At 41.8% G+C, this 66,560-nt stretch overlaps 4 protein-coding genes across 4 annotated transcripts; 3 read left to right on the top strand and 1 right to left on the bottom strand.

The window, feature by feature from the left end:
• Nucleotides 1-11,227: 11,227 nt before the first annotated feature.
• LOC146655220 (uncharacterized) lies at nucleotides 11,228-13,941 on the top strand. Its single transcript, XM_085428844.1, has 3 exons — nucleotides 11,228-11,314; nucleotides 13,155-13,345; nucleotides 13,464-13,941. The coding sequence occupies exons 1-3, from the start codon at nucleotides 11,228-11,230 to the stop codon at nucleotides 13,939-13,941; spliced, it is 756 nt and encodes a 251-aa protein (XP_085284970.1).
• A 6,982-nt stretch (nucleotides 13,942-20,923) lies between these two features.
• LOC146655219 (uncharacterized) lies at nucleotides 20,924-21,784 on the bottom strand. The gene is made up of 2 exons (XM_085428843.1): nucleotides 21,613-21,784; nucleotides 20,924-21,521 (listed from the first exon to the last, which is right to left on the bottom strand). Exons 1-2 carry the CDS (start codon nucleotides 21,717-21,719, stop codon nucleotides 20,924-20,926), a joined length of 705 nt encoding a protein of 234 aa, XP_085284969.1. The 5' UTR covers nucleotides 21,720-21,784.
• Nucleotides 21,785-33,928: 12,144 nt separating this feature from the next.
• LOC146655218 (uncharacterized) lies at nucleotides 33,929-54,656 on the top strand. The gene is made up of 4 exons (XM_085428842.1): nucleotides 33,929-34,015; nucleotides 35,532-35,719; nucleotides 35,822-35,860; nucleotides 54,188-54,656. Exons 1-4 carry the CDS (start codon nucleotides 33,929-33,931, stop codon nucleotides 54,654-54,656), a joined length of 783 nt encoding a protein of 260 aa, XP_085284968.1.
• Nucleotides 54,657-56,948: 2,292 nt separating this feature from the next.
• LOC146655217 (uncharacterized) lies at nucleotides 56,949-62,312 on the top strand. The gene is made up of 4 exons (XM_085428015.1): nucleotides 56,949-57,111; nucleotides 57,937-58,092; nucleotides 60,533-60,720; nucleotides 60,854-62,312. The coding sequence occupies exons 2-4, from the start codon at nucleotides 58,006-58,008 to the stop codon at nucleotides 61,410-61,412; spliced, it is 834 nt and encodes a 277-aa protein (XP_085284141.1). The 5' UTR covers nucleotides 56,949-57,111; nucleotides 57,937-58,005; the 3' UTR covers nucleotides 61,413-62,312.
• Nucleotides 62,313-66,560: the final 4,248 nt, after the last annotated feature.

The raw sequence follows: 66,560 nt of genomic DNA, 5'->3' as shown, positions 1-66,560 counted from the left end.
TCGGCTCCGAACCGGCTCTTCGGGTTGTTTTGTTGCTTTAATTAATTTATTATTAACAATAATATAAAATTATGCACAAAAGGAATTACTAACGTAAAAACAAGTGGTTTTATTTATATATGTTTATATATAAATATATGCGGTGGCCCCTAGAGACAAAACACGTACAAACTCCAAAACACATTTCTAGCATGAACTGAACTTCCAAAGCAGAGCTACTAGATCACTTAAATTACACAATTGAAAGCATGTGTGTATTGTTTGTGTATTTATACACAGGCACTCATATATATATTCAAATAATTTTAAAAAAAGTTCATTTACCTGTTATTACCACACATCAAATCCGGTCGTTGGTACTTGCTGGCTTGTGTAGCCACAAGATAACAAAGGCTCAACACTGCGCCCAGCATCCTGGAGCACTTCTGTTGTCTTTTGTACATGTTTTGAGTTTTTACGTGCTTCGGAGTTTGTACGCGTTTTTACGTGTTTTGGAGTTTTTACGTGTTTTGGAGTTTGTACGTGTTTTTACGTGTTTTGGAGTTTGTACATGCTTCAGAGTTCGTACGTGATTTGAAGTTTGTATGTGCTTTGTCTCTAGGGGCCACCGTAAATATACTTTTATTTATTCACTCCACATAAAATGTAATAAATAAATCATATAATACAAAAATCAACTACTCACATTTCAAGTTTTAACTATTTAAATTTTCAGCTTTTTCCTTTCACAAATTTAAAGTGAAAAGAACACAAAACACTGCAAACCACAACACAATTAAATATAAATTATAATATGAAAACTAAAAGAACATGCATATTCTCTGTCATATGGACCTGCATGAATAAACTTTCTGAATCCTTTATCATCTGCAACCGAAAATAGTTGTGGATGATTACTATACCTTTCTAATGTTGTTGTCCCTGCCTCTCTTTCTCTCTCTCTGGATCTGTTCCTGTGCTACTGAGTGTAACTACCGCCCCTCCCCCCTCTGCCCAGCGTAAAGCACAAGGCTCGCGTGCAGAGTGAAGCGGGAAAAAAGTGCGAGAGAGAGGCTGAGAGAAAAAAAAAAAAAAACCCACGTGACGGCTCGCGATAAGGAGCCGGCTCGCGTCGTTCACGTCAAAGAGTCGGCTCTAAGAGCCATTTCGTTCGCGAACGACCCATCACTACTGACCGTGTTGTGTGGCTTTGGTTCACTTCACCTCACTCTTCCCCAGTCTTGTCATTAAATCAGGCCGTTCTGCAACCATGGCAGCCATTCATTCTATAGCTTTATTCATGGTGTATTTTACCCCTTCACTAAATGCCGTTCTCGTTTCCAACATTATATTTGCAGCGTTCGTCTATCTACCAATATCTGCGGAGTATGGTTTTGTACAGAGTATCCTATTTTCTAAAGCACAGCATGTAAAGGTTAGCTTGGTTAGCAGGATGCTAGCATGTAGCGCTTAGTGAGACACGCCTCAGACGAGTTGCGCAAAGACCCCTTCTGTGTACTTTATACGTGAGCAACGGATTTAAATAAAATTAATGTTTCAAAAGACAAACTTGAAGATAAAAAAAACCCAATATACTTACTGGAGAACCGCCAGGGTTTGCCGCTGCCATCTTTCCGCTCCTAAATTCAAAACTGCCTCTGCAGACAGGTCAGGCAGGGGAGGCGTGGAAATTGTCTTTGAGTTAGTCAAACGTTCTCTTCAGTTCGAGTAGATAATAAAATAAAATAAAAATGAATGGGATTTTAAGTAGGACTAGGCGTTATGTAATGATCTCTATTTAGGAGAAAATCTTAATCACTCACCTTTAACCAGCTCTCTTTTAGGAGACACACTGCTGGCTAACAGTGTCATGTGATCAAACAGTGTAATTTAATTGGCTGAGAGCCGCTCGACTCGATCTAGTGCTGATTGCTCTGGCTTGTGTCATTTAAGTTCATTACTTTTGCAGGTGAAATTTTGCAGGTGAATTTTTTGCAGGTGAATTTTTGCAGGGAAATTTGGAGGATAAAAATTCAGTGTTATAAATTCAATGTCTAAAAATAGTTGAATTTTGATGATACTATATTTCTTCCATAGCTAACCTATAATTTCCTTTGGGATTAACAAAGTATTCTGCTTCTGATTCTATCATTTCATTTGTGCCTTTTCCAGCGGATTTTTCAGCTACTGCAGTAAATCTTGTCGATATTCAGTTTGTGGGTAATCTATTATTTTATTTCGCAACTTCTAAAAGTTTGACTTAAGGGAGCAGAATATCAGAAAACCCTCTCTATAGTTTTTATTCCTTTTTGGCCTTCATTAATAGAAGATTATATTAGCTAAGTGTCCCTATAAAAGTGTCCCTAACAGAAAATTTAGACAGCTGTATTTAGGGCTGCACGATTTTGCATAAAATGATCACGATTCTTTGGCTTAGAATTGAGATCACGATTTTCTTTTCCAATATAAATATTTCTTGCACTTATTAACTGCACATCAACTTCATAACAGTTGAGACTGAACATAAACAATAAATAAACATAAAAACAATAAATGTCTCACATTTTGTCGTTGCCGCAAAATGTTGTACTGCTTGTAATTCTGTCTCCACCGTTGCTCGACATTGCGAGCAGGTAGTGGAACCTGGAAAAATAGTTGAGGGATGGCACTGTGTAGCGTTTGTCTAGGGTGTTGATCATTTTCCTAAATCCCTCGTTTTGCACAGTGTTGATGGGAGCCATTGATAAGTAATAGCCTCCGTAATTTCTTTGTGCCTGCGGGAGTTCGACAGGTATGGGGAGGCGCTGTATAAGGTTCCCGTCATTGATGTTTGGGTGGTTGACAAGGACGGATTTTCTCCTGTCACTTTCTTGGCTTTTACAGCTTCGTCATCTCTCACGTGCTCTCTGTTTTTTCCCTGCCAGCTGGCTTCTGTATCACGTGGTATAAGGCTCCGCCCTTGTCATTTGTTGAGCAGGAAGAGCGAGCGCTTGTTTTCATGCAGATTATGTCCTGGATGAAAATGCGGTACAATCATCGTTTTTTTTTTTTTTTTTTAAATCGTTGTCCTTTGGAAATGAGATCGCACATAAGTACAGGCACCACACCCGCAGTAGATGCGCTCGGTGTGAGGTCTCGCAGCAAGCTATCAAATACGGCGCATTTCTCGGCTTTTAAAAAAAACGCTATGCGTCGCCAGGTGTTTCATCGGATTCGAGGTGTTACCTCCTTTGACAGTATCACAGTATCAGCTTAAAGCACTTGTTGCAGGCTGCTGAGTTTGCATATTTTGCTGTGAAGTACAGCCAGACTTTTGACCACTTCGCCTTGGGCATTTTAATCTGTAGCTCTGCTCTAAAAGAACGCACGTACCTGGACCCGCCTACTATCCTCGGAAACGTAAAATGATTGGCTAGAAGTGTATCACAGCTCAGGGAAAAAAAGCACCGAAATAAAGCACCGAAATGTGCGCTGCTTTTCGGTCTGGTTACTACCGTTTATGTCAGAACACCGGTACCCATCCCTAATATACACATTTACAAGTTTAAGGACATACTGTTAAGACTTTATATTAATAATTGTATGCATTTACCTTACTGGGCTCAGTGCTGATCTACTGAACTAGTCACTGAAATCCGCAGGAGGATGTTTTCAGAGCTCGTCTTGAAAGGAAGTTGTGGAAACTCGCTCCGCACCCCAACCCCCGACTTACAAGCATTCACAGTCAAGTCAGTAATATCTGCATTCTGTTTATCATTGTATGTTGTAGACCGACATACACACACTCATGCAGTCACACTCAAAATGTAGAGTGGTTTAGTGATTTTCAGTAGTTTCAGGCTGTACAATACTATGTACAAATTTAAAGGTAAATAATTCAACTTCATCTCTTTCTTACAGGTATCCTTGAGCAGACGTCACTCTTCCAGCTCAGGAAGCTTATGACTTCTTAATAATCCAAAATGGCGCCTGTATATTTGACACGCCGTCTATCACTCTTTTATTTGTTTTATTTTATTGTTTTTAGTTGATTTTGTGCAACATGTCAGCCCAACATTGTCTTATGATCGCCAGACATTATTGGAAATATGTTTATTCACCCAACTTTTAGCTCGGTTTGAAAATGACAATCAAGGTTCTCTGCCTCCCTATTTGGAAGTAACACCACAGCACTGGCGTTCCTTACTACTGCCACTGGATTAACAGCGACGCAGGAGGCGGGGTAACCGTGGAGGTCACCTCGTCAAGCTGAGAATCCGGATTTCTTGTTTTCCCCATGAGCTTCACTCCATTCATTGATCCTGTCTGCAACTCCTGGTGCCACTGGGTGCTTTGGACCCGGTGGACTCCTGGTTGGTTCCTGTTGTGGGATCTCTTGAGAAGAGAATCCCCTCCTCTTCAACGTCTGTGTTGGCGTGGAGTGGAGCGAACAAACCTCCGACCGGTGGATCTAGTTGTCACTGCCTTGGAAGTTCCTGACCCAGTTCCTCTCAGGTTGGGTTTAATTAATGCCAGATCGGTGAAAATAAGACATTCATGTAGAAGGAATTTTTCTCTTCCCATGTGTTGGATTTTCTTTGTTTGAGTGAAACTTGGATTCTTCTTCTTGGATTCTTTTCTGAATTACTGGCTGTGCCTTTTTTAGTGTTCCGAGAGTTTCTGGCCACGGTGGAGGGCTAGTTGTTATTTTTAAGGCACATCTTGACTTTAAGCAGCTATCCCCATCGATACACCACAGCAGTTTTGAACGTCCAGAATCTGGGGACGAGGGGGGCGACTTGCCTCCCCTTTAAAGACAACTGAATTGTTGTCTTTAAATGTTTTTAAAACTAAACTCAAAGGCCTACAGGCTGCCTCAATAATGTGTAATTGTTTTGTGTAATTTTAACTTTGTTTGTTCGTATGTATTTGTCTTGAAATGTGCTGCCTCTTGGCCAGGACTCCCTTGAAAAAGAGGTCTTTGATCTCAACGGGACATTCCTGGTTAAATAAAGGTTAAATTAAAAAAAAATTAAAAAAAAAAAACTCTGTTTGTGCAAACTTGGCCACTCACCTTCTCTGTTGTGTGCGATTGTTTATCGGTTATGCAGTAATTTTTCTAACAGACACATCCTTTTTTTTTTTTTTTTTTTTTTTTTTTTCTAAATGACATCAGAAACAGCAGTATGCGACATTACGTGATGGCAGAGCTTCAGTTCATCCTTTGTCATTTTTTTTTTTTTTTTTTTAATAAATAGGACAGGGGGAATGAATGAGAGAGAGAGGGGGAGAGAAAGAAAGAAAACCAAAGGGGAGAAGAGACGGTGAGAAGGGGGGGGGAAGAGAGACCAAAAAAAAAAAACTCCTGGGTCACCTGTATGGAGAAAAAACAAACAAACAAACAAACAAACAAACAGAGGAGACAGCAAACAACAAAGAGCAACATAATAATAGAGAAAACAAAGCACCATCACAATAAACTAGCTAGTCATAGATATCAATATTTACTAAGTAATAAACAATATTGTGCAGCACGCAAGATAGACAGCGCACAGTGTGCTTTGAGGCAGCAGCCAAGAAAGCTTTAGTCCGCGTCTGTGAATACCCATGTGTGCATACCTGTGTGGATCAGCATGCTTGCATTCCAAAGGTTTCTCCATGTAATGATCTGCTAGGGAGTGTGGGGGGGCCTCAGCCCCGTCCTCCAGGGTGTGAAGCGGGTATGGAGGAGATCAAAACTCCAGACATCCAGAGGCCCCCAGAACACAAAAGACCATGGAAGACCAACAGAGGGGCAGCCGCGCCACTGTTCCAGTAAGAGCTGAGGAGAGTCCCAGATGAGGGCTCACTCAGCAGCCGCGGAGCAGAAGCCAGGGGGGGTTGCAGTGACGCGCCCGTGAGCTCCGCCGGCCCCCAGCTGCGCCTGAGTGACCGAGCCCTAGGCCGAGAGGCCGGGGGCACCCCACCTCCAAAGGGGGCCCGAGCGAGCCCCAGGCCCCAGGCCCCGACAAGCGGCCGCCAAGGAGTGAGCCGGTGTGTACCCGGACGCCCACCCCCAGACACAAAGAACCACCAACACACCGACACCTGAGGGAGTCCGCCACCGGCAGGGGAAGTGGTGGTGGGTGGAGATAGGCCTCCAAACCTTGGAGGGCCTGAGGTGTCCCCAGAGAGGTGGCGTCTGATACCCAACCTGACATATAGACACAGACATACAGGCACACACAGACACAAACATCCATTCCCACCCTCATGCTCTCATATGCACTCACTCCACACTCAACCAACGTGGAGACAGACATAAAGAGACGCTGTACACACAATCACACTCCCCAAGCGTACTCTACAATCCGGGTCTAGGTACCCTTGCCCCTGGAGGGGGGAATTGCACCCAGACCCAGGTGGTGTTACCCTTTTCCCTGCGGTGGGGAGAGGCAGACCACCCCGACTCTGTTGTGTGCGATTGTTTATCGGTTATGCAGTAATTTTTCTAACAGACACATCCTGAAGTTTGCTGATGACACACTGATCGTCAGTCTTTATGTGGGGGATGAGTCAGGCCATGGGCTGGTTGTAGATGATTTTGTGGATTGGTATGATGAGTCCTTCCTTTCACTAAATGTGTCAAAAACTAAAGATATGGTTATTGATTTTAAGAAGTCCTCTTGCTCATCACCTACTATCAATAAAGATGCTGATATTGGAATTGTGGAGAGTTACAAATATCTAGGTGTGGTACTTGACCATAAACTGTGTTTTGAATCTCATGCTGATGCCACTACTAAAAAAGTTAAACAAAGACTGTTCTTTTTAAGGAAAATTAGATCTTTTAATATCTCATCTGAGATGTTGTCTTTGTTTTATAGAAGTTTTATTGAATCTGTGATGGCTTTTTGTATAGCTGCCTGGGTCGGTAACCTAGAGGTGAAGAATAAGAATTGGCTGGTAGCACAATTTCAGGGCGCTGGCAAGATGGACTTTTGGCCATTTACAACAAAAATGGGCCTGGGAAGGCTCATTCTATTTTTAATTGTTTGAACCATCCACCTCACAGTGAGTTTGAGTTGTTGCCTTCTGGCCGCCGTTTTAGAGAACCTTTGAGGAAGACCAAAAGACTCCAGGTTTCTTTTATCCCCACTGCATCCCATCTCCTTAATGGCAAATAACCATCCTGTGACTTTCTATTACTATTATTGTCATTACTATACACAAGCTCTCAATTTACCGGTGGATCTACGTCTCTACCCTCACCTATGGCCACGAGCTGTGGGTAGTGACCGAAAGACCAAGATCGCGGATACAAGCGGCGGAAATGAGCAACCTCCAAAGGGTGGCTGGCCTCTCCCTTAGAGATAGGGTGAGAAGTTTAGCCACCCGGGAGGGGCTCAGAGTAGAGCCGCTGCTCCTCCACATGGAAATGAGCCAGTTGAGGTGGTTCTGACAAGGATGCCTCCTGGGCGAGGTGTCCCACCGGGAGGAGGCCCCAGGGCAGACCCAGGACACACTGGAGAGATTATATCTCTTGGCCTTGGCCTTCCCGGATAAGCTGGAGGAGGTGGCTGGGGAGAGGGAGGTTCTGGGTTTCTCTGCTTAGGCTGCTGCCCCTGCGACCCGGCCCCGGATAAAGCGGATGAAGATGGATGGACTATATACAATAGAATAAAAGAATATATACACAATAGGATAAAAATAGAATACAAATGCTATATACAACTGAGTAAAAATACAACTTTGTCATTAAAAGAGTATTGTACGTGTCATGAAACATGAATATAAAATATACAAGAATCAAATTATGCGTGTGGTAATTTTTTGCATAGTTAAACATTAGAATTACAAATGCATTTTGTTATAAAGTTTAAGATTTAAATTTTACCTTTCCTTTTGTAAAATCGTATGTCTACTGGATAGACCCAACCCCTATTATCAATTGTATACAACATATTGATGTAGTAACAATGACATGATTTATTGGCCTTTTTACAGACATTTTTTTTTTTACTCTGGTCCAAGTCAGTTGACACCCGTAAACTTGTAGCTTTTTTTCAGTGGTTTGATTTGTTTTCACAAAGATAAAATTCTAAGTGACACCAAGCTAACCAAAAAGCTAACAACAAACCATGTGAGATGGTTCAGTCTACTTATTGGTCAGATGCGTCTGCAGCAGGAGCAACAAAAGTAAATACAGGAAGAAGGTGCTGTGTCCTGGACTGTTGGGGAACATGGAGAATTTATGTTCATTCCAGGGTTAGTTGCTAGCCCATGCAGACATGTTTGCACATTTGTGGTACTTTCCCGTACTGAAAACCCAAAGCATACAAGGCTACAGGACAAGGCTGGATGAATTAATGTATTTTTTTGTTTGTTTGTTTTACACCAAAGCCATGACGTATTCCCAACTAAACTCTGACTATTACTAAGCATCAGCAGGATATATTTATCTATCCCTCTGTTCCTCTGTGCAGTGGTGTCTATGCTTTTGAATATTTAGCAATTGAGATGTTTTTTCTTTTATCCCTCAACCCTTTAGAGAGAAGTAAATTTCCACTCAGCTGTGTGTGTTAGAAATAGAAATACTTGTGGTGAGTAATAAACCACAAGTAAATTTAGTCTTTAGTGGTTGAAGTAGTCGAAAGCCCCAGTGAGTAAGCCTTTTCTGAGAAAAAGTAGGAGGATGTAGTGATCTAAACTAAAAGTTTAACTACACTTGTAGCACCTTTGCTAGTTCAAAACTCGTTATTTACATTTATTTTCATTTTGAAAGTGTGAATATGAATGATGCATGAGTCAATTATACTATGGTTTGCCTTTTTTGTGGAGTTAAATAAAGAATTATACCTGAAAGGTCAATACCTTTCTATAGACTTTAATGCCATCATATTTGTTATTGAAAACAGAGTCCTGTTTAGTGCCTCTGTGTTTCCTGTGTGATCCAGATAGTTCCTGCTTCAAGCAATGTTCTGAAAATCCAGAATCTGGGGACGAGGGGGGCGACTTGCCTCCCCTTTCGGTTAGTGATTACAGTTAGATTTAAATCTTCATGTTTTTGTTGCATATTTTAGTATATTCTTGTAATTTTCTTGCAAAATCTTCATTTCCATGTTAGGACCTTTACTATTCTATTGCTTCATGTCTTATATTGATACTAATGTGTCTTTTGTGCCCTGCCTTAAGTCTCACTTCCACCTGTCTAGTTGTCAAAGAAGATAATTTGTCTCAGCTGTGTCTTATTGCCCGCATGTCTCTCCTCTACCCTAATGACTTTTCTCTGCATCTTCATGGTGTGTTCCTGCATGAGTCAAAAGTCCAAATTTCTGAGTTCCCAATCTGAATTTGAATCTGGAAGGCCCCTTCTATTTGGATTTTATATTAACTAATAACAATCCAATATAAATAACAGTAAAACTGTAATTTTTCTTTTTAAATCTATGCTGCCCTTTTGTGTATTTGTGATTTGTTAAATAAGCCACACAGAGTACCAGCAGGCTCCATTCATGGATGTGTTGCAGCTGCATTTTTAAGCGCAAAAAGAAAAGTACTATGTTGTATTTCTAGTGATACCTGAATAGCTCTACCTTGTCTCTTACTTTTTTTCAACTTAACTACTGGGATGTAAAGAACTTTAAACTCAGGAATTACATTACTCCCAAGTTCGGTATTCAGACTTTGAGGTATCTGAAACTCAGTAATAGTCATACTCGTCATTTGTCTTCTGTCAGTTTTGTTTATGGTGCCTTGTGTGTCTGGAAGGCTTTCTACTTTTAAATTCTGCTGTTTGCTCCCTGTTTCTGAAGTTTCATAGAATTCTTCTACTTCACCTAAATAAAAGTTTCCTTTTTTAAAAAATTCCATTTTGCTTTGAGAGCACTTAGCTCAGAACAAACTGGCCGATTGCAGCACTGAAGACTGTGATTATTGACTGTATATAAAAGACAGGAGTTTATCTAACTAATATGAAAGTAAATTAACTTGTATTCCATGTAAGGGTCAACAGGGGACGACTTTCCTGGTTTCAAAGAGTAGTCTGATCATGAATAAATTCCTTTATGACCTAGTTTGACCCAGTTTAGCCTCAGTAAACACATTCCTAATGAATTTATTGTCTCAGTTGATAGTTGCACGTCTTATTAAATACAATATGATGTGTATTTTATAAAAAGTATTAGGAAACATTTTTTGAAAATTTGTTTTCAAAATTATAATTATATTATAAAAACATTATCATAGTTAGGCCACAGAGGCCAGCTCAAGGCTGGATCCAGGGCTCTTGGAAATAGTTTTAAACATGAATAAAGGGCACTAGACCCTGAAAATAAAAAACTGTCTATTCTTTAAAGATAAACGTCGCTCCAGTCTGAAAGCGAATGTATTTAAGTGGAGGGTGGAGTGTAAATTATGTTGCGCCAGCTTCCTTGTTCAAAACAGGAACAAGGAAGCTGTATACAATCTGCTGTATACAAGCAGTCCTCTATAAGCAGTCCTGAGGCAAGTAAATGTGATTTTTTTTCCTTTCATATGCATATTTTTTCTATTTGAAGAGGAAAACATTAATAAGGAAAGTGTTTCATAATCAGGACAAGTCTGTGTCATCAGATATCCTACTGAAATTAAGGAACTGTCACGATCCTGGGTCTTTTGACCCAGCGTTTTGAGTTTTCATTTATTTTCATGTTATGGTTGTTTAAGTTCGTTAGCTTATCTAAGTTCATTTACTTATTAGTTTCCCTTTTGTTTTCAACCCCTGTGAAGTCTCCCTTACCCTTCATGTGTTTCATGTCTGTGTGTCTGATGTTGTCAAGTTCATGTTGTCATGTCTGTCATACAGTCGGCCTCTGCCAGAGGAATATCAGTAACTGATATTTTCATCTCACTAGAAATGGTTTTGATGCAATGTTTGATCTACGAAGATATTAAGGTTTATTTTATCCTCTGTTACACGCAAGTACAGATGGCTAACATTCAACTCTAATGACTAACTTTTGGTTTAATAAACCATTCTCCAAACATTTGTATCTATTCATGGAGAAGTCACTTGGATGAGTGATGAAATGCTTCTCCCACTAAGAACGTTACGTCCAGATGAACAGAATCAACTTTTTGCGATTCCATTACCTGGATGATTGCGCATGCATCAAGACATTTGTATCTCTAATTTCACCTCTGCTCAAGAGCAGTACTAACTTTGTCCCTTTTTTAGTCTTATTTATTTTATAAGATAAATAATGGACAATTTATTTATAGCATCTCCATCACTGAAGAGTGAACACAGATGGAGCCTGTTGAAGTGATAATGTGGATTGACGTCTGTGTCTGCCTTCCTTTGACCTTACTGATCATCTATTGTATGTGCTGTGCGGTATGTATGTATGTAATTACGTCCATCTCTATCAGTATTTGAAGATTTAACAAATCAACTAACCTGTCCTGCTAGTTAAGTATTCACTGTGCTTTTTGGATTTAGCCAACCGCATTTAGCAAGATATAAAGAGCTATTGCACACATAAGGATTCCCAAACCCCTAGACACTATAGTGAGTGAATGTAATCAGAATCATGAGTTTAAACATAAATTAATGTTGCCTACCTTGGCTGTAACCCATCATTACTAGAAATCATTACAAATACTACAAAGTCTAGCAGACCTAGAATGACAATAAAATCAGACAAGGTTGTCTGGGGGAAAAGAAAGCTGATGCATCTGCATCACTGGCTTTTTCCTTGGGGTGGCACTGACTTCCTGTTGCAACACACAGTTGTGTTTTTGTGTATCTTGTCTGTTTAATTAAAAACTTTGATAATGTCTCATTTCATAGTCCAGTCTTTATGTGCTTTAGCCAAGCATGCTCTGTTGATTCACTCATGAATTATATTCACAGTATTCACTCACTGTGTCTTTAGCTTAGCTTAGCTTGTAGCCAACTCACTAGCAGCATGTGCTCTTCAGCTGCCCTTCCCTCACTTTCCTGCTCATTGTGTAAGATATTTGGTGCAGCCTCATTAGCTCTGATTCTATCCAGAGTTGCAGTCAATGACCCACAATAATTATTTTATTGTGGGTGATTTTAACATTTATGTAGATCAGGGCTGGGCAACTGCAAGCCTCAAGGGCCGGTATCCTCCACGTTTTAGATCTCACCTTGGGTCAACACACCTGAATCAAATGATTAGTTCATTACCAGGCCTCTGGAGAACGTCAGGACATGTTGAGGAGGTAATTTATCTATTTAAATCAGCTGTGTTGGATCAAAAACACATCTTGATGCAGGACACTGGCTATTGAGGCTTGGAGCTGCCCACCACTGATGTAGATGCTAAAAATGACAGCCTCAACATGGCATTTAATCTATTATTACAGCGGTCCCCAACCTTTTTTGCGCCACGGACCGGTTTATGCCCGACAATATTTACATGGACCGGCCTTTAAGGTGTCGCGGATAAATACAACATAATAAAACTAGTACCGGTACCGAAAAAAAGATTTATTCATAACACACGTGAAAAGACCCAGGAAAACCGAGTTAACGATAAAAACGATAACAAAATAACGCTGAAAACCGATAAAAACCCTGAAAACTATACATTTCACACCTGAGCCTCAACTCTCGTGGCCCGGTACCGGTCTGAGGCCCGGGGGTTGGGGACCGCTGTATTATTAGACTCAGTTGGCTTTGTTGAAAATAAAAGAACCTACCCAGCACATTCTCGATTTAGTTTTAAAGGTCTGTTGAGCCAGTGGTTATGATTTGGTTATCGATATTCTTTGATTTAAGGTTTCTATTATTTAGTTCCACCTTGTGTTCTGTCTGCTAGCCTGCCTGTCTATTTTACTTTATTTGTATTCCCAGTTTAGATAGTGTTGGTTTTTCAGGTGTTCAGCAAGAAAGCTGTTTTTTTAGTTTACAGTTTGCCTCCTGGAGTCTGCATTTTGGGTCCTCCATTCCTGCCTGCTGCACACAGCCCTGGACAGTAACCTTTAAATCCTTAAACCTTATATAGTGTTTAGTTATATGTCCTTATTAATGAGTAGGAAGGGGGAAATATAAAAAAGCCTTTGGAACAAAAAATTTTATTTATCAAGGTAAAAAGGACTCTTGGTCCACTTTCCTTTGCAGAGACACTAGACACTGAATACAGTAAGGCAAAATATATAGTTATATAAAAAATGGCTTAATATTGTAAATGTCATATTTTCTGCAGAGACGAAGGGATCCAGGCCCTGCCCCCTATTACATATACATCCTGGTTTCCAATCTAATCCAGCTCTGTGCTCCAGTTCTTTGGCTGGCTAAACTGGAAGACCATCATCAGCCCACCGGTGTCTCTGCAGTGTTTGTCTTCTTCGGTGTTACAACTAGTCTCAACTTCAAAACCTGCATTGTTCTGGAAAGGTATTTATCTTTCATATATCTTTCAATGCAAGTATACTACATTTTATTGTGACTTGAAGCATCCTTACAGTCAAACTATTGTCTACCACATCAATCAGAATACTGTTTTGTGTTGCAGGTATTTTTTCGTCACCTGTCCAATGTTGAACTTCATAAGACAAACTAAAGGTTCTATTTTGGTCTCTGTTCTGATCTGGACCGTGTGTGTTATCACTATCTCTGTTATAATATTACTACACCAACATGAACGCATTTTTGTTTTTACCTTCTACCCTGCCCCTCTGTTCATTCTTTGTTTAGCTGGGACCCTCAAAGCTCTGCCTGCTGCCACCTCAGTTCCTGCTGAGGAAAAACGAAGAATTATAGGAACTTTGTTTCTGTTGCACCTGAATTACTTTGTGTTGGTCTTGCCTGCAGTAATTCTATTATCTTTTGTCAGAAATGTAAGTTTGGCCATGATCCTGCTCAGTCCTTTTGTGGACTTGATGCTATTTTGTTTCATGCAGAAAGGACCTGTTGACAGTTTGCTGTCATGTCTGTGCTGCTGCAGTATGAACAACACTGCAGCAGATGTTAGCAGCAGATCACCAGTTTAACTGATTTTAGCAGAAACAGGTGGGCTTGTGTTGGCAAAAACAAAGTGAGAATGAAGAGGGGAACATGTGATGGGACAGATGCAGAGAAATTTAAAAATAAAGATGGACTATGTGCACATAAACACACAGAGGAATGCAAACACAGAGTGTGTAAACAGTTGATGGAAATGTCATGTATATGTTTTATATGATATTTTTGGCTTATTTCATTAAATCTTTAAATGTCCACAGCATCTATACATATCTGCACAATTTCTTTTACAATTTCTGAATTTGATTCAAGAATCTTTTACAATCTCTACATAATTTTAGTTTTACTTTTATGATAGTTTGTTTCTGTCAAACCCTTTTTTTTCTCATTTTGCACATTTGTGACTTGACCAAATCCAGTAGCTCCTTTAGAACCCCCCCTGAACAGCAAGTAAATATTTGTGTCAGCTACAAACAATAATTTGAATACATTTTTTACTACTTTATCTAAATTCATGGTCACATGGTAAGAGAAGATAAAGAGTTCTAAAATCCTGTAAAGAAATGTGGCTTAGTTTTCTGTACTGACAATGTGGCACATTATAACATGATCCTTGTCCAATACATTTTTACATGACCTTCATGTATGCTTTTTATTCATACAAACATATTTATTAAAAGGTACAAAAATGAGTTATGTTTGTCTATTTGCTGCTGTGATGTACATGGATATCAAGGTTTTTTTAAGTGCTGTATAAGTCACCTAATAATAACAATAACAGTAATGGAGCTTTTCCATGCATCCCAACACAGTGGTTGTATTTCATTTCACTCTAAATTGGGATATAAATATTGAAACATTTGAACATTTATTTTAATCAGGTTTTCATAAATGATGAGTTCAGAGGGTCATGGTATGATAGTAACTACCTTTCCAGTATCATTTAATCTTTGAAATTGTCATGTCTGCAGTGGCAGACGAGTGGAGATTGAAAGTAGGACCCAAGATGCAGGCAGCTTCTGATGTGGGCGAGCTTTATTAATATGGTAGGTGATACAAACAGGAACATAATGGGCATGAAACAAAACAAAATGAAAGGATAACTTAAACTGTGAAAAATTAACCAAACAAAACTGAAACCTTAAATGGAGGCGCAGGGATGATGATGCAGGGAAATAACACAGACAAACCAGCAATGCACACGAAAAAACACAGGGCTTAAATACACACAGGGCAATCAGGGAATGGAAGACAGGAGGGAGACAAGGCTGGGATTAATGGGACGAAAAGGGGAAGCAAAACTAGAAACATTGACAAGAGAAACAAACCTTAAAAAACACCAAACCTCTAAACACGCAAACTTAACACAGACTGGGGAGACAGAACATAGGAACTTGAAACGTGGAACAGAAGAGCACAGAGGACACAAAGCACTAGGGATAATCACAAACAACCCAACAGAATATTAATACACTCAAGCATAAACACCAAGTCCACAGACTCTGGACCATAACATAACCAGAATATTGCTACTATAGTAAGGCTACTACTAGAATCAAACTTAAAAAGTTTGAATTAAAGAACAGGGTCTGTAACAAAACAATTTCCCAGTTTGGAGTGAATAAATTACTCTTAATTCTGAACATTATGTGTACTAAAAAGGTGGACTGAAGCTTACATTCCAGAGTTCTGTGTCATTGTTCCCTTTGTTCCCTTCATGTCCACTCTGTCCAAGTCTCATCTTTGTGTTTTGCTCTTTCATTTCCCTCAGTTATGTAACTGTGGCTGTCTCCAGCTTGTTCCACCAACAGTTCCCACCTACTGCCATCCTCTCGTTACCTAGTGTGTTCTTAATTCCTTAGTGAGGAGCAAGTTTGGGAACCAAACTCAGGACTCCAAAAGCACAAAGGTTGAATAAAAAAAACAAACAGATTTATTGCTGGCCCCTCTCAAAATGCCAGGAATCCTGGTCGAGAGTAAATAATCCTGAACACGGGAAACACTCTTGAGGAAGAACACAGCCATCAGAAGATGACGAAACAAGGAACAGAGGGACACTGGGACATAGCAGACATGGATACGTGACAGACTGGGGGATAAGAGAAAGAATACAAAGACATGTACATGACGAGGAATAGGACTGCAGATGTAGACAGCCACTGCCCGTTCCTGAGCCTGTTCTGCTACTATTTTGTTTTTTCTGTTATATAGGAATTTTATAACAGGGTTTTCCATCCCATTGTCACCAAGTGCTTGCTAGAGTCTTTGCTTTACAATATTAAACACCTTGAGCCTACTGCTGTTGTGATTTGGTGCAATATAAATAAAACTGAACTGAAAATTTAATTGAAAGCTCCGCCATGTCGAAACTAGTGTGAGGGCACAGCAATGTTCAGATCTCTCCAGAGATATTCAATCAAGTTTAATTCAGGGCTCTGGCTCAGCCACTCAAAGAGATGACAATACCTACAGACCTGCTGTTAAGGCACAACAACACCTTTACTTCCTAAGGAGGCTAAAGACAGCCTAAATCCCCTCAAACTGCTCATCAACAGATGCACAATAGAAAGCATGCTCACAATCAACATGTCAGCTGCACCAAAGGTGACAAAAAGGCACTCCAACATGTAGTGGAAACAGCACAAAACACCAGTGATGCACAGTGAGCATCTCTGGGTCTTCTCTACAACACTTGCTGTGTATAGACGACCAGACAAACTGAGTCATCTGCTCAAGCTATTTCCATCAGACAGGTACTTCAGAACAGACTGAAACATAGTTTCTTCCCCAGAGCTGTATCAGCTGTATAATTTATTTCAAATGAAGAAAATCTAGATTTGAATGAAGGAAATTCATTGCTGCGTGCAAAATTATGTTTTTAACATGTTTTAATGCTGTGTATCTTGTTCTATTTAATCTGAACAAGCCCCTAAAAACAGTCAGTGATCATTGTCTGCCAACTTCAGTAACCCTATGAACGTCACTGCTATTTACTTTCCTATCTTCATTTATGTTGGAAGTGATAGGAGGTAGCAGATAGCAGAGCTGTACATTTTAATTTTTTTCAGAAATCCCTAAGTCAGACCATGGTATATTATATTTAGATGGAAGCTAGCGCCCTGCTAACTTCTAACTCCATTAAATATAATAAATTCTGTTTTCATGGATGCCTGGATGTCAAACTTAACTGTTACACCTAGTAGAGCAGCCACAGTGATCATTTTATTACAGATGAAAGAATTTATACAGTTTTTCAACTCTCAGTAATGCTGCAGTAATCATTTGACTTAGGGATCTGCAGTGGAGTTTGGGCCCACACATGGCTAATGACGTCAGACTTAAAGACCGGACTGTGTGTGTATATGGATAATAGCAAACACTGAAATAAATTTTTTACACGCAGCAATTAATTTTGTTCGCTCAAATTGAACTTTTCTTCGCTCAAAATAAATTTCTCCTCAAAATTCAACACTTGTACTTGCAATTGTTTTTTTCACATAAACCTTTATCGAGTGGAAAAAAAGTTAGCGTTCATCCTCCAGCTTCACTGTGTTTATATTATGCTAACTATAGCTGTGTAGCTAGCCACCACACAGAACATCATTAAATATACCAGCTAGCCCAACTTCAGACAGTAACCCTACAGTAACTTGCTGGATCCGCTGTCCACCAGCCATGTGATGACCCTCCTTCCCCCCAGCCAAGGGAAATACACTGCTCTCAATAGAACAGTGCTACAGCAGTAGAGTGTCTCGTGAAACTCCTCTCTCTTTTGGGCCTGGGTGATGGTACCGCTCTCGAGCTCATGGAGAGCACGCTGTCCTTGCTAGGAACAGATGATGGTGGATTCCGCTTCGCTCATGTCTTCCTCCGACAGTTGCTGGTGCAAGGTTGACCTCGTCAACTCCCTGCTGCTGGCTGCAAAGGATTACCACCCTCTCGCAGAAGAAATGGGTCGCAATCTCCTGGCTACCAGGAGCTTTGAGATCCGGGCCATAGTTCGCGACTCACTGACAGTATCTCCCGCGCCCCCACCGAGCCTCAGACTCATAGTGGCTGGGATCGGGGCACCACAGAAAAGGACAGTGTTCTTACCATCAGCTTTGCAGTTTTAAGCCCCAGGGAAACGAGCCCGCCAACGCTCTGTAGTGGCCGCGACCAATGGCAATGAGGAAAGGCTGCTCTTCATAGAGGATTCAAGCTCGGGGACATGTTTTCTTGTTTTACTCCGGCTCCCAGAAAAGCCTCGGGAACTCTTGTATCGTCTTTGCATACCTCCCCAATGGTATATTAGTTGATTGGAGATTTCCTGCGTATCACCAGAGAGAGCCCAAATACCAGTAGTGGTACGCATGCCACCGTTTGAGAAAGACTGGAATAGAGAATGTGTTCAGGCACCTTTAATCGCTAGCAGTATGACTCTGAAGTGCTGTACTGTATGTTTGTAAGTTTTCTCCCCAACAAACACAGCAATATCAGTGAAACATTTTGCTGTAACCCACATAATTTCCTTAAGGATCAATAAAGTATTCTGATTCTGAGAAAAAAAAGAAAAACAAAGAACCTCAAACTACTCAGTTCTGATGAATCGCAGTAGTTTCATCATTCTCCCACTGACATTTTTGCTGATATCTGTGAGTCAATATACTGAGACTAGGGCAGGGCAATATGACCAAAAATATTTATCACGATTATTTGAAAATTTGTGGTAACGATATAACATATGCCGTATGATATGGCCCAGCCCTAACTGAGACTATGCTTTTTATTCCTCATATGCAATGACTGTTACTGTCTAAAAGGAAAAACTCTAGCATTAAAGTATAGGAGGAATCCATTACTCAAAAGGCCAATTACAATAACATTTTATACATAGCTCTGAATATCTTATACATATTTCCATACCATTTTTTTCTATGCATATTTCTGTATATATGAGCTCCAGTTGCGAATGTATATAGGACCACCTTGTGTCTTCCTTTTATATTTTATATTCCCTTTGCTATAAGAGCTGTGTAACACTGAAATTTCTTATCAGTGGGATAATAAAGGTTTATTCTATTCTATTCTATTCTATTCTATTCTATTCTATTCTATGCTAATAGTTTTGAAGGGTAAACAAACAGGTGCATGTCAGGTTAAAACCAAAGGATTCATCACAGCATTTCAGAGGGATTTGCAGTTAAGGTATACTGATGTAGATTTAGCACAGGAGTATAAATGTTCTCTTATTAAGCAGCTAAACCACTAACAAAAACTACCCTCTGCTCACACGAGTTTTCTTGTTTCCCTTCATTGGCTTCAAGTTAAATTTAGAAATTAGAAGTTTTATTAATTACATAAAACACTGACTAGGATCCTAAACAGACACAAGACACTACTATATGGTTCTGTAACGGGTTGATAGTTTAAAGTCTTAGGATACAGTCATAAATGCATCAATGTAGGTTTTCCTGCAGTCACTGATCACACCAACAGATTAGTCGTCTTCTTATTGATTTTTATGCTGTCTGACATCTTTATGAAACCAGGGAAATGATGGCCTGTTGGTCTTTAGATTAAATTCTTGTAATTGCAAAAAGTTAAAAAACAAATTGTTTTCTTTTCAAGATATTTTTTTAGTTTCACCAATGCGGCTTCAAAGAAATTTAACCAGCTTGCAAAACACCAAAGACTTTTTTGAACTTAAAAAACACACACAACCTAAACACAACCACGTCAACATTTAACAACAATATTATTAATAATACATTACACACTGTCATAACTGAATCAGAGGAAATTCAAATTCTACTGTAACTGAAAATTCAATTTGTGCAACACTTAAAGTGTCCTTTCAAAAAAATGTAAAGGATAAAATAAAAACTAAATATGATATTTATATAAATTAATGACTGTAATGATACAAAATAAAAATGTTTCAAGAGCTCTTTAGATGATTAATATTTGAGTTTAAGATGTCTTCAGATGAAACTCCATCAATCTTTTCTTGGTGGTGACTGGAGTTGATCCCAGCTGTCATATGACATCCTGGACAGTCTTCACACCTACAGGCAGTTTAGCATCACAAATATATCGAACTGCATGTTTTGGTCTGCAGGAGGAAGTCAAAGAGGAGAACCGTTCATGGAGATCATGCTGTGGTCTTTCTGCTTTTTTCTTCTTCTTTTAGTCATCACTGTTTTTCTCCCTCTGTTCCTCTTCTTCTCCTCTCTTTCTCTCTCTCCCCTGCTGTTAACTTTCTCCCAATCATTACTTTCTTTCTTTTTTCTTTTCTGTCCCAGGCCCTTGTCTCTTTTGGTTATAATAACCTAAAATAAAAATTCCTAATACAGTTTTAATTTGACTATCAAGTGAACCACTATAGCAAAGTGTGTCTCATTTGCAGGCGTTGGAGAGGCGGAGGTGGAGTTAGGATCAGTGTCACTGGCAAGACCTGGGCCAGTGTGCCAGGACTCTATATAAAAATCCTTTAGGGCAGTTTTTTTTTTTTTTGGGGGGGGGGGGGCTTTGAACTTTGCTTTTAACAGAATTACATGCACACGCTCCACCCATCCACTCGCTTACACTACTGATGGTACTGACTACACACACCACAGGTTTTCTTTTTAGACAGTGCGTTTTCTTTTCTGCTTTATTTATTTAAAAAATATCTCTTGGAAGACATTCCTATCCATGTCTGGGTTTTTTGTCATGGCCGTGCGGCCCGGTTCATGACAGTTTAGTTCTTTTTCTCCTTCAGACAATTCTGACTGCTACACTGTCGGACAGGACAGGGAAAGAATGTAATAAAAGTCCCCATACTTCCTGTTGTGAGGTGACATAATCACTGCACCACCTTCATGCTATTTAGAAGAAATTACAAAATAATTTGTACATTTTCGTTTACAACATTCAACTACTCAAGCAAACAATATTTCCTGTTACTCCCAGTTGGTGCAAAGAACAGGATTTTAGGTGATTGACAGTCTGAGGGGACAGCTAAAAATATTTGGAAAGGATGGTGTTTACTTATCTCACTCTTGCTAACTCCTCATCATCTCTCCTGTCGTGTGACCCTGTTTCCTCTTTCCCCTCATCTCTGACTACATGATCTGACCTGTCTGTGCTAACATCAGTCACATCTCCTGTGTTGTTTCTCTCCATAATGCAGCAGCACAGATGTACCAGCAGCCTGTCAATGGGTCCTTTACGCATGAAAATACACAGAATGAAGTCCAACAATGAACTAAAAAGAAACAAGATCATAATGATAAAATCAATAGTTTTTACAGGGAAGCATCTCTCAAAGTTCAAAGTTAACAGAGTGACTGCAGGAAGGTTTATGAGAAAGTAATTAAGCAGCAACAGAACCAAGGTTCCTACAGTTCTTCGTTTTTCTTCAGTGGGCACTGAGGTGGCAGCAGGCAGAGCTTTAAGTGTCCCAGCGAGACAGAAGATGAACAGGGGGGCAGGGAGGGCGGCATAAATAATTAAACTTACAAATTCATATGAAAATACAGCAAGAGCAACACTAACACTACAAAAGACCCAGACCAGAACACAGACCAGCACAGAACTCCTAGTTTGTCTGAGGCAGTCCAACAGTGGGCAGGCGATGAAACAATACCTGCAACACAAAAGAGAAACAAATGATGCTTCAGAGTAAAAGATAATGTTCAGAGACATGAAAGTGAACTCACTGAAACACAGAGAGGTACCTTTCCAGAGCAATGCAGGATTTGAAGTAAAGATTGGCCGTCACAGCAAAATAGTAAAAGAAGCATGCAATGACATCATGCATTATTATCCTCCAAAAGAATGTCATGCTGTGATGGATCAGAACGGAGATGATGAGGTTTGTGTAATAGATGACAGGAACCTGATATCTGTGACCCTGCAGGAAATATTAATAATTGAAACCATATTAATACAATAAGAAATTTGACATATTGCACATATAGGTGTAGATTAATAAAAAAATTTAAAAAAACACCTAGCACGCCCCTGCGGGCGGTTTATCCTTCAAGCTCGGGTCCTCTACCAGAGGCCTGGGAGCTTGAGGGTCCTGCGCAGTATCTTAGCTGTTCCCAGGACTGCGCTCTTCTGGACAGAGATCTCCGATGTTGTTCCCGGGATCTGCTGGAGCCACTCGCCTAGCTTGGGAGTCACCGCACCTAGTGCTCCGATTACCACGGGGACCACCATTACCTTCACCCTCCACATCCTCTCGAGCTCTTCTCTGAGCCCTTGGTATTTCTCCAGCTTCTCGTGTTCCTTCTTCCTGATATTGCTGTCATTTGGAACCGCTACATCGATCACTACGGCCGTCTTCTTCTGTTTGTCTACCACCACTATGTCCGGTTGGTTAGCCACCACCATTTTGTCCGTCTGTATCTGGAAGTCCCACAGGATCTTAGCTCGGTCATTCTCCACCACCCTTGGGGGCATCTCCCATTTTGACCTCAGGACTTCCAGGTTATACTCGGCACAGACGTTCCTGTACACTATGCCGGCCACTTGGTTATGGCGTTCCATGTATGCCTTGCCTGCTAGCATCTTGCACCCTGCTGTTATGTGCTGGATTGTCTCTGGGGCATCTTTACACAGCCTGCACCTGGGGTCTTGCCTGGTGTGATAGACCCCAGCCTCTATGGATCTTGTGCTCAGAGCTTGTTCTTGTGCTGCCATGATTAGTGCCTCTGTGCTGTCTTTCAGTCCAGCTTTGTCCAGCCACTGGTAGGATTTCTGGATATCAGCCACCTCCTCTATCTGCCGGTGGTACATACCGTGCAGGGGCTGTCCTTCCATGATGGTTCCTCGTCTCCCTCCTTTTTCTTGGGTTTCTGCTGCCTGAGGTATTCACTGAGCACTCGGTCAGTTGGGGCCATCTTCCCAATGTATTCTTGGATGTTCGTTGTCTCATCCTGGACTGTGGTGCTGACACTCACCAGTCCCCGGCCCCCTTCCTTCCGCTTAGGGTACAGCCTCAGGGTGCTGGACTTGGGGTGAAACCCTCCATGCATGGTAAGGAGCTTTCTTGTCTTTATGTCAGTGGCTTCTATCTCCTCCTTTGGCCAGCCTATTACCCCAGCAGGGTACCTGATCACGGGCAGGGCGTACGTGTTGATGGCCCGGATCTTGTTCTTACCATTCAGCTGACTCCTCAGGACTTGCCTGACCCTCTGCAGGTACTTGGTGGTTGCAGCTTTTCTAGCGGCCTCTTCATGGTTCCCATTCGCCTGCGGGATCCCCAGGTACTTGTAACTGTCCTCTATGTCTGCAATGTTGCCTTCTGGTAGTTCAATCCCCTCAGTTCTGACTACCTTCCCTCTCTTTGATTCCGTCGTCGGTATCCGTAGCCAGTCTTGTTAATGATCTCACTGAGGGGGTTCAGGCCTATGCAGAACAGCAGTGGGGACAGAGCATCTCCTTGGTAGATCCCGCACTTGATGGTGACTTGTGCTATGGGCTTGGAGTTGGCCTCTAGTGTTGTACGCCACATCCCCATTGAGTTCCTGATGAAGGCTCTTAGGGTCCCATTGATCTTGTACAATTCTAGGCATTCCAGTATCCAGCTGTGGGGCATTGAGTCATAGGCCTTCTTGTAATCAATCCAGGCAGTGCACAGGTTGGTCAGTCTGGTCTTGCAGTCTCGGCTGATTGTTCTGTCTACCAGTAGCTGGTGTTTTGCGCCTCTGGTATTCTTGCCAATTCCTTTCTGTGTCCCGCTCATGTATTGACCCATGTGCCTGTTCATCTTAGCCGATATGATGCCTGACAGGAGCTTCCATGTAGTACTGAGGCAGGTTATTGGTCGGTAGTTGGAGGGGACCGGTCCCTTCTTGGGGTCCTTGGGGATCAGGACCGTCCGGCCTTCAGTTAGCCATTCCGGGTGTCTCTCGTTAACTAGCAGCTGGTTCATTTGTGCTGCCAGACGCTCGTGGAGTGCAGTCAGCTTCTTCAGCCAGTAGGCGTGAACCATGTCGGGCCCTGGTGCTGTCCAACTCTTCATACTGGAGACCCTTTCTTGGATATTTGCCACTGTGATGGTTACTGGACCCTGTTCAGGGAGGTCGCTGTGGTCTGCCCTCAGATCCTCTAGCCACTGAGCATTGCCGTTATGGGTTGCATCCTTCTCCCATATGCTCTTCCAGTATTGCTCCGTCTCCAGCCTTGGTGGTGCTGTTCTCTTATTGTTCCCTTGCCACTGAGAGTACACCTTTGCTATGTTCCAAAGGCGTGTAGTCTAACCACTACGCTATCCAGCTGCTATGTATATATATATATATATATATATATATATATATATATATATATATATATATATAAAAACACCCAGCACGCCCCTGCGGGCGGTTTATCCTTCAAGCTCGGGTCCTCTACCAGAGGCCTGGGAGCTTGAGGGTCCTGCGCAGTATCTTAGCTGTTCCCAGGACTGCGCTCTTCTGGACAGAGATCTCCAATGTTGTTCCCGGGATCTGCTGGAGCCACTCGCCTAGCTTGGGAGTCACCGCACCTAGTGCTCCGATTACCACGGGGACCACCGTTACCTTCACCCTCCACATCCTCTCGAGCTCTTCTCTGAGCCCTTGGTATTTCTCCAGCTTCTCGTGTTCCTTCTTCCTGATATTGCTGTCATTCGGAACCGCTACATCGATCACTACGGCCGTCTTCTTCTGTTTGTCTACCACCACTATGTCCGGTTGGTTAGCCACCACCATTTTGTCCGTCTGTATCTGGAAGTCCCACAGGATCTTAGCTCGGTCATTCTCCACCACCCTTGGGGGCATCTCCCATTTTGACCTCGGGACTTCCAGGTTATACTCGGCACAGATGTTCCTGTACACTATGCCGGCCACTTGGTTATGGCGTTCCATGTATGCCTTGCCTGCTAGCATCTTGCACCCTGCTGTTATGTGCTGGATTGTCTCTGGGGCATCTTTACACAGCCTGCACCTGGGGTCTTGCCTGGTGTGATAGACCCCAGCCTCTATGGATCTTGTGCTCAGAGCTTGTTCTTGTGCTGCTATGATTAGTGCCTCTGTGCTGTCTTTCAGTCCAGCTTTGTCCAGCCACTGGTAGGATTTCTGGATATCAGCCACCTCCTCTATCTGCCGGTGGTACATACCGTGCAGGGGCCTGTCCTTCCATGATGGTTCCTCGTCTCCCTCCTTTTTCTTGGGTTTCTGCTGCCTGAGGTATTCACTGAGCACTCGGTCAGTTGGGGCCATCTTCCCAATGTATTCTTGGATGTTCGTTGTCTCATCCTGGACTGTGGTGCTGACACTCACCAGTCCCCGGCCCCCTTCCTTCCGCTTAGGGTACAGCCTCAGGGTGCTGGACTTGGGGTGAAACCCTCCATGCATGGTAAGGAGCTTTCTTGTCTTTATGTCAGTGGCTTCTATCTCCTCCTTTGGCCAGCCTATTACCCCAGCAGGGTACCTGATCACGGGCAGGGCGTACGTGTTGATGGCCCGGATCTTGTTCTTACCATTCAGCTGACTCCTCAGGACTTGCCTGACCCTCTGCAGGTACTTGGTGGTTGCAGCTTTTCTAGCGGCCTCTTCATGGTTCCCATTCGCCTGCGGGATCCCCAAGTACTTGTAACTGTCCTCTATGTCTGCAATGTTGCCTTCTGGTAGTTCAATCCCCTCAGTTCTGACTACCTTCCCTCTCTTTGATTCCGTCGTCGGTATCCGTAGCCAGTCTTGTTAATGATCTCACTGAGGGGGTTCAGGCCTATGCAGAACAGCAGTGGGGACAGAGCATCTCCTTGGTAGATCCCGCACTTGATGGTGACTTGTGCTATGGGCTTGGAGTTGGCCTCTAGTGTTGTACGCCACATCCCCATTGAGTTCCTGATGAAGGCTCTTAGGGTCCCATTGATCTTGTACAATTCTAGGCATTCCAGTATCCAGCTGTGGGGCATTGAGTCATAGGCCTTCTTGTAATCAATCCAGGCAGTGCACAGGTTGGTCAGTCTGGTCTTGCAGTCTCGGCTGATTGTTCTGTCTACCAGTAGCTGGTGTTTTGCGCCTCTGGTATTCTTGCCAATTCCTTTCTGTGTCCCGCTCATGTATTGACCCATGTGCCTGTTCATCTTAGCCGATATGATGCCTGACAGGAGCTTCCATGTAGTACTGAGGCAGGTTATTGGTCGGTAGTTGGAGGGGACCGGTCCCTTCTTGGGGTCCTTGGGGATCAGGACCGTCCGGCCTTCAGTTAGCCATTCCGGGTGTCTCTCGTTAACTAGCAGCTGGTTCATTTGTGCTGCCAGACGCTCGTGGAGTGCAGTCAGCTTCTTCAGCCAGTAGGCGTGAACCATGTCGGGCCCTGGTGCTGTCCAACTCTTCATACTGGAGACCCTTTCTTGGATATTTGCCACTGTGATGGTTACTGGACCCTGTTCAGGGAGGTCGCTGTGGTCTGCCCTCAGATCCTCTAGCCACTGAGCATTGCCGTTATGGGTTGCATCCTTCTCCCATATGCTCTTCCAGTATTGCTCCGTCTCCAGCCTTGGTGGTGCTGTTCTCTTATTGTTCCCTTGCCACTGAGAGTACACCTTTGCTATGTTCCAAAGGCGTGTAGTCTAACCACTACGCTATCCAGCTGCTATGTATATATATATATATATATATATATATATATATATATATATATATATATATATATAAACACCCAGCACGCCCCTGCGGGCGGTTTATCCTTCAAGCTCGGGTCCTCTACCAGAGGCCTGGGAGCTTGAGGGTCCTGCGCAGTATCTTAGCTGTTCCCAGGACTGCGCTCTTCTGGACAGAGATCTCCAATGTTGTTCCCGGGATCTGCTGGAGCCACTCGCCTAGCTTGGGAGTCACCGCACCTAGTGCTCCGATTACCACGGGGACCACCGTTACCTTCACCCTCCACATCCTCTCGAGCTCTTCTCTGAGCCCTTGGTATTTCTCCAGCTTCTCGTGTTCCTTCTTCCTGATATTGCTGTCATTTGGAACCGCTACATCGATCACTACGGCCGTCTTCTTCTGTTTGTCTACCACCACTATGTCCGGTTGGTTAGCCACCACCATTTTGTCCGTCTGTATCTGGAAGTCCCACAGGATCTTAGCTCGGTCATTCTCCACCACCCTTGGGGGCATCTCCCATTTTGACCTCGGGACTTCCAGGTTATACTCGGCACAGATGTTCCTGTACACTATGCCGGCCACTTGGTTATGGCGTTCCATGTATGCCTTGCCTGCTAGCATCTTGCACCCTGCTGTTATGTGCTGGATTGTCTCTGGGGCATCTTTACACAGCCTGCACCTGGGGTCTTGCCTGGTGTGATAGACCCCAGCCTCTATGGATCTTGTACTCAGAGCTTGTTCTTGTGCTGCCATGATTAGTGCCTCTGTGCTGTCTTTTATATATATATATATATATATATATATATATATATATATATATATATATATATATATACATACATACATACACACACCATAATTTAAAGATGAATTTTCAACTATGGCTAATTTAAAATATCAAATTAATCTCACATGAATGTCCAACAGAAACAGGGAGAACAAAGGGAGATTTGAACCAGGCTGATATGGGTTACCCAGCACCTTCTTGCTGTGAAGTGACAGCGCTAAACTGTCATCACTGGGAGAGAGTTAATACTTTTATTTCAACTACAATAAGTAAGTAAAATTCGATCTCCAGTGTTTAGAAGGTCAGAGGCAGAATAGACTGGAAGATTACCAGAAGCAGTTACAAACAGTGAACAGCAGGTGTCAGTGTTTTACTTTTTCTGCAGGAGCAACACAGATGAGTGAAAAATTACAGAAAAAAACAAAAACCTTTTATGACCAAAAAACCCTGTATATAGAATACAGACATGTTGACTCTGTCATGCTGAAGAGACGCACATAGTTGTTACGAGAGTGATCACATTTATCTTGTGTTAAATCTAAAGTGAACCCCATGAAGGATCCAGAATGCAGTACCTGGCAAGGTGCTCAGAGCATGTGCCTACCAGCTCACCCTCATCCTCACCAGAATCTTCAACCTCTCACTAGATCAGGCAGCCATCCCATCCTGTCTAAAATCAGCCACAATCATCCCTGTGCCAAAGAAGTCTCCCATCACTAGCCTGAACGATTACCGCCCAGTCTACAGAGAGGAAGTCCTGAAGTTGGCAGCATGCTGTTCAGAGAACAACCTGGCAGTGAACACCAAGAAAACCAAAGAGGTCACAGTCGACTTCAGGAGGCAGAGTGTCGGCTGACCTCTCCCCTCCCTGATGGACATTTATTCCTCCTGCTGCCTCAATAGAGAGACAAACATCATCAAGCATCATCAAGCTGCTCTTGACGAAGGCGGTCGCACTTTTCTCCTCTCCTCTCCCTTAGCTTCCCTGCTTAGGCTCTTATGTCCTTGTCTAGTCTCGTGTTTTTTGTATTTCTTTTCCCTGAACAGTCTCTCACAGTCTGTTCTCTAAAACCTAAAAGAGAATTATGGATTTGATGAACTGGTCTCTGAATGCAATTGACACCCCTTCTCAACGAGAAGTCTGGGTTCGGGTGAGCCTGACTGCTGAAGATATCTACCTATTCGGAACCATGATAACAGGGTTCTGGCTGATTGGAGCTGGCTTGGCCCTGGCTTATCGAAGAATTAAGGAAGCGGAACCGGCTGTTCAAACCCCCACAAGGCTGCCTGCTGGGATTGAAATGATGGGACGAGGCGTGAGTTTCTCAAAATGGGCTCATTGAGTGCAGCACGGAGAAGATCTTGGAGAGGCTATGGCTGCTGTGAATACTCAGAACAAGACCTCTGAGTGAAAAACTGGATTACATCTGGAGGGGCTAGCTCGAATGACACCTTTGAGCGCAAATTCGATCACATCTTGGGGAAGTGCACTGCGGTCGTGAGTTCTCAGAACCTGCTCTTTGAGCAAAAAGAATTACAACATCACGGAACGTAAGCTTGGATAACATCATAGAAAGCTCACGGCTCTCCAACGGGAGATTGAGAGACCAGTGTTGGACTGTTAGAGCAGCTTACAAATTCATATGAGTTGTTCGCACTGAAGTAAAAAGCACCATCACTTCATGCGGATACCCTCTCGGTGCCAGCTGCGGTCAAGGCTGGAGCCGAACAAAAACACCCTGATAACGACTGTGTTTAGTCTGTTCCTTCCCATTCCATGCAAGGCCACCTGGGTTGGCTGGAAGACTGTTTACTTAGCCTAGCAGGGTGAAGGACACTGTCTCAGCTGAACTCTGGACACGCACACACAGACATATACACTGATATGCACACACTCATCCCCCCTCCCTTTCCAAACGCCTTCGACACTTATTCCCTTCCGATGCTGATTGTATACATTGTTATACCTCTCTGACCTGTCTTCCCCATGTGATGTTTTGTGTAATGTATGTATGGTCGGAGGCCATTGCATGCAATAGGTCGGCAGCCTTATGAAATTTCCCCTTCTGGGACTAATAAAGGTATATCAAATCAAAGGACGGCTCCCACCCTGGTTTTAACTTTTTCAACCTGGAAGTGCTACAGGTGCATCAGCACAAAGACCCACAAACTCAAGAACAGTTTCTTCCCAAAAGCCATAACCACCCTGAACTCACACATGCACCAATAAACACAGTTCCACGCCCCATTCCAAGTACTCCCTCTATAAACCACCACTGTAAATTAACCCAAACTGTATATACTAAACATTTCATTTCCTTTTTTTAACCGACTGTATATTTGCAGATTTTATATATATTTCCTGTAAATACTGTCTACATGTACATAGTGCTGCAGAAACTGTACACCCCCATCTCCCCCGCCAAACACACACACACACACACACACACACACACACACACACACACACACACACACACACACACACACACACACACACACCTACCTACATATTTGCACTGAGTAGGAGATGCTGTGTATTTCATTGTACATCTGTATAGTGACAATAAAGGCATTCTATTCTATCCTATTCTGTTCAATAAAGAGATGTGACATATTTACTTACCTCACGGCACACACACAAGAAGAACAGTACGGTCATGGAAAGGAAAATGCAGATCAAGATCCATATCAGCACGTTCCACATCGCTCTCATTTTTGTGTGCTGGAGTTCTGAAAGAATCTTCGACTGACTTTGAATAAAAAAACAGAAAAACAAACAAAAAAAACCCCCATGAAATAGCAGGTGGTGAAAATGGTTTTCTTTTAATGTTGTGAAACTCACTGACACTGTGCAAAAGATTTAAGAAGCACTTGGATAACACACCGGACACCAATGGAAACAAAATAGCATCTTTGATTGAAATGAAAATGATAAACCCACAGAGGGCAGAATTCAAAGACACCCTGAAAATGAAAAGAAAAGAAAAACAATTATGCAGCAGGCTCCTCCTGTCTCCAGGATCAAACAACTAACTTATTTAAGGAAGCTTCTTTGTAGCAAATATATAAAAACTCATTTCGGGTGTGTCAGCATGTCTCTGTCAAGTAATATGTGACTGTTGGGGTTTCTTTCTAATAGTGTAGATTTTCTCTGACTATATGAAGCACTTTAAGGCAGCCAGTGTGAATTGCCATTATATAAATAAAACTGAACTGACTGACAGAATCAGGTATAGTTAGCGCATTATCAATACACACATTTCCATTCACTGTATTTATCCAGAAGCACAAACTGCAAACACAAAAGAAATGAGTACAATCGCATAACACTGACTGTCCTACTCATGAGGCTGTTTCATCATACTTATGCTCCTCTTCAAGTACAAACAATAATAATATTGTAAACATTGCCTTCACTGACCTTAGAACTGCTTTCAGTTGAACCGGAGTGTAAAGTTGTGGTAGCCGCACCCACCCCCACTGACATGACGTCACACTCACAGCGCAGAGTAGATGGTTGATTTTTAACATAGAGTTTTTCTTTTTCAGGATGTGGCCCACCTTTAACTTTAATTTACAATAACTCGTCTTTCCATCTGTGTTTCTTAAACCCAACAAAGTGGTCACATGAAACTAAAAGGAAAAGTAAACAATTTATCTATGATACTTATGATTTAGCTTTTTTGTTCTTTAAATTGTTAACGACCAAATTTTAAACCCGTAAAGCATTCATTGTTAATCCATTTTTATTATAATTTATGTTCTTATTTATACCAGTGAATTCAGCACTTGCTTCAGATTGTTGATAACATCAGAGTTTAACAGTCTTTATCTATCTATATCTATCTATCTATCTATCTATCTATCTATCTATCTATCTATCTATATATATATCTATGATCTCACCGTAGTGCTGCATTAACATCATCTAGCAGACCATCTGAGGGTACTTCACGTAATCTCGGCTACGGGGGATCCAGGTTTCAAGCTTGGCCATGATCCTATTTTTCAGGTCAGTTCCTCTTGCACTCAACGATCCTTCTCCTATCGCACTTGGGGCTATGTACCCAATCTCAGGTAGGGGTGATGATATCTCCCCCTGACCTGGCGTCCTGACTCCTCCTTGCTGTAGCATTTATGTTGTACCTTGTCAATCAAATACTCTCCAAAAGTTGATTCTGTTCATCTGTTCGTAGCGTTTTCAGTGGGAGAAATGTTTCATCACTCATCCAAGTGACTTCTTCAGTCTCAGCTGACTGCAGGTTTCCCCAATCTTATAAACAGTACATTTGCACAATGACTCAAACCACCCCATTGAATGAACAATGGGCTGGGAGGGCAGTTCCTTCCCTTCATAAAACTGGGGAAACCTGCAGTTATGATACGTTTCTTGCACTGAAAATGCCAGGTCCAGATGAATAGAAACCATACGTTTATTTTTATATATTTTAAGCCATAAAAACCTCCACACACTTACAAACCTTTCCAATGCTCTTGTAAACTCTTTTTAAACTCTTAAACACAATTTTGAGACACATCCTTACGTATTCAGCGGAAGGTTATCGTCTGAGTCCAGAGCCTCAACAAGGTGGTGAAGGGCATTTCACATTCAAGCGCTTTAAGGCCAGCAGGATACAAATAACATCAGGCTGATCCTGCCACGATTTGTCCCCCGGTTCAAATCACAGACAAACAGGATCCCACAGCTGTTTATGTTTTTAAACTTATTTTGCACAGAGAGGCATTTTTTGAAAAATGTAGCAATGTTGAATATTATTACACAGAAAAAAACAACTACACGTAAAATAATCACACCGTGACGCCTCTGCCTTTGTAAATGGAGGGACAGTAATGCATGTTACTGCATGCAAACCTGCAGATAGTCAGATTAACAGTATTTTGTCTCTATCTGCCATTCTGCAATTCATCTCACGTGAACAATAATGTAGCGCACAGCGTGACGTGAAAAAAGACACATACCTTTGACGCTGTGACGAACTCTGTATTCCTCGTCCACACCTAAACGCAAAAAAGGAGTTTTGAAAAATCTCAGTTTTCGCTGATTCGAAACGCCGTTTACGTGGACGAAACAGCTGCGTTTTCAAAAACACCCGTGTAGGTGTGGACGTAGCCTAAAAGAGTTAGTAGTTTATTTTATCACTACCTGTAAGTTATTGCAGATTACTTGTTTACTAAATTTTTGAGGTGTGAAATAAACCGCAATGGAGCAAACTATGGGCGTGTGTGGTTGGAGGATGTGTTGGTGCGTGCGTGCGCGCGCGCGGGGGGGGGGGGGGGTGCGCGGGGGGTGCGCGAACATTTTTCATGTAAAACAAAGGGGGGCCCAGCAAAAAAAGTTTGGGAACCACTGGGCTAGAAAATGCTTATTTAACTGCAAAAATCATTAAAATCTACAGAAAAAAACCCCCATAAACCCCATACCTATAGGCCCCCAGAAACCTGTTATAAAATGAAATTCCTGCAATATCAATTTAGAGATAAAATCATGATGTATTAAGTCCACTAAAGGTGAACCACGATGTGGTGTGGGAATACAATAGTAGTTAAACTATGTTCCAACTATGAAAAAGAAGAATTTGATTGAAATACCACAGAACTAGTAAAAAATATACTTAAACTACTCCTTCTGCTGCAGGAAGCTCATTTCTCTGTAACACAGGTTGAAACTTTAAAAACACAGAACGTTACTGACTGAGGTTATCAGACACCCAAAGCAGCCACTAATAGCTAAGTGTATTTATTGCACAAATATCTGTCCAACATGTGTGAGTGCGCGCGAGATAAGAAGCAGAGAAAAGGAAGGATGTAGCTTAGAGAGTTTCTAATCTATTTTTGGGGTAAAGTGCTGTGTCTACAAGAACTTTATACACAGCAGTTTGTCAGGAAGACTAAAAATACAATAAGACAAACAGGTTTATCTTTCAGTTTGCACAGACACTGAAATGTCTTATTGTGTCTTGCTGTTGTTGATAGAGAAAATGCTTCTGCACTGTTTTTATTGATTGATCGATTGATTGATGTTACATGTTTAGTTGTTCGTATTAAACCAGTTAGATGCTTTCATAAAGTAAAACCTTGTCAGAGAGAGAGGAATGCTAGCTGGTTGATTTTCATGCAAATACGTGACTGTGAATTGCATAATGTGATGAAATGGGGTGTAAATAAAGCAATGAACTTCCCCTTTCAAGATCTTTGAAAAACATATTACAGAGTTTACTGACAAGTTAAGCTGGGAGCAGTCCTGAGGTAAGTAAAGACGATATTAGCTTTTCATTTAATTTTTCTACTTGAAGATTAGAAAAGCTATGAGGAAACTCCCTTATGAGGCTGTATTACAAAATGGACTGTGTGTGTGTGTTTGTGAGAGAGAGAGAAAGTGAAAGAAAGAGAGAGGGAGGTCGCTTCCAGGGCAGTTGCGGTGTATACGACTGATGTGATGTGCTTTCCACACCAATCATTCGTGAACTAACATAAATATACAAGTTAAAGTAATGGTGTAACTGCTGCTCTGTATCTCTGCTAAACTGAAATTCTCTCATTTTGATTGGTTTAAGAAACAAAAGCGTGGACACCAACAACACCACTACAGAAAATCAGACCGAGATGGAGCCTGCCCGTGTGGTGCTGTGGAGCAGCTCATGTGTCTGCCTTTCTTTGACCATACTGGTCATCTTTTGTGTGTGTTGTTTGGTATGTAGCAATCGTTTTATATTTGTCGTTGTGGAAACTATTTAAAGGTTTACTGCAAAAGACCAACACAGCCTCAAAATGCCCCAAAATCAAGACATGGAATTGAAATATTAATCATCAAAATTGTGATGATTACTTCAGTGTGCAGAAAGAGTAGAACTGTGTCTTTGTGAATCCAGAGAAAGCATATGACAGAATGACAAAGCACAAACTGGCTTTGAAAGCACTGGTGCAGGACAGGTATGAGGACAGTGTGGCTGGTGGTGGTGAGGTGGGGCGAGGATTTCATTGGGGATCGCCTCTTAACTCCTTTTTTAATTACAATGGTGATGGACAGGCTGACAGATGAGGTCAGGCAGAAGTTTCCATGGGCTGTGCTGTTGGCAGGTGAGCAGGTGGAAGAGATCCTGGAGAGACGAAAAAGGTCAACAGACGCAAGACGGAAAAAATGCGTGTGAATTAATAATAATAATAATAATAATAATAATAATAATAATGGATTGCATTTATATAGCAGTTTTCCAGGCACCCAAAGCACTTTTCAATGCCACTATTCATTCACTCTCACATTCACACACTGATGCAGGCAAACCACAGTTGTAGCCACAGCTGCCCTGGGGCAGGCTGACAGAAGCGAGGCTGCCATATCGCGCCCCTCTGGCCATCACCAGTAGGCGGTAGGGTAAAATGTCTTGCCCAAGGACACAATGACAGGGACAGAGAGAGCTGGGGGATTGAACAAGCAACCTTCCAGTTACAGATGAGCTTCCCAACCACCTGAACCATACACAATTAGAGGAGGGGGGGGGGGTTGAAGACGGGTGTGACAACAAAGGTGTAAGGGTCAGAGATAGATGAGTTTAAATAACTGGGGTCAACAAACAGCAGACGGTGCAAAAGAGAAATGAAAAACAGAGCGTAGGCAGGGTGGAGCAGGTGAAGATAAGATGTGTGACAGAAGGATAGCAGCGAGAGCTTCTCTTATATCCTGTGGTATAAAATGTGGCCTTTTCTTTTATACGTGCATCATGTTTTTATCTCTGTTTTCCATCTTCCAATCTCTCAGTGTAAGAAAGGAGATACGGGGCTAATAGTGGAAACAGCAAATTTATCATCAGCTCAAAATAAAATCCATGTTACATATTTCTAACTTTGTACTCTCAGAACAGTAAAGCTATATTCTCAGGTCTTCAGCCAGTTTCCCTGCACGTAACTGTACTAAAGTGTATGAAATGCAAAATTACTTTACACACTTTTTATTTAAGAGGCATTATTATTATTATTATTTACTTTTGTTTTCTTAGATTTTTTTAACTGTGTTTTTCATGTTGTCAGTGACACCCTAAACTTTATCTTATCCTGAATAAAGTACCAACAAAGACAGAAACAAGACTTCATCACCACATCCCTGAAACATTTTACTTAAGCGCCATTATGTCTTTTTAGAGACTCTGTTTAAGACAGACTGTTATGTTTATTACCACATCAATGTAACTTTCATTCACTTTTCCTGTAGGTGCAAAGGAATAAAACTCCTATTATCTATTACACAAACCTCCTCATTGCCACAGTTATCCAGATTTGCACTATGATGATGATGGTGTCAAAGCCTGATGACAGGAAAATCTCCAACACTTCTTCTCTTGTTTTCTACTGTGCTGTGATGGCTAATCTTTACTTCAAGGTGTGCATTGCCCTGGAAAGGTATCTATCTGTCTGGGCATTGGATTTCAATGTGCAGCATCTTTATGGTCATAAATATTGTGTATTGTGATAATCTGTACAGCTGCTTGTCTTGTATTGCAGGTATTTGTTCATCGCCTGCCCACTGTTGGACTGCATCAGGCAAACTAAGGGTTCTGTGCTGCTCTGTGTTCTGGTCTGGGCTCTTTGTATTGTCAGTATTCCTCCTGCCACAGTCTTACAACAATATTTCCGTTTAATTTGTTTCACCCTCCTGCCGGGTCTTCCGTTCATCTACTGTCTAAAGGAACACTAAAGGAAGACATGAAAAACATCAATTCTGAGACAACTTCAGATTGTTTTAGCATTAAGAGGTTTTTATCCAGAGGTAAAGGAAAGTGTAAACACTGACTGTCTTTAAGTCTGATGTCATTAGCCGTGTGGGCCCAAACTCTGCTGCAGGTGATGGCAATTCTGGCTCTTTTTAGAGAACCAGCTCCTAAATATGCTTTTATTTATTCACTCCACATAAAATTTAAAAAATAAATTATAAAATACAAAAACCAACTACCTACAATTCTATTTTTAACTATTTAAAAAAAATTAAGCTTTCTCCTTTTAAACAAATTTAAAGTGAAACAACACAAACCACAACACAATAAAATATAAATTAATACGCAAAACAAGGAGATTTTTTCCTGCTTGGAATTGCATACATAGGATTCAGTGCATGAATAAACTTTCTGATTCCTTTATCATCCACAACTAAAAATAATTGGAAATCAAGTGCAATCATTTTTGCCAGGTCTTTATAAATTGAGTTCTTGCTGGGGTCACAGGCTTCTGCAAAAACTGTCTAATACAGCTCTGGGTTGGTTTATGTGGTTGTGGTGGTCTACTGCATGATGTTGTAGATGCAGCAGCAGCAACAGTTGCAGTAGACACATTGGCATCTTCATTAATATCACACTCAACTGACTGTCTTTTATCTTCCCATTGCCCTGATGAGTGGACATCATTTTGTTTCTTTTCTTGGTGTCACTTATTTTCATTACTAGGCCTTTCTAATGTGACGATGTTGTCTCTTGTTGTTGCCCTCCCTCCTGCTCTGTTCTTGTGCATGAAGCGAAAAAAAGTGAGAGAGAGAGAGAGGGAGCTAAAGAAAAAAAGAAACACGATCCTGACAAGGAGCTGACACCTGTCATTCACGTCAATGATCTGGCTCCAAGAGCCGTTTCGTTTGCGACCGACACATCACTAGCAGGTCCATAAGTCAAACGATCACTGTAGGATCACTGAGAGTTACAAACTGTCTAAATTCTTCTATCTGTAATAAAATGATCAGTGTGGCTGCTCTACCAGGTGTAACAATTAAGTTTAACATCCAGGCATCCATGAAAATGGAATTTATGACATTTAAGCGAGTTAGAAGTTAGCAGGAAGTTAACTTCCATCTAAATATAATATGGCATGTCCTGACTGAGGGATTTTTGAAACAAATTAAAACGTACAGCTCTGCTCACATCCAACATACATAAAGACAGAAAACTAAACAGCAGTGACCTTTGTAGGGTTACTGAAGTTTGGCTAGCTGCTATATAATGATGTGCTAGGTGATCGCTAGCGACACAGCTATGTTAGCATAATATAAACAGTGAAGCTGGAGGATGAACGCTAACTTTTTTCCCCCCGACAAAAGTTAACGTGAGGGTTCCCGATGGTTAGGGACAAATACAATCGCATGGCAGGATGCTGTAAACGGACCAAACTTCAGTCAGGAGAACAACTGATATAATCCATCCACAATACGAGGTTAGACATTAATATACTGGTGCATGGGCTGGGCTGTAGTTATATCGCAAGCTTTTAAAAACTGAGCTTGAAAATGAATAGCAGTAATAAAAACTGAGAGAGGCCCACAGTGATCACTGACTGTTTTTAGGGGCTTTTTGAGATTAACATGTTAAAAACACAAAAGTCTTATTAAACACAGGGTAGTTTGGGCCAGGAAGCAGGATTTATCAGGTCATCACTTAAAGACCGGATAGAGATTAATACAAGAAAAGGGAAACAAATGATCAACATTAATACAAAGCTGGCAGTTTAATCTGTAAATGTATGTATAAGTAAAAAATAAAATACAATGTTTTAATTAAGATTTTTGTTTGTTAGTTTCTGGTTCTAACTAATATAAAAACAGAAAAGCTGCTAAAGCTGGAAAGACAGAGCAGAACACAACCACTGAGGCACAATCGCAACAGGGCTGGGCTTAAACCATTGAGAATGAGGGAGAGGCCACAAAGGAACTGAGACAAGCCAATAATAAGGGACAGGAAAAACACAGAGAGCTAAATAACACAGAGAAACATATTCATACAGTTTCAAAAATGTTAAAATGCTCACATGGATAAACAATCTTCCTGCGGTGTGTATGTGTGCTTGAGTGTGTGAGTGAGAGAGTATGTGAGAGTGTATGTTTCTTTGTCACTGAACTTAATGCGAAATAATGCAATAATGCTCACCAGGAGCGAGAGGCGGATGGATCCAGGAGGACCGAGCCATCCGCAAGCGTACTGGAGACCAAAGACAACTTATCTCAGCGACATCTGCACTTACAGCTAATGAGTCCCAGAGGTGAAAGGCAGCTGACCTCTCCAGGGTTCAGGACTTCAGGTGCCAAAGAACTGCGCCATACAGACAGAGTTAATAGATACACGTAGACATTGAGGGCTAGCAGGAGGGACCATGCGCTTACCTGCTGCTCTCTGGCAGGTAGCTCCATGCCCTCCTGGGTTTTAAATGCACCTTAGAACACACAATGAGCGGGTGGAGGGAGGTTTGGAGTCTTCTCTCACCCCCATTCTCTACGACCTGCTGGAGCGGGGGGGCTAGGAGGAGGAGTTGGCCGTCCGACTGCGGTCTGGAGTGTGGGGCCTCCCTGCTGCTGCGGAGTCGGGGCGGTCTGCCTCCCCCCACCGCAAGGAAAAGGGTAATACCACCTGGGTCTGGGTGCAGTTCCCCCCTCCAGGGGCAAGGGTACCTAGACCCGGTTTGTAAAGTACGCTTGGGGAGTGTGATCGTGTGTACAGCGTCTCTTTATGTCTGTCTCCACGTTGGTTGAGTGTGGAGTAAGTGCATATGAGAGCATGAGGGTGGGAATGGATGTTTGTATCTGTGTGTGCCTGTATTTCTGTGTCTATATGTCAGGTTGGGTGTCAGGCGCCACCTCTCTGGGGACATCTCAGGCCCTCCAAGGTTTGGAGGCCTATCTCCCCCTACCACCATTTCCCCTGCCAGTGGCGGACCCCCTCAGACATCGGTGCGTTGGTGGTTCTTTGTGTCCGGGGATGGGCGTCCGGGTACACACCGGCTCACTCCTTGGCGGCCGCTTATCGGGGCCTGGAGCCTGGGGCTCGCTTGGGCCACTTCGGAGGTGGGGTGCCCCCGGCCTCTCGGCCTGGGGCTCGGTTACTCAGGCGCAGCTGGCTGCCGGCGGAGCTCACGGGCGCGTCACTGCAACTCCCCCTGGCTTCTGCTCCGCGGCTGCTGAGTGAGCCCTTATCTGGGACTCTCCTCAGCTCTTACTGGGACAGTGGCGCAGCTGCCCCTCTGTTGGTCTTCCATGGTCTCTTGTGTTCTGGGGGCCTCCAGAGGCCTCCAGAGTTGAGATCAAAACTCCAGACATCCAGATGTCTGGAGTTTTGATCTCCTCCACACCTGCTTCATGCCCTGGAGGACGGGGCTGTGGCCCCCCCACACCCTCTAGCAGATCATTACATGAAGGAACCTTTAAAAAAAAAAAAACAAGCGCGTCCATGCTCACAGGTGTACACACGGGTGATCACACCCACAAACTACACCCTTTTTGGCTCCTACCTCAAAGCACACTGTGTTCTGTTGATCTTATGTGCTGCACAATAATGTTTAATATTTAGTATTTACTGTCATATTCCCATATATCATTGTGATGTTGTTTATTCTATTACTCTTGTTCTCTTCTGCTTGTTTTCTTTTTTCTTTCTCAGCAGGTGATCCAGGTGATTGATATATGCATTTTTTTTTCTCTGCTCATTCTGTTGGTTTTTGTCTTTTGCCCTTCTCCCCCGTCCCTCTTCTCAGCTGTTTCTCTTTCCCTCTTTCTTTCTCCCCTTCTTTCCCCCAGTCCAGTCTGTCCCGTATTCAGTAAGTGAAAATAAAATAAACAATAAAAGGTGAATCAAATGGACCATTATGGCAATGCTGGGATGGTCAATTTGGTAAAGTAAATCCGTTGGGCATCTTTCTTTGCCTTTAGACAACAATTCTGATGGCAAAAGAGCCAAACGGGACAGGCCAAAAAAATAAAAAATAATAATAATAATTCATAATGACGTTAGCCGGTCCTACTGCCCGGCATCAAAAGTGTTGTGATGGATTATACTTTCATCTGTCTTTGCCCAACATATTGCTGCATGTTTGTATTTATTGCTGTTTGCTAAAAATAAAAAACTGGATGTTAAAAGAAAAAAAAAGAGTTAATAGATTTCTCACTGATACGGTGAAGTTAGAGGCTGCATGAAGTGAGCGACAACCTGTTAAAAAAACAATAATGACTATGTGCTATGTGTGAACTGGGTGTAGGATCAAAGTCAAAGTCAAAGTCAACTTTATTGTCAATTCTGCCACATGTACAGGACATACAGAGAATAGAAACTTCGTTACTCTCAATCCCTAGATAAAATAGAAAATGAACATTTAAATATAAGAGTGATTAAAAATGCAAGTAAAATATTTTAAAGTAAAAAAAATTAAATAATATAATACAATTTTACATATAACAAGAAAGCTATACAATATACAATATAAGGGTAAATGACATTGAGTGCAAACCAGGCAGAGTAGTAGTAGTAGTGCAAATAGGATGCGATTGTCACTGCAACTTCCCCTTTGAAGACAAACTTGTCATATTGCAGATTTTCTGACTGCAGTCTCTCTCTTATTGTTAAATCATGAACACTGACTGTAACTGACACGTGTGAGGCCTGCAGTTCTGTAGATGCTGTTCTGGATCCTTTTGTGACCTCCTGGATGAGTCCTTGATCCACTCTTGCAGTAACGGTAAGTCAGTCATTCATTGCAAGGTTCACCACTAAGTTTTCTCCATTTGTGAAAAAAAAAATCTCTTATAATGGTTTACCAGAGTCCCAAAACCTTAGAAATGTCAACGGACCAACTCAGGGGTGTCCAACTCCGGGCCTCAAGGGCCAGCGTCCTCCAGGTTTTAGATCAAAGTTTATTACCAGCCCCAACCAGACTGAGGCCACAGCAGTATAACAAAGGGAAGATTCAGGGTCACCTGATCCAGACCTAAATACATGCTTTATCAAAATGCTCCAGTGCGGAGAAGTCAGTGTGCGAGAAATATGCTCTCTCTTTGTAACCCTGTCAGTACTCTTGATGTGGCATTTTGGTTCAGTTGAAGGCTTTTCCTGCTAAAAATAAATTACAGTAGTCCAGCTTAGAAGTAATAAATGCATGAACCAGTTTTTCAGCGTCACTCTGAGACACGATCTTTGTCATTTTTGAGATATTGGAAGACAGCAGTCCTAAAAATCATAGAAATATGATATTTGACCAGATGCTTACTCTGGGTGTCATTACTGTGGCTTCCCGTAACACTGTGAGGAATATTGAAGTGGTTTTTTTTGACCAGGGTATGTCCTGGTCGAAAGGATATGTAGGACTGAGTACAAAAACTGAATTCAGAAGAAAAAATGTGAAATCATCCAGGTCTCGAAGTTAAAATAAAAACTATTTTATTGTTAGTTCTACCGACTTTTCTCCTAAACCTTTCTAACCTATAATTTCATGTGAGCATAATGGTGAAATGATAATCTTTTTCTGCCACTAGCTTTTTTTGTCTTCTCAAGAAAATTTGGTCAAACATTTTCCAGCAACTCGACCACAAAAGAGTCAGTCAGAGATGGAGTCCACCCTGATAATGACGTGGATCAACACGTCATTATCAGGGTATGTTGCATGGTATGTAAAAAATTTACATTTATGTGCTTGTGTAGCCATCAGCCTGAGATCTGAATATTTATTAAATTATTTAAAAAATAGAGCTGCTGTTCAACTAACGGAAGAGGGGAAGTGTAAAAAAGTGATTGTTAAAATTAGATTGTTAGTTTCACATAAATTTAAAGGTCTGACTTAAAAAGTTATTCCAGTTATAGTCTTACTTCCTCTAACTGTAAAAGTATCTTGTTTATTACTTGCAGTTAGAGGGTGAGGGAAAGCAGCGAGAGGTAACGAGAGCGTAGAGAGATAAAGACAAGATATAAACTGTGCGAGGAAAAAAAGGTACTGACATGCCACAGTGACATAAATAACACGAGGAGTTACTGATGGGTCGGTCGCGAACGAAATGGCTCTTAGAGCCGGCTCTTTGCCGTGGTTTTTTTTTTCTTTCTTTCTCTCACCCTCTCTCTCGCACTTTTTCCCTGCTTCACTCAGCACGCGAGCCTTGTGCTTTACGCTGGGCAGAGGGGCGGTAGTTACACAGTAGCACAGGAACAGAGCGGGAGGGAGAGAGAGAGAAAGAGAGGCAGGGACAACAAGGTCACATTACAAAGGTATAGTAATCATCCACAACTATTTTCAGTTGCAGATGATAAAGGATTCAGAAAGTTTATTCATGCAGGTCCATATGACAGAGAATATGCATCTTTTTTTTTTGTTTTCATATTTTAATTGTGTTGTTTCACTTTAAATTTGTAAAAGGAAAAAGCTGAAAATTTAAATAGTTAAAAGTTGAAATGTGACTAGTTGATTTTTGTATTATATGATTTATTTATTACATTTTATGTCGAGTGAATAAATAAAAGTATATTTACAGTGGCCCCCAGACACAAAGCACATAAAAACTCAAAACACGTACAAAAGACAACAGAAGTGCTCCAGAATGCTAGGGGGCAGTGTTGAGCTTTGCCTAATGGCTACACAAGCCAGCAAGTACCAACGACCGGATTTGGTGTGTGGTAGTAACAGGTATATATGAATGATTGTGTATAAATACACAAACAATACACATATGCTTTCATGCTTTCAATTGAGTAATTTAAGTGATCTAGGTAGCTCTGTTTTGGAAGTTCAGTTCATGCTAGAAATGTGTTTTGTCTCTAGGGGCCACTGCATATATTTATATAAAAACATATATAAATAAAACCACTTTTTTTTACGTTAGTAATTCCTTTTGTGCATAATTTTATATTATTGTTAATAATAAATTAATGAAAGCAACAAAACAACCTGAAGAGCCGGTTCGGAGCCGAAAGAGCCGGCTCTTTGTAGTGAGCTGAACTGAAAGAGCCGGTTCTCTAAAAAGAGCTGGAAATCCCATCACTATGTAACCTGGACGTGTGTCCCTCTATCTATAAAGAGATGATCTATACTGCTCGCCCAAGTGCAATGTCTACAATATCCGAATCTAGGTTTGGGAAGGAGATTGGCGGTAGCAACTCTGTAAGAGCAATGAGACTTCCAACCCACATAACACGCACGACCACAGGTTTATGAAACAAAGTTTGCTTTATATATTTCCTTTTGGATCAGTTCCCTTTGCTCATCCTCAATGTAGGGATACCTCCAAATGCAGTAACCATCTCAAATGCATCACAAAATAATTGAAACAATCAAAATAGATGTAAGACAAGAAACACAATATTTCAACACCCCAAAGAAAAGGAAAAAGAAAAGAAAATAGCACGTGAGTGTCCAGTTCCTTATGGTGTCAGTTTATTCAGTTACCCACTGTCCTGGGTTAAGAACTGAAAACGACCTGAATCTCAGGCGGAGAAAAAGTAGCAAAAGAAAATGATAAGGTATCTCTCAGGTGGGCTTCCTTTTGTTTTTTTTTCCTACCGCCCTCCTGGTACGGCAGGCATCAACGTGTAGCGTCCTGACACAGAGAAGGCCTCCACAGCAGCAACAGTGTCTTAGACCCACGATACCAGCTCCTCACTTGGCACCCATGGAACTGTACCTCAAAAAAAAACCAGTCTGCACACAAATATGCAGAATGTTAGATGTCCACATTCCTTAAATGTCCTTGTTCCTAATGTCCTTGGTTCTTTTGAAATATTAAAATAAATTTGCATCTTGTGACACATTAAAAGTAAACACACCGGTATTACTGTGCATCACCCGCAGTTACAGTAACAGCACAGCTATTGCACGTGAACTGCGCATAACCACTTAGCTGGCCGCGGCTGAACTAGCAGGCCCAAGAAAGTAAAACACTAGACACTCATAATAACCAAAACTGTCACAACATTGCAATACTATGAAAACACATCTTAAACATCATTAAACACATTTACTACTATTCTGACTGGTTAGTTATTTTTTCCAGTGCATTGAACTGCAATAGCGGTGCTAAGTGAGCTAGGCTAACTCACCAGAATAGTTCAAAAAGTTCAAAGAAATACTCCGGCTCCTTTCAGGTAGGTACCCGTCTGTGGTTCACCGCTAACGACAGCTCTCTCACAAATGTTAATTAAACCTCTTTCCTCTCTTTCAACTGGAAAAAACCGTGCTCCGCGGCAGCATGGAGTTTTTCCTTGCCGTCCTTTTTCCTCTACACCACACCTTCACGCGCACGGAGCTGCAGATGGTGCCTTCAGGGCAAGCCCGGAAATTAAACTATCAGACAAGGACTACGATGCATTCAAAGAACCCTGTACTTCTGATTGCTGTAAATCTTACCAGGGTTACATTCTCCCCCTCTAGACTGCATGAGTCCCAGCATGCATACCTGCCCCTACCGGTACAGACACATGTGAAATAGCAGCCCCTAAAGCCTGAAAGAATGAACTAATGGCCAAGGTTAAAGGCTCCCCCAGCTCATCGTAGGTGAGTTTCCGAGGCGGACGTCTCTCCCTAGTAGAACGCCGGACACTTGCGTTCTCGGACTCTTGACTCTCAGATACTACATTGTCAGTGTCTGCAACTACAGGGTCTGTGGTGATGAGATCTGTGTTCTCTTCATCAGGTGAGATTTGTGTCACATCAGGTTCAGGAATATCAATGACAATATGGTCCGGAGTCCTACAGTGTGAAGTAGGATGTGTAACTGAACCACTATTCTCAGAGCTAACATAAGGAGTTCCTGGTTGAAGCTCGTGAGTAGGTCTTTCAGGTAAGTGTGCGGAACTTTGGGGCACAAAAGAAGGGGTGTCTGGGTTTAATACCCTGGAAACTGGCTGAGGCTCATTGAAGCCTCCTTCCCTCTGCAGGAAAGGACCCTTCGTGATGATTTCTGGCATCCATGTATTAGGATACAGTTCATCTTCATCACTGTACGACTCGTCCTCCTGACAATCAGTGTCCCCTTGCACGCCTTTTGTTGTTTTGCCCCTCAGTCTCATTTTCCTCGATGCGTCAGTGGAAGAACTTTGCTCTCTGATCTCAGTTACAGGTAGGAACCCGCACGGCAAAAGAAGGTCTCTATGCAACGTACGGTGTGGCCCCTCCCCTGTCTCAGGTTTGACTACATAAACAGGACTGTCGCTAATCCGTCTGACAACAACATGGATTTTCTGTTCCCACCGATCTGCCAGTTTGTGTTTCCCCCTGATATTCACGTTTCTCACTAAGACCCTATCCCCTTCTAAGAGTTCAGCTGCCCTGACCTCCCTGTCAAACCTAGCCTTGTTCTTCTCTCCCATCTTCTTGGCATTTTTAGCAGCTAATGAGTAGCTCTCCTGTAGGCGTTGACGAAGGCCCTTGACATACTCTGAGTGGGTCTTGTGACTTGCCATATCAGGTTGGATTCCCAGGACAAGATCAATCGGCAGTCTGGGCTGCCTACCAAACATTAGTTCGTAAGGCGAATAGCCTGTTGTACTGTTTCTCGTGCAATTGTATGCGTGGACCAGAGGTTTGACAAAATCTCTCCAATGATATTTGTCTCTCTCTTCCAGGGTCCCTAGCATACCAAGGAGGGTCCGGTTAAATCGTTCCACTGGGTTTCCCCGGGGATGGTACGGGGTGGTACGAACTTTGTCTGCTCCAATCAGTGTGCAGAGTTCTCTGATCGTCTTAGACTCAAAGTCCCTGCCCTGGTCGCTGAGCAGACGACTGGGGAACCCGTAGTGAACAATAAAGTTCTCCCATAAAGCCTTCGCAACAGTTCTGGCTTTCTGATCCCTAGTCGGCACCGCCACAGCAAATTTTGTAAAGTGGTCGGTGATGACTAAAATGTTTCTCGTGTCTCTATCATCCGGCTCAAGGGATAGATAATCCATACAAAGAAGTTCAAGTGGATAAGTAGCAGAAATGTTTTCCAAAGGCGCGGCCCTCTGAGGCACAGCCTTCCGCCTGAAACAGCGTTCGCACTTTTTGCACTTCTCCTCGATGTCTCTGGCCATTCTCGGCCAGTAGAACCTGGCACGAGCAAGCTGAAGTGCACGCTCAGAACCGAGATGGCCAACATCATCATGCACTCCTTGCAGTGCCCTCTCTCTGAACTGTTCGGGTAAGACCAACTGATACACCAGTTCGCCTCGCTCAGACCACTTCCTGTACAGGACACCATCCCTGAGTTCAAGTTTTTTCCACTCCCTAAAAAGAAGTTTGACATCGGGATGTTCAAGGTTTGTCTCTCTGAAACTGGGTTTTACAGCTCTCCTCACAAAGGTGATGACACGTGAGAGAGACGGATCATTATTTTGAGCATTACACCAGTCAGAGTTAGCCATGGATGGTAAAGTGCCCTCATCGAAAACATCAGGCACTACAGAAGGGTCGACAACAAGAGACTCCGCAATGACAGGCTGCTCTGAATGAGGGTGACGTTCATCTTTAACCATCACAAGATGACGTTGACATAATGCAGAGAACACCTCATGATCCATGTCATCTCCTGCTTCCATGAACCGTTTTTTCATGTCCTCTATTCTCTCTCTTTCTTTAGTGAAAGCTTCATCCTCAAGAGGCGGACCTTGAGGCCGCCGGGATAACCCATCTGCATCGCGGTTGGCCTGCCCTGCTCTGTACTTGATGGTAAACTGGTAAGTAGAAAGAGCGGCTAACCAGCGATGACCAGCAGCATCTAACTTCGCAGATGTCAAGACGTATGTGAGGGGGTTGTTGTCGGTAAGCACAGTGAAACTTGACCCATAAAGGAAATCACTGAACTTTTCACAAACGGCCCACTTTAAGGCCAAGAATTCGAGTTTGTGCGTAGGGTAGTTTCTCTCGCTCTTGGAAAGACCTCGACTGGCATACGCGACAACTCTGAGCTTCCCCTCCTGCTCTTGATAGAGCGCTGCCCCCAATCCATCGCGACAAGCGTCAGTATGTACAACATATGGTAGTTGTGGATTCGCAAAAGCAAGGATGGGCGCAGACGTCAGTTTCTTGATCAGGGTTCTGAATGCACTCTCACACTCCGAAGTCCACTCCTCACCGAGCGGTGCATTAGGGCTCACAAGAGTCGTGAAGCGTTCCCTCTTGTACACTTTGCCCCTTTTCTTTGGTGGATAGTAGCCTGCTGTCAGGCTATTAAGAGGTTTGGCTATCTGGGAATATCCTTCGACAAACCGCCGATAATACCCAGCGAAGCCTAAGAAACATTTAAGCTCTTTCCTATTTGAAGGACGAGGCCAGTCTCTCAAGGCGGATATCTTGTCAGGGTCAGTATGAACTCCTCGTGCATCCACGACATGACCAAGATACTTTACTGACGTCTTAAAGAAGTGACATTTCTCCGGAGAAAGCTTTAGACCGAAATCTTTAAGACGGTTCAGCACCTTCATGAGTCGTGCTTCATGTTCTTCCAATGTGTCTGAAAAGACAATCAAGTCGTCCAGAAACACCAATACCTCATTGAGATGCAAGTCACCGACACACCTTTCCATAAGGCGCTGAAAAGTGCTTGGTGCGTTCGTGACACCCTGAGGCATGCGATTGAATTCAAAGAAGCCGAGGGGACACGTGAAAGCGGTTTTAGGCTTGTCTTCTTCGGCCATCTCAACCTGGTAATAACCAGATTTAAGGTCCATGACGGAGAACCATTTAGCACCGCTAAGGGCAGCAAAGGTCTCCTCAATGTTCGGAAGAGCGTATGCATCTCTGATGGTTCGAGCATTTAGCTTCCTGTAGTCGATGCATAACCTGATAGAACCATTCTTTTTCCGGACCAAGACCACTGGGGATGCAAAAGGGCTCTGTGACTCTTTAATAATTCCTGCATCAAGCAGTTCTTTAAGATGCTCCTTGACTGCCTCCCTGTCACTGGGATGAATAGGCCTTGGCCTCTCCTTAAAAGGAGTCTCGTCATGTAGCCTGATGTGATGTTTCACTGCAGTGGTGTGACCATATGACAGGTCATCCACAGCAAAGACTTCTGGAATAGATCTAAGCTTGGTGATGATACGATCTTTCCATTGTTCAGATATTGGTGAATCATCAAGATTGAACTCGAGGTTGTCACTGTCAGGCTTATTGTGATGAGAGTCACCTTTCACTGGTCCAAGTGATGTGACCTGCTGAGCTGCACATATTTGAGCAATGATGCATTTTGGCTGCAGCGTAACATCATGGTCACTAAGATTGCGCAGGACGACCGGGACCTTGCAGCTAGACTTAAATGGAATGTCCATCAGAGCAGCCTCAAGGAACACGCCACCTGGCAACCTGTGATGTTCATTGGGTTCAAGCACAAATGTGGTCTGACTGTTCCTTTTCAACCTGACATCACCTGTGATGCAGCACTTTTGTTTTGCAGGGATGGTGATGGGGTTTCCACCATGTAACCTGACAGGATGAGCATGGTTGTTGAGGTCATGGATCTGGGCAATATGCTGGAAGATCACTGCAAAATCTCTAGAGAAGAGTCTGCAAACAACCTCTGGACCATCCTGTTCAAGTACTTGTTCATAAAGTCGTAATAACACATTGGTACCAATCAACAGGGGGGTCCTGCTGTTGAACTGACACTCTGGCACCACAAGTGCTAACACGACTAGCTCCTCTTTCCTGCCAGGAACAGACAGCGGGAAAGTGACACGCGCTTCTATGTAACCAAGATAGGGGACCTGCTGTCCACCTGCTCCTTCGATTTCAAGAAGGGCATGAATTGGATGTATAGGTAAGTGAGACAGATGGTTCTTATGGAAACACTCGGACACTGTTGTAACTTGTGAGCCGGTGTCCATTATGGACTCACACTGTACACCCTCAAGAAAGACAGAAGCCGCACAACGAGGACCTACAAGCCCTGCAGGTATAGATCGCTCTGTGCAACGGTAGGTTTCAGTCATTGTGTGGGTTATGACTTTCTTCTGTGTTCCAGCACCATCAACTGATCTGTTGGGACAGGGGTTATCATCAACTGCAGCTCCTGGACGTCCCACAACAGGAGCTGCTACTAGTTTAAAGTGAATGGGGAAGCAGCCTGCTGAGCTAAAAACTTATCCTGCCTCTCCCGGAGTTCTGCATTTTTCTTGCGAACCAGTGCGGGGTTGGGTTCATTGGAGCAGTGAGCAGCAATGTGGTTGTCTTCCCCACACTTAAAACAAAACCACGGCCTCGGCATTCCAGGCACCTTAAGGCCCCTCTTCATGTTACTACTACTGATTGCAAAGCAGTCGGTCTTTTCAGTACTCTCTCTCTGATTTTGTGCTAGTTTTTCAACTTGCTTTGTCAGTTCAGCTATCTTGTTCTCAATATCAGAGGTTTCATCTCGCTTTGCTTTTACCACTAGGGGAGGATTACTATCATGAGTGAGGCTCGGTGGCTTTTTGTTTAGCTTTTCCAACTGTTTAGTTAGCTCATTTACTTTCTTTTCAAGCTTTGATGTCTCATTCGGCTTTGAGTTAGGCAGTGGGACAGGCTCACAGTCATAAGAGGGCATATCAAAAACATGGTGGGCATACATGTTAGCTTTCGAAGCACCTAAATGCTTTTTCATCCTATCTAGCTTTGTGGAACGGCGGTCTTCCTCAGTCCTCAGCATGAGGAGGAATTCAGGAAATGTTGGTGGATTTCCCTTTTTGCACTCTAACTGTAAGCCGATGATGATGCTCTGATCCCAACAGCCCCTACAAAACTGTCTGAGCAAATGATCATTGGAATTTCCAGCTGAGGCTCCCCCTCTAGAAATTGCTCTTGTGAGGAGGCTATGGAGCCTGTTCAAGTATGTTGATGGCTTCTCTCCACTATCTTGGTTAGAGCCGAGAAATGCCGCAAACAACTCCTCTCCATCCTCCACAACACCAAAAGCAGAATCAAGTTGAGTGATGTAGACACTTGGTGGTGAAGAGATGCCAAGAGGCTTCACAACATCAGCTGCTGGACTCAGCAAGCTCTCAAGAATCCTTCTCACCTTGTGAGCATCATTCAAGGAAGGATCGTTAAGGAGAAGATCAACTTGGGTGTGCCATGTTTCGTAGTCCACCTCACCGTTTGGCCTTGGCATCCGCCCAGAGAAGGTGCGCAACCTTATTTGTGGGGATGGTGAAGTGGTGGACTCACTTCGGATGACATGCTCCACAATCACTCTCTGGATCTGGGGGGGGTTAAAAACATCCTCACTGATGTGGACTGGGCTCGTTGGTAAACTAGCAGATGCACTATAAACATGTGTGGGCTCTGCAGGCTCATTTTGATCATTATTAGGTGTGTTAGCATTTTGAGCTGCATAGGGCTGTGTAGCATTACTGTGTACGTCATGTGATGTGCCCTGGTTCCCATGCAGTTCCTCCTGAAGCACATTCAAGAAACCTTTCCTGCCACTGCCTGCGACAGACTTTAGTTCGTCCAGGTATCTGCAAGCTATCTCCCTCCCCACCACTTCCTGACAAACATCTCTAATGGTCCTCGCAAACCACATCACAGCTGGGTCCTTTGGACTTGGTACGGTACCCAAAGTAATGGGGTCGATTCTAGAGATAGACCTGTCAGATGCATACTGGACCAGGGCTCTACCCTCTGGTTGTCCTGATTCGTCAGGGATCCTCACTAATTTAGAAATATCTCCATTAACTTTGAACACAGCAGTTATTTCCTCATCTGTGTATTCTGGTCCTATACCTGTTACATACAGGGAGTTTTGACCATTAACCTCAAAACGATTGCAAATATCCATACCTGACTCAGTGGAACAAATCTCAAAAATCTCAAACGTGCGTAGTGTGGGGTGGAAGATCAGAAAGCTACTATTAACCAATCTCCTGGCTGGCTCGCCACTTTTTATGTAACCTGGACGTGTGTCCCTCTATCTATAAAGAGATGATCTATACTGCTCGCCCAAGTGCAATGTCTACAATATCCGAATCTAGGTTTGGGAAGGAGATTGGCGGTAGCAACTCTGTAAGAGCAATGAGACTTCCAACCCACATAACACGCACGACCACAGGTTTATGAAACAAAGTTTGCTTTATATATTTCCTTTTGGATCAGTTCCCTTTGCTCATCCTCAATGTAGGGATACCTCCAAATGCAGTAACCATCTCAAATGCATCACAAAATAATTGAAACAATCAAAATAGATGTAAGACAAGAAACACAATATTTCAACACCCCAAAGAAAAGGAAAAAGAAAAGAAAATAGCACGTGAGTGTCCAGTTCCTTATGGTGTCAGTTTATTCAGTTACCCACTGTCCTGGGTTAAGAACTGAAAACGACCTGAATCTCAGGCGGAGAAAAAGTAGCAAAAGAAAATGATAAGGTATCTCTCAGGTGGGCTTCCTTTTGTTTTTTTTTCCTACCGCCCTCCTGGTACGGCAGGCATCAACGTGTAGCGTCCTGACACAGAGAAGGCCTCCACAGCAGCAACAGTGTCTTAGACCCACGATACCAGCTCCTCACTTGGCACCCATGGAACTGTACCTCAAAAAAAAACCAGTCTGCACACAAATATGCAGAATGTTAGATGTCCACATTCCTTAAATGTCCTTGTTCCTAATGTCCTTGGTTCTTTTGAAATATTAAAATAAATTTGCATCTTGTGACACATTAAAAGTAAACACACCGGTATTACTGTGCATCACCCGCAGTTACAGTAACAGCACAGCTATTGCACGTGAACTGCGCATAACCACTTAGCTGGCCGCGGCTGAACTAGCAGGCCCAAGAAAGTAAAACACTAGACACTCATAATAACCAAAACTGTCACAACATTGCAATACTATGAAAACACATCTTAAACATCATTAAACACATTTACTACTATTCTGACTGGTTAGTTATTTTTTCCAGTGCATTGAACTGCAATAGCGGTGCTAAGTGAGCTAGGCTAACTCACCAGAATAGTTCAAAAAGTTCAAAGAAATACTCCGGCTCCTTTCAGGTAGGTACCCGTCTGTGGTTCACCGCTAACGACAGCTCTCTCACAAATGTTAATTAAACCTCTTTCCTCTCTTTCAACTGGAAAAAACCGTGCTCCGCGGCAGCATGGAGTTTTTCCTTGCCGTCCTTTTTCCTCTACACCACACCTTCACGCGCACGGAGCTGCAGATGGTGCCTTCAGGGCAAGCCCGGAAATTAAACTATCAGACAAGGACTACGATGCATTCAAAGAACCCTGTACTTCTGATTGCTGTAAATCTTACCAGGGTTACAACTACGAGGAGTGAAAAGATGTGAAATGACAATGCTCAGTGCATTATGGGAAGTCCCTTTGAAGGTGGAACCTAGCAACTAAAATAAAGTATAGTGCAGGGTCACCTGATCCAGCTTTAGCCTAACTGTAACCTGACCACTTAAAGACAAAGCAACAAGGTGATATATACCAGTTTTTAAATTGTGTTGATAGGCCAGTAAAACCAGAGTCATAAACAATATATACATTGTGTTTTTTCCTCAATAGTTTTGTCACGTTTCCTGCCTAAAGACAGCGCAGCGAGTACTCTCTGCTTATGAGCAAAGAACAAAATAGGGGAAGTTTTAGGAGAGAGAGAGAGAGAGAGAGAGAGAGAGAGAGAGAGAGAGAGAGAGAAAGACAGCAGAAAAAGAGAGAGAGACAGTTTTGAGATGTGAGAGATTTGTGACGTTTAGCGTGTTTGGAGTGTGTAGTTAATGTGTTGTCTTGTGTAGTTAGTGTGTGGTGTTGTGGATAGTTTTGTGTTGTGTGTCAGAACAATGAGGCGACTGCTGTCTCCAGGTAGAAACAGCAGTGATACACCTGCTGCTGTCAGACCTGCAGGTATCAGGCTGTGATGTTCTCCTTTATAGTGGACAGAAATAATGTTTTTGGAGTGGCACAAATAATTTGTGGCATCTTATTGAATGCAAACAGCTGATTGTTCTGTAAATAGTTTGAAATGGTTATTTAAAAAATCAAGGTAAAAGGTAAATGGATGCAAATAAATTTGTTGTTTGCAAAACTTGTGCATGTGATTTTAAAATTGACCATTTTTATTTGTATTTAAAGTTATGAAATATGATCATTAAACATTTTTGTGGTTGTTACAGTAAAAAAAAAAACTTTTTCTACTCTGATTTTATGTTTTTTGTCTGATTTGAGATCAATTGTGTTAATACAGTGTGTCAAAATGAAAACAAACTTTTTTTTTTAAAGTAACGCAATAGTTACTTTTCAAGTAATTAATTACTTTTAGAATATTGTAATTTAGTTACTAACTCTACTTTTTGAAGAAGTAACTAGTAACTATAATTAATTACTTTTTCAAAGTAACTTGCCCAACACTGTCATTGAGGCAGATGTTTTTAATTTTAGCAATACTGCAGAGGAAGCGAGGCAGTCCTCAGTGCAGAATATACTCTGTGAAGCTTTCATGTTAATAAAACTGTTTGATCACTCGCATAACAGCATTCTATCCCTCTACAGCACAACACAGCTAGCATAGCCACTCATTGGCTGTAGAGGTACAGGTTCACTTTATTTATTTTTTTAATTTGTCGCTCATCGTAGAGGAAGGAAGGTTTTCTTTAGTAAGACAAGAAAGCAGGCTGACTCAGTGTTACACCCACTGTTCCTGTTTCCTGTCTCTTATGTCACTGATATTTCTAATTACTGAGAACAGACTTCGCTGTCCACACTACAGTCTCCAGAAAACCTGGTATATAAGTAGATTCATTTTGAAAGTAGACATGCTACTGCATTAATGTGAATTCATTGAATATTTCCTGCAGGTGCAACGGTGTCAGGCCCCTTTCATCTATTACACAAACCTCCTCGTCTCCAATCTACTCCAGCTCTGCATAACAATGGCATTCATGAAAGAACCTCATAACCAGGTTTTTGAGACCATTCTCTACTGTGGTGTGATGGCCAGTCTTTACTTCAAGTGTTGCATTGCTCTGGAAAGGTACCTATCTGTCTTTTAGTGTGTGTGTACTTGCATGTGTTTAAACATTATATTGTACAGTGAAGCATCTTTATAATCAGTGATCTATTATTCTGTACTGTGATCATGAGCGTCTCTGTCTGTTTTGCGTTGCAGGTATTGTTTCATCGCCTGTCCGTGGTTAGACTGGCTCAGACAAACTAAGGCTTCTGTGCTGGTCTGTGTTCTGGTCTGGGTCTTTTGTATTGTCAGTGTCCCTCTGGGTGTAGTGTTGCAAGAATTTGTACGGTTCATTATTTATGCCCTCCTCCCCACTCCTCTCTTCATCTTCTCTTTAGCTGGGACCATCAAAGCTCTGCCTGCTGCCCCTTCAGTGCCCACTGAGGAAAAACGAAGAATCATTGGAATGTTGGTTGTTTTGCTGCTTAACTACTTTTTCATGCTTCCCACAATCATCATTCATAATTTAATAAACTCAAGCTTGATTGACCCCACACAGATCCATGTTATGTTTGTAATCTCCTTTTTGCTCAGTCCATTTGTGGACTTGATTCTGTTTGTTTTCATGTGGAAAGGACCCATTGACAGACTGCTGGCACTTCTGTGCTGCTGTAATAGAGACAACACTGCAGCAGATGAAGCAGGAGGTGGTCAGTGTGAATGATTATAGGACAGACTGACGTGGTGAGTGAATAGTCAGAGACAAAGGGGGAGTGAAAAATTGCAGCCAAATAGTGTCAGAAATGCAGAGAAACTGGTTGATCGGTTCTTTTCCCAGTGAGAACTTGAGTCTCTACAGTGCAATATTCTTTGCGGCTTGAAATTAAAGGGCAAAATTTCTTCCAGAATCATTTCTCTTCATATTTTTTCCAGATGTTTCTGACTTAACAGAGATTAAACAATGGTACCTATAGTTCTGTAATATCTTACAAAAAGTAATGGAAATGTATCCAATAAAGTTTATTCTTGTTTTCTCTTAAGATGTTATGTATTTGTCTGTTTACATTTTATGAATTAAACAGATTTTTGGTTGGATTTTGTTCTGTTATTAATGCTGTTGTGCTGCTCTTTCCAGGATGTTGAGAATCATTCTCCAGGTTAGAACAAAGTGGCACCATTTGACTCTTGTAGAGGATTTACATTTTTAAACATTTGTACATTCACATTTATTGTGGTTTTGCACTGGAGATCATTGAGAGTTTAAATTTCTCAGTGCCAAATATTCCATATAAGACTGTAAAAATGTTTTTTTTTGTCCTCTAGATGGCGCCATGGGTCAGAATGTGTCTCTATTACTTAAATAAAATTAAGTTTCAGTACAAATGTTTCATCAATAAAAATAACGTACTTAGAAGAACATATTTTGGTTTAGCTGGAGAGGTTCCAAGATTTGATTTGGCAGATTTCTGCACCTGATGTCTTTCTTCTTCTGTTTATTATTATTATTATTGCTGCAATTGTTGTTATTATACATGTAAAAGTATCTTTAAGTTTAAAACAAACAAACAAACAAATGGAATCCAGTTTTGTAGTTGTTCTTTGGCATCTATTTGGCCCGAAATATACTTGGTTGGTTTCAAGAAAATACTGTAGTTTGAGTTATAATAGGTTAAAATGAACCTCTATATATATATGGACTATATAGACTACGTGAAGTACCCTCTAACGTCTGCTAGATGACGCTAATGCAGCACCAAACTCAAGCCCATAGCACAAGTTACCATCAAGTGTGGGATCTACCAAGGAGATGCTCTGTCCCCACTGCTGCTCTGCATTGGCCTGAACCCCCTCAGTGAGATCATTGACAAGACTGGCTACGGATACCGACTATGAAATGGAGCAGTTGTCAGCCACCTCCTGTACATTAATGACATCAAGCTGTATGCCAAGAGTGAACGAGACATTGATTCACTGATCCACACTACCAGGCTATACAGCAATGATATTGTAATGTCGTTCGGACTGGAGAAATGTAACAAAGAGAGGGAAGGTAGTCAGAACTGAGGGGATTGAACTACCAGAAGGCAACATTACAGACACAGAGCACAGTTACAAGTACCTGGGGATCCCACAGGCAAATGGGAACCATGAAGAGGCTGCTAGGAAAGCTGCAACCACCAAGTACCTGCAGAGGGTCAGGCAAGTCTGGAGGAGTCAGCTGAACGGTAAGAACAAGATCCGGGCCATCAACACGTACGCCCTGCCTGTGATCAGGTACCCTGCTGGGGTAATAGGCTGGCCAAAGGACGAGATAGAAGCCACTGACATAAAGACAAGAAAGCTCCTTACCATGCATGGAGGGTTTCACCTCAAGGCCAGCACCCTGAGGCTGGACGCTAAGCGGAAGGAAGGAGGCCGGGGACTGGTGAGTGTCAGCACCACAGTCCAGGATGAGACAACGAACATCCAAGAATACATCGGGAAGATGGCCCCAACTGACAGCGTGCTCAGTGAATACCTCAGGCAGCAGAAACCCAAGAAAGAGGAGGAAGAGGAGGAACCATCATGGACGGTCTTTTTTTTTTAGTTCTTTGTGTGGTAATCTATTAGTTTTCTATTATTTAGTATTAGGTTATTCTTGGTATTTGCTGATGTAATATTTGCAATGCATTTTAAGGATTTAGTTGTGAGTCAGGCATTTGTGTGTTCTAAAAAACTCCCCAAACAAAAGCCATTGCTGCATTAATAACTCTGTTTTCTTACATGCATAGAGAGAGAGATCCTGTTAAGAGTGACTGCAGGGGTTCATTTACTAGAAGGGCAAATTGAAATTATTAGTTTTTAAACTCAAGTGAATTGGGGTGCAAACTAAAAATAAAAAAACTGTCTTTTCACTGTAAATCTTAAAAATTACCCTGCAAGTGTGACTGCATGCAGGTGGTGGGCGGGGTTTCACGATTTGCAACTTCCCCGTTCAAGACAATGTGAAGGCAACTAGAAGCATGGAAATATAAAACTGGCTCTACTCTAAAAATCACTACTCTTGTTTGTATTTGACTCTGAGTGGAGTATGGAGTGTTTAAAGTTGGCAACGACGACGTCTCTGTTCAAGACAGACGGGGACAGATATCATGTTTCAGAGTTTGATGACTGAGACCGTTGGAACATTCCTGAGGCAAGTAAGGGCAATGTTTACACTTATCACACTGCTTCTGAAGAACAGCATAGTCACAAGAAAACTGGCATTTAGTAATAAAGTATTATGAGATAGACTACTATGCTCTTTTCTTTTGTGCTTGCAGGGTGCTTTTGTATAAATGCAGAGAACAGAAATGTGTGTACTGGTAACTGTTATTGGCTGTACTTGATTATACTCAGATTACTTGATAAAAACTTGATCAGAGAAAATCAAATATTTCGTTTTCACTAGTTTAATACATGCTGACTGTGAATTCCAGTGAATGGGGGTTGGTACACAGCAAAATCTCCAGTGTTAAATTAACACTGGAGAGTGTCTATATGGGTCCACACCTCTGAGTGTTAAATACAACACTGTTGAGTGTTAAATTAACACTTTTGACAGTGTTATATGTTTAAAAGTAACTTAGTCAGTTTTGAAGATTAACAATGGCTAATGCTGAGCAGTGCTGATTTTCTAACACTGGAAAATAACTCAAAATGTTAGAAATATTCCAGTGTTAGAAAATCAGCACTAGTCACATGTTCTTTTGTGTTTGCAGTGTGCTTATCTATGAATGTTGTGAATGTAAATATCTGTACTGGTACTGCACTAACTGCACTTGTTTAAGATCATATTACTTGACAGAACACTGATTTATTTTCACATATTTGCTTCAAAGTAGCAGTAAATATGTGTATGAACCTGATGAATACAATATAATAACACAGCCGTCTATATTATTTGTTACCAGTTTTCTACATGTACTTTTTATTGAATTTTTTCATCACTGTAACTACATGAAATCTCCCTTTGCCACCAACAGGTCTTTCTTTGAAGAAAAGGTGAACAGTGCATCTTTTACCAGAGCTCCATCCCTGAATGGCAGATAGAGATGGGGCCCATCCATGTGATGATGTGGATCAATATTGGTGTCTGCCTTCCTTTGACCATACTGGTCATCTGCTGTTTGTGTTGTGTGGTATGTAGATAATCACTAAATATTGTGCATTTTATGTCTGTCAGTATAGGAACAAAAAGAAGAGTTTTCAAAACAAATATAATTAAAATAAGAAATATGTTTCCGTTAGGAGAAAAAATGGATGGAAATAATTTTGAACTGATTCCAGCAATCTTAATGTGTAATTTAAAAAACTGTGATAGACAGTTTAATACAAAATATTGTCCAGCAAGCTATTTTTTTCATGGTCCAAAGCCTGATCCTTTTAGCTGATGCCAGGAGACCAAAATGTCTCTATACTGTCCACCTGTGCACTGAACGTCCTTTTCCTTCTTGCGGTCACGTGCACAGATGCCGGTATAGATGCTTATTCAGTACTTAAACATTGAACTAGCACTATAGCACTATTAGTTTTTGTTAAATAAAAATTAAAATGGTGTAATATGTTGTGCACTGTTGTTCAGCTGTAAGACCTGCAAGACCTGATCAGAGGAATATAAACCTTGTTTTTACCCCGACTGTGCTATACTAGTTAGGGATAATTGAACATTTCACTGCGACACTAACATGGGCAGTATCGGACATATAGACTGGATGGGTCCAGCACACCATTGAATCCTATCGAGATCTTTAAAATTACTTCTGTGGTTTATTGGGAAACGCGAACACCGATTATCCTGAATGGGTACCTGTCACACTGGATGGGGCTGTGCTTAGGCTTCTAAGGGTTATTCCTTTATGAGTCCTGACATAATATAATCAGCTGCATCTGTTATAGTTTACACGTTACAGTATACCCAGAAAAGCTTTCACACTTACATGCAGCTGTGACCTTAAAAAGTAGGTCATTTGGGGTCAAGTGACAAAGAAGTGAAAAATGAATCATTATAAAAAAGAGAAAATTGACCCCTAGGGTGTGGTTAAGTGTAATGATCGTAATTTCATGTTTGTTAGAGTTTATACTGAACAGTAAGTCCAGGTTAATGTGCAGGTTTGCAGTGAATTACTATGTTGTTGCAGGCAAGACTGTGATATTCATGGTGACTGGTTAGGTGCTGAGTGTGTGTGTGTGTGTGTGTGTGTGTGTGTGTGTGTGTGTCACAAAGCATGATTATGAGAGAGATGGGGGTGGGTGGGAGTGATGGGAGATGTTTCAGGGTTGTTCCTTCATTATTTTAGGGTCACTGAGGCAAATTGAGAGTCTTGAGATTTGGTGCTATATAAATAAAGCTTCCTGTGTATGAGTGTATGTAACATCTGAAGGGATTTTAGAGTTCACATTGAATAATCTCAGTAAGAGGATTAATCATTACTCACCCAATGTGGATTTAAGAATTTGAATGATAATTTTTCTCTACTCATTTTTGCTTTGTTGGATTGAAGTCTGAAAGGAGCTGGAGGACTTAATGAGTCACTGCTCCCTCATTTGGACTTCATTGGGTGCAGTCTGCAGAGGGCTGTCTGTGACCATGAGCACTGGCCACTAAGTGGCAGTGTTTCATCAGAAGTTAGTGCAGTTAACATCTGGACGTAGGCAACTGAAGCTGCCTGCATTGCTTGGTTGGGTCTATCTCTTGGAATTGGAAACTCAAACCATTTTGGAAAACTGCTCCAGACTTACTACAAAGGAGTAACTGCTGATCCACAACACTGAGTGTACAACCACTGCCCACACACTGCCTGCTGTACCACAACTTACACTATGTTTCCACATCTGTCAAATTTTAACCCCCACTGATGGCAACGGCCACTTTTCTAATAGAAATCTGCTAAAAAAAACTTTATGGGGTAACGATGGTAAGGCAAAAAAAAAAAAATCATGATAAAAAATAGTTATGAATAATTACGAATAAAACAACAGGGAAAAATAAGAGGAGATGGTTGCAGCACAGTGTGGGGGATTATTGTAAGAGAGTGAATCTGAATGATGTGTTTTACTTTCTAAAACTATGGTTGTTTAGCATGTAGTTAAAACCCTGCTGCTAAGTGGTGCACTGGTGACCTGTGGGTAGTTAACAGATTAAAATGAATAGAGATGGCATGAAAATATTACATCTGTTAGTTTGTACATTAATCAGTGTTCCTGTAACTTCTCTGTTCACATCAAACCGTTGTGTGAATTAAAATGTAAAAGTTAAATAATGCTGACAAAGTGCCTACACAATTTCAAGGTTAGCCTTTCTATCATCCAGTAGAAGATGCACAACACCTGGGTCTCATAGCTTATTCAGAATGTTTCACTAAAGGAGTAAACGTTAATATACTTCACAGTGAAAATATTTGGAAGTGAGGTACTCTCTAACATATAATACACATCCCATCAGATAACAAGTGCAACATTGTAATACCGCACATGACAAAACATTGTCTGTTTAATCTGACCTCATAGATTGCTCTATGATGGAGTTGAACACATCTTGTTATTATTTCATATTCTGACTAATAATTGTATGTCCTGCAGGTGCGACGGGATCAGGTCCCTGTCATCTATTACACAAACCTCCTGATCTCCAATCTAATCCAGATGTGCACTATCATCATTATCGTGGCAAAACCAGATGATCATGAAACCTACATGATGTCTTTTGTTATTTACTATTTCGGTGTCCAGGCCAGTCTTTACTTCAAGTTGTGCATTGCTCTGGAAAGGTACCTGTCTAACTTTCAGTGTGTGTACTTGCATGTGCTTGAGTACTATATTGTACTGTGAATCATCCATATTTTTAGAAATAATATATTCTCTACTGTGAAAATTAAGTTATCTGTCTGTCTTGTGTTGCAGGTGTTTTTTCATCACCCGCCCACTGACGGACTTTATGAGGCAAACCAGGAGTTCTGTGCTGGTCTGCATTCTGGTCTGGGCCCTTTGTGTTGTCAGTGTACCTGTGGCCATAGTCTTGCGTTATTTTCTACGAGTCCTTATTTTGATCCTAGTCCCTGCCTTTCTGTTCATCATCTGTTTTGCTGCGACCCTCAAAGCCCTGCGTGCTGCCTCCACAGTGAGCACCGAGGAAAAGCGAAGAATTGTAGGAACTTTGGTTCTGTTGCAGCTTAGTTACTTTCTGATGATCCTACCTGCAATTACTGAGTTAACTTTTGAATTTCACCCACATGACACTGTCAGAGATGTTGTTTTTATCTTGTTTCTACTCAGTCCTTTTATGGACCTGATTTTGTTTTTTCTCATGCAGAAAATGCCCACTGACAAGCGGCTGGCTGGTTTGTGCTGCTGCAGTGTAGCAGCAGCTCATCATTGTGAGGAAAAAGCAAACGGCTGTTGTACTACAGATTTAAGCAGCAAAAACTATTTTATTTTATATGCTCGAATATACAGAAAATAGGTTTAAATGTTAAACAAATTTCTTCCAGTCAGAGAATGTTGCATATAATTTAATTTTTGCTTGATGCGTAAAGTTAAAAGATTAAAAATAATAAAACTAGTTTTAAAAAGAGACTTTTTCATTTGATTACATTTTATATGATGGATTATGCAGAGAAACTAGAATTGGTCTGAAAAATCTATTGCTTTATCACCTATTCAGGTTGTAAATCATGTTTTTAAAAAGTAACTAAGTAACTAATTACTTTTGAAAATAAGTAATCAGTAAAGTAACAGGATTACTTTTTGGGGGAAGTAATCAGTAGTTAGTTACTGATTACTTTTTTCAAGTACCTTGACCAACACTGGTCTTGTGTTGCCATCTGCAACACTTGACCACTGATGGACTTTATGAGGTAAACCAGGAGTTCTGTGCTGGTCTGAGTCTGAGTTAACGTTTGAATTTCACCCACATGACACTGTCAGAGATGTTGTTTTTATCTTGTTTCTATTCAGTCCTTTTATTACGGAGCCCCGCAGGGGACATGGGAGAAAAAAAAAATTAAGACGGACTTTTGTGAGATCTCGCAAAGGTTTTAGCCACATTCTTCGGAGGCCACCAGCTCGAAGCCGACCGGGAGGTCGAGGCACGATGTGCCGGGAAAGCGGTGTTCCTCCCGGCTGTAGTAGGTCTCGACCTCCCGTTAGCTTCAAGCTAGTGGGTGTCAGATCTCCGAAAACGTCGGTGCACTTTTGCAAATATGTGATGTCTTGTAAACCGAGCAGGTATCTGACGTTTACACAACTACATTCACGCCTCAAAATATCTTAAAAGTGTATTTTGTGACCCAGAAAGAGTAATATTACAACTAAGTAGCTGCCGCCATTGTTGGAATTCAACTTTTGCGGGATCTCGCAAAAGTTCTGCGAGATCCCGAGTTTGTTTTGCGAGATCTCGCAAAAGTTTTGCGAGATCTCGCAAAAGTCCATCTTATTTTTTTTTCTCCCATGTCCCCTGCGGGGCTCCATATTTTATGGACTTGATTTTTTTTTTTGCAGAAAATGCTCAGTGACAAGCCGCTGGCTGGTTTGTGCTGCTGCAGTATGTTGCAGCAGGCCATCAGTGTGAGGAAAAAGCAAACGGCTGTTGTAGCTTTAAGCAGTACTGTGACAATAAATCTGCATCTCCATGTGAATGTATTCATTTCAGAATTTTATTTTATAATTTTTAGTTCTATAGTGTTAGTTGCATTTTATTTACTATACAGAGAAATCTTTTACATTACAATGTTCACTGCAGTTTAAAATTATAAGGCAAACTTACATCCATCTACAGAAGCTTTTGTCTCTGCTTTTTCCTCAGCCGTTCCTAATGTCTAGACTAATTTCTTCCTGGTTAAATAAAGAAAATAATATAAGGCACTATTTTTTCCATAAATTCTTTTGTTATTTTGTGTTTTGCTTTATGATGTCATGTACCATCTATGGTCTGAATTGCTGTTAGTAATGCTGCTGTGTTTTTTCCAGGAGGACTCATGAATCAGATCACGGTGGTATTTCACTAAACTCCACAATGAGAAATAAACATTTAAGCATTTCAAAATTCATAACGATAATGGTTTAAATTTGAGGATACTATTTACAGTTTTTTCTGAATGCTTAAACCCTAACTGTGATTCCTGTAGCACAATTCCTAAAACTATGCAGACATATAGCAAAACCACTCACTGAGTTTGCAAAACTAAAAGCACAAAAACTGCTTTGCACTCAGTTTGCAATTTCGTAACACACACTTTGCAAAACTGTAGGCACAATTCACTGCACAACACTCAATTTCCAAATTTCCAACACACTCCTAGCAAAAGTACACACATGTATGGCTATCATTAACACTAACTTGCCAACTGTCTGGCACACTTTCACATGTGAAGACTTTCTTAGATAATTCGTTCACTTTGCAATCAGCCTAAGCACTATAATACAGGTAAGCTCTGTGTGTGGAGTACAATGGAGGGAAAAGAAAGAGTGAGAAGTAGAGGAGGCCGAGGAAGAGGACGTGGAGGTGAAGAAGTAGGATGAAGAGGACGACAAGGACAAGGAGGAGCAAGAGGTAGACGAGGAGGGGGCAGAGGAAGCATGTTCACTGCAGACCACGTAACCCATATACTCATTATGGCGATTGCAAATAATCCTATACTTGGAAATAAACACTTGTGTTTGTTTTGATGTGTGTGAATAAACACCAGTACTTGAAGTTTGGATCCCTCTATGCTTATGGATCTATGACAGAAGTATGAGCTCAAACTGACATAGCCTACCTTGTGCACAGGGAAAGCAAACGCCAGATGTGTTTTGTATTCATACCATCAGTGTGCAGTTGGCGCATTGTGTGCTTAGTAGATGATGGCTTGTGTGTACTGTTTGATATGGAAACACCATTTTTACGAAGGTGTGAAGAGTTAATCTAGCTGTGTTTGCTTTTGCAAGAGAACTACAATGTTTTGATGATTGGGTGACAGGTTTTCTTATTTGTGTGAAGAGTTTTGTAAAATTAGCCAATAGTTGCAAAAAAAGGGCTTACAGTTTTTTCTGATTGCTTAAGCACATTTTTTGTAACTATTGGCTAATTTTACAAAACTCTTCACACAAATAAGAAAACCTGTCACCCAATCATCAAAACATTGTAGTTCTCTTGCAAAAGCAAACACAGCTAGATTAACTCCTCACACCTTCGTAAAAATGGTGTTTCCGTATCAAACAGTACACACAAGCCATCATCTACTAAGCACACAATGCGCCAACTGCACACTGATGGTATGAATACAAAACACATCTGGCTTTTGCTTTCCCTGTGCACAAGGTAGGCTATGTCAGTTTGAGCTCATACTTCTGTCATAGATCCATAAGCATAGAGGGATCCAAACTTCAAGTACATCAAAATAAACACAAGTGTTTATTTCCAAGTATAGGATTATTTGCAATCGCCATAATGACTATATGGGTTACTTGGTCTGCAGTGAACATGCTTCCTCTGCCCCCAGCATCTGGTCATCTAGCAATTCTGTAAAGAAACAATTGCAGTATTTTTACATCAATGGTATTGGTGTGTTTCTCATTGGCATATGGCAGTGCTACAAATCTTTGTGCGAAGTGACTGTACTCACCGATTCTCATTTCAAGATGTCCCTATGGTACTTGCTACAGTGTAGCGGCTCGAGTTAGGCTGGACCCGTTGGCCAGCTACCCTCAGGGTCATTCCACGGTTGATGACATGGTCCACTATTGTAGCTCTGATGTCATCAGCAATTCTATTTCTTACTCTTCCTACCCTTCCTCGCCCCCCTCCTCATCTTCCTCTCCCTCCTCCTCGTCTTCCTCTTGCTCCTCCTTGTCCTTGTCGTCCTCTTCATCCTACTTCTTCACCTCCACGTCCTCTTCCTCGGCCTCCTCTACTTCTCACTCTTTCTGCTCCCTCCATTGTACTCCGCACACACAGCTTACCTGTATTATAGTGCTTAGGCTGATTGCAAAGTGAACTAATTATCTAAAAAAGTTTTCACATGTGAAAGTGTGCCAGACAGTTGGCAAGTTAGTGTTAATGATAGCCATACATGTGTATACTTTTGCTAGGAGTGTGTTGGAAATTTGGTAATTGAGTGTTGTGCAGTGAATTGTGCCTACAGTTTTGCAAAGTGTGTGTTACGAAATTGCAAACTGAGTGCAAAGCAGTTTTTGTGCTTTTAGTTTTGCAAACTCAGTGAGTGGTTTTGCTATAAGTCTGAATAGTTTTAGAGATTGTGCTACAGGAATCACAGTTAGGGTTTAAGCATTCAGAAAAAACTGTAAGCTCAGACGTTTTTAAAATATATTTGACCACTAGATGGTGCTCCCAATAGAGGATGCTTTAATGTTAGTTTACCTCCACTTTTTTTTAGATTTGAAGAATCATAGAAAATAGACCAGTGTAAGTGCTCTTGGCAATAGCTTTGTATACATTTATGATGTTATATTTTTCTTCTAAATCCAATCTGGAAGCTGGATCCACATAGGGCTGCACTGAAAACTGAAGGCTCTGCCTGCCATTCTACTTTCAAATACTCCAACCACAAGTAAGCCTGCAGTCTGAGACCGAAGTGCTTTAATGGAGGCGCAGGGTTTTGAATTTCATTCTGGATTTAATAGGGAGCCAATGAAAGGAAAACAGTATATGAAAAATCTGCTCTCTCTTTCTAGTCCCTGTCAGTACTCCTGCTGCAGCATTTTGCCTTAAGTGAGGCTTTTCAGGGAGTTTTTAAAACATGCTGATAATAATGAATTACAGTAGTCCAGCCTAATAAATGCATAAACGCATAAATGGCTTTATAGAGACTTTCTTTTCAGAGGAGCTACAGTATCCAGAGTCATACGTAGTGAAGATTTGCTATGCTTTTACTTAAACTTAACCACTTGTGTCAGTAAATCTTCTTCCAACTATGTCATCACTATGAGCCTACACAGACTGCTTTTTTGGGTCACTAGATAGTGACATGGAACTGCAAATGTTGGCATGATGGATGAACTATTTGCAAAAGAGGGTGTGTTAAGGACATAAAGTGGATTTTAATGTTACTAATGTAATTAGTAAATGTTTCAACTTATTTACCTAAATATTAGGGATGGGTATCGAAAACCGGTTCTTGTTGAGAACCGGTTCCCACTGTTTCAATCCCTTGGAATTGTTTGCCATTTTTGCAAACGATTCCCTTATCGATTCCAGTCGCCCTGAATGATGTCACCACGTTGCGGAGCGTCATTTACCTGGCAGGAAACATGGCGGCTCAAACGCTCTTTAGTTTGGTTATACTTTACGAGAACGGATGACAACAGGGCAATTGCAAAGTAGATATTTCCTTTAAGGGAGGAAACACTACGAATATGCAAAGGGCATTTGCTCACAAAACACGCAATGACCTTAAATGAATGTCGTGTTTTTAATTCCGCTCCAGAGTCGTGAATCTCAACCCAGCAGCAGCGGTAACGTTTGCACGTCCTCTCCCGTTAATGCGGCAGGTAAATAATCAACTAACAGTGCATATTATGTTAGCGCGATCTGTCTTATTACAAAACCTGCCATTACTGTGCATTTAGGCGACCATGATGAGAGAGACAGACAGAGTCTGGCTCAGATGCT

This window comes from Rhamphochromis longiceps, linkage group LG13, assembly GCF_057381845.1.
Source record: "Rhamphochromis longiceps isolate RC_006_pf linkage group LG13, R_longiceps_female_GT1.1, whole genome shotgun sequence".
Classification (NCBI taxonomy): Eukaryota; Metazoa; Chordata; class Actinopteri; order Cichliformes; family Cichlidae; genus Rhamphochromis; species Rhamphochromis longiceps.
Note: the sequence above shows the minus strand (reverse complement) of the source record. Positions and strands in the feature narration are given on the sequence as shown.

What these genes read in the sequence shown, in the direction of transcription:
- LOC146655219 (XM_085428843.1), bottom strand. Translation starts at nt 21,719, where the DNA reads ATGACATTCTTTTGGAGGATAATAATGCATGATGTCATTGCATGCTTC. An exon ending in TCCTGCATTGCTCTGGAAAG is followed by an intron (nt 21,522 to 21,612) that starts GTACCTCTCTGT and finishes TTTGTGTTGCAG; the next exon opens with GTATTGTTTCATCGCCTGCC.
- LOC146655220 (XM_085428844.1), top strand. Translation starts at nt 11,228, where the DNA reads ATGGAGCCTGTTGAAGTGATAATGTGGATTGACGTCTGTGTCTGCCTT. An exon ending in TCTATTGTATGTGCTGTGCG is followed by an intron (nt 11,315 to 13,154) that starts GTATGTATGTAT and finishes TATTTTCTGCAG; the next exon opens with AGACGAAGGGATCCAGGCCC. An exon ending in ACCTGCATTGTTCTGGAAAG is followed by an intron (nt 13,346 to 13,463) that starts GTATTTATCTTT and finishes TTTGTGTTGCAG; the next exon opens with GTATTTTTTCGTCACCTGTC.
- LOC146655217 (XM_085428015.1), top strand. Translation starts at nt 58,006, where the DNA reads ATGGGGCCCATCCATGTGATGATGTGGATCAATATTGGTGTCTGCCTT. An exon ending in TCTGCTGTTTGTGTTGTGTG is followed by an intron (nt 58,093 to 60,532) that starts GTATGTAGATAA and finishes TATGTCCTGCAG; the next exon opens with GTGCGACGGGATCAGGTCCC. An exon ending in TTGTGCATTGCTCTGGAAAG is followed by an intron (nt 60,721 to 60,853) that starts GTACCTGTCTAA and finishes CTTGTGTTGCAG; the next exon opens with GTGTTTTTTCATCACCCGCC.
- LOC146655218 (XM_085428842.1), top strand. Translation starts at nt 33,929, where the DNA reads ATGGAGCCTGCCCGTGTGGTGCTGTGGAGCAGCTCATGTGTCTGCCTT. An exon ending in TCTTTTGTGTGTGTTGTTTG is followed by an intron (nt 34,016 to 35,531) that starts GTATGTAGCAAT and finishes CTTTTCCTGTAG; the next exon opens with GTGCAAAGGAATAAAACTCC. An exon ending in CCACTGTTGGACTGCATCAG is followed by an intron (nt 35,861 to 54,187) that starts GCAAACTAAGGG and finishes AGACTGGCTCAG; the next exon opens with ACAAACTAAGGCTTCTGTGC.